This window comes from Salvia splendens, chromosome 16 (assembly GCF_004379255.2).
Source record: "Salvia splendens isolate huo1 chromosome 16, SspV2, whole genome shotgun sequence".
In the NCBI taxonomy this organism is placed as follows: Eukaryota; Viridiplantae; Streptophyta; class Magnoliopsida; order Lamiales; family Lamiaceae; genus Salvia; species Salvia splendens.
Window position 1 is genome coordinate 8205545 of NC_056047.1, and position 71591 is coordinate 8277135.

At 37.0% G+C, this 71591-nt stretch overlaps 7 protein-coding genes across 9 annotated transcripts; 1 reads left to right on the plus strand and 6 right to left on the minus strand.

Moving 5' to 3' along the window:
- Positions 1-528: 528 nt before the first annotated feature.
- On the minus strand, positions 529-1050 carry LOC121770134 (glutathione S-transferase T3-like). Its single transcript, XM_042166926.1, has one exon. The coding sequence runs from the start codon at positions 1048-1050 to the stop codon at positions 529-531; it is 522 nt and encodes a 173-aa protein (XP_042022860.1).
- Positions 1051-9607: 8557 nt separating this feature from the next.
- On the plus strand, positions 9608-12264 carry LOC121769767 (BTB/POZ domain-containing protein At1g67900-like). The gene is made up of 4 exons (XM_042166520.1): positions 9608-9975; positions 10277-10346; positions 10448-11611; positions 11685-12264. Exons 1-4 carry the CDS (start codon positions 9917-9919, stop codon positions 12090-12092), a joined length of 1701 nt encoding a protein of 566 aa, XP_042022454.1. The 5' UTR covers positions 9608-9916; the 3' UTR covers positions 12093-12264.
- Positions 12265-17385: 5121 nt separating this feature from the next.
- On the minus strand, positions 17386-18723 carry LOC121770892 (ethylene-responsive transcription factor ESR2-like). The gene has a single exon (XM_042167674.1). It carries the CDS (start codon positions 18566-18568, stop codon positions 17546-17548), a length of 1023 nt encoding a protein of 340 aa, XP_042023608.1. The 5' UTR covers positions 18569-18723; the 3' UTR covers positions 17386-17545.
- Positions 18724-26037: 7314 nt separating this feature from the next.
- On the minus strand, positions 26038-28639 carry LOC121769708 (protein MAK16 homolog). 2 transcript variants are annotated; one of them, XM_042166447.1, is made up of 9 exons: positions 28458-28639; positions 28263-28328; positions 28023-28141; positions 27831-27928; positions 27233-27320; positions 26999-27139; positions 26823-26922; positions 26509-26669; positions 26038-26430 (listed from the first exon to the last, which is right to left on the minus strand). In XM_042166447.1, the coding sequence occupies exons 1-9, from the start codon at positions 28507-28509 to the stop codon at positions 26386-26388; spliced, it is 870 nt and encodes a 289-aa protein (XP_042022381.1). In that variant the 5' UTR covers positions 28510-28639; the 3' UTR covers positions 26038-26385. The 2 variants fall into 2 exon arrangements, with proteins under 2 accessions (XP_042022381.1, XP_042022380.1); XM_042166446.1 differs by having other exon boundaries at positions 28263-28372; positions 28458-28638.
- A 533-nt stretch (positions 28640-29172) lies between these two features.
- Positions 29173-33576, minus strand: LOC121772629 (histidine--tRNA ligase, cytoplasmic-like). Its single transcript, XM_042169811.1, has 7 exons — positions 32194-33576; positions 31637-31816; positions 31301-31558; positions 30951-31085; positions 30522-30803; positions 29909-30043; positions 29173-29592 (listed from the first exon to the last, which is right to left on the minus strand). Exons 1-7 carry the CDS (start codon positions 33535-33537, stop codon positions 29287-29289), a joined length of 2640 nt encoding a protein of 879 aa, XP_042025745.1. The 5' UTR covers positions 33538-33576; the 3' UTR covers positions 29173-29286.
- A 6828-nt stretch (positions 33577-40404) lies between these two features.
- On the minus strand, positions 40405-42558 carry LOC121771931. Of its 2 annotated transcripts, XM_042168832.1 has the most exons (4): positions 42333-42558; positions 41851-42216; positions 41097-41219; positions 40405-40874 (listed from the first exon to the last, which is right to left on the minus strand). In XM_042168832.1, the coding sequence occupies exons 1-3, from the start codon at positions 42484-42486 to the stop codon at positions 41200-41202; spliced, it is 540 nt and encodes a 179-aa protein (XP_042024766.1). In that variant the 5' UTR covers positions 42487-42558; the 3' UTR covers positions 40405-40874; positions 41097-41199. The 2 variants fall into 2 exon arrangements, with proteins under 2 accessions (XP_042024766.1, XP_042024767.1); XM_042168833.1 differs by lacking the exons at positions 40405-40874; positions 41097-41219 and having other exon boundaries at positions 41536-42216.
- A 25151-nt stretch (positions 42559-67709) lies between these two features.
- On the minus strand, positions 67710-70464 carry LOC121770856 (protein DETOXIFICATION 30-like). The gene is made up of 8 exons (XM_042167635.1): positions 70049-70464; positions 69286-69827; positions 69021-69107; positions 68872-68928; positions 68543-68781; positions 68329-68447; positions 68166-68252; positions 67710-68044 (listed from the first exon to the last, which is right to left on the minus strand). The coding sequence occupies exons 1-8, from the start codon at positions 70385-70387 to the stop codon at positions 67979-67981; spliced, it is 1536 nt and encodes a 511-aa protein (XP_042023569.1). The 5' UTR covers positions 70388-70464; the 3' UTR covers positions 67710-67978.
- Between the last annotated feature and the right edge of the window lie 1127 nt (positions 70465-71591).

Genomic DNA, 71591 nt, shown 5'->3' on the forward strand with positions numbered 1-71591 from the left:
CAATTAATAAAAACACACTTCATTAGATAAAAGAAAATTATAATTTAAAATCCTAAAAACATAAAAAAACACATAATTAAAATCTAAAAAATAAATAAAAAAGACATAATTTAAAATACTAGAAATTAAAAATTGCACACATAAATTTTTAAAACTACTCCGCCGACGAATCATCCCCCGAAGTCGGTGGCGGTGCACCCAAGCTAGATGGAGGGGGAATACCAAGTTGACTTGCAAGATACTCAATGCTGGCATGATGGGCTTGAAATTGGGCAGGCGCCATGCGAGAAGTGTCAGCCATCGTGGCGGTGAAGTACATGGACATTAGGGTGGACGACGGCCCTTGGGAGCCCGCTTAGCTTGATTAACCTCGGCCCCTCCCCCCCTCCTCCTCATCCTCCCCCTAGGCGCCTTCGCCGCCTTGTTCCCTTGCGGCCGATGTCGTGTACCGGAGGAGCCTCCTGCATCGGATGTCGGGAACTCAACCTTTTGTGAGGCGTTGCCTTCCCCGCCCTCACTAAACGAGTATTAGCCACCCGTCGTATGCTTCGTGCGTTTCGAGCTCGAGCCCGTGCTGGAATCGACACCGCCCGGCCACCTATCAAGATGTTTGACCACTTCCCAAACATCAGGAAATTTGAAATCTTTGCCGGTGTCGGATTTGAAGACTCGCAAAGCCGCTCTCAGCATGTCGGATACACTGGCTCCGCTTTGGTATTGTTCCGCTTCCCTCTTGTAGATCCCACAAAATATTTTGACATCTCTGTCGGCTCGCTCAAAATGAGTGCAAAGCATCTTCAGGTTGCGGCTGAAGGCCCCAGTCGGCTTTTTTGTGTTGTATACGTTGGTGACCTTATCCCAAAAACACTTACGGGTTTGTTGATTCCCGAGGATGGGATCGTTCGACGTGCTGATCCAAGCGTCTAACAGAGCCATCGTCTCCGCTTGTGTGCAGGGATGACGACCGTCGTCCTCACGGTCCTCCACCACCTTCGGAGTGTGTTCCTCCTGAACATCTTCCCTAATTTGGGATAATCCCTGCGTTTGCATGTTCCTCGGACCGGGGGGACGATAGTATGCATCAACTGGAAAATATGGTGTTTGGTACGCCGGCGTGGACGAGCCTTAGGTGCCCGGCGACGAACCGGAACCGGAAGCACCAAAAACATTGTACATGCCCCCAGTCAACAAAATTCAAGTCGTAGCCGCTGCCCTCGCCGCCGGAGTTTCTTTCACCGGACATTTTTGCAAAAATTGGAGAGGAAAGAGAGATGATAAAGTGTTTGTGAGAGTGTAGTGTTTGTGTGTGGAAAAAATGGTGGGGGAATTGTGTGTGTGTAGAGTTATTTATAGATGAATGTGGGAAAAAAAGAAAAAAAATTCAAAAAAAGGTAAAAAAAACGGCCGAAAAAACGGTCAATTTTTTTTATTATTCAGATTTTTAAAATAAAAATTAAAAATAGCCAAAATCGACGCCCACTCGCACAACCGACGAGTGGATGTCACGCCCCCAACCGCTGCTCGCCACGTGGCGAGACAGCCCGCGTCCCACCCCTTCCCCCGAGCTAAGCGACGAGACGAAGCACTGTCAGCGGCGTCTCGCTGCGGGCTCGTCTCGCCGGGACGAGACCGAGCCCGCAGTGAGACGCCGCTGCGGATGCTCTGATAAGATTTTGTCAATGTCCCTTTACCAAGAAGCCATGTAACTCTTTCACTTGAGATTTAGTGTGGTCATCAGTCATCTATTTCATTTTGAGGCCATGATTTAACATTTTATCAACTAAGAAATCAATGCATATTTATTCACCCATTTATAGGTTAATTATTGGCATGTATGTACATGAGTTATAGGCCATTTACGAAAATTTTCTACATGGACTTGACTTGTGAAATGTTGATGTGTTTTTGGCTTAATGTTTTGATATGATCCATAATTTAGGAGAAATTTCGATATCCATGTTAGCTTAAACTTTGAGGAATTACAATCTGTTGGTGAATTCCCAAATAAATTGCAAGTTCTTGTATTGTCATGCTAGCTTTATACACTGTAAAGCAACGCTAGACTCACCAATAAAAAAGTAGCTATACACATAAAAGTGAACAACAAAGAACCTGGGCTCATAATTTGATCCAACATCAACAGAAGTGAATTTGTTTTGTTAGGTCTTTCTTATAGTTGAGGCCGTCCAATTTCTAATGTAATTCAAAATACTAATCATTGTTCTTCATGAAAAAGGATAGTTCAGACACCAATCTCTTGTCCAAGTACTAAGAAATTAGAATAAGCATTTTCTCTCCATCTCCCTGATAGGATAAACCCCCTATCAGGTTGATCGACGTCCATAGATCGGCGATTGATAAATGTCTGTCGCGGGCAAGTGCCCGTCGAGGAAGACGGGTTTCTCACTTTGGAGAAGAGATTGAACGATAATATTGATATTCTTGATTGATTTCTCAAATGATTACAATAACTCTTATTTATAATGTTAATAGCTAACTTAACGAACAAGAAAACAAAGATATGAAAAAGATACGCAAATAAATAAAGATATGAAAAAGATACACAAATCCCTAATTTAACTAACTAAACAATGCTCGTATCAACTTCCCCACCGTTGAAATTCACCTTGTCCTCAAGGTGGGAACTATGACACAATGAAGAGAGTCAAAAATATCGGCGACCAAATCTGGTGCTGTGCGCGGAAAGTCTTCCGTCGGGCAGCGACGCAACTTTGGTTCGAGATGGTGGGAAGGCATAACTAGTTGTTTTGCGCGGGTGGATCCCCGTTGGGCAGCGACGTAGCTATGGTTCGATCGGTGTGGCTAGTTGCTGTGCGCAGTGGATTCCCGTCGGGCAGCGACATAGCTGTGACTCAATCGGTGTTTTGGAGGGTGAGATCGCGATGAAAGCACCAATTTGATAGGATAAAATCGGGTTGATCGGCGTCCGTCGATCGGCGATCGATAAATGTCTGTCGCGGGCAAGTGCCCGTTGAGCAAGACGGGTTTCTCACTTTGGAGAAGAGAATGAACGATAATATAGATATTCTTGATTGATTTCTCAAATGATTACAATAACTCATATTTATAATGTTAATAGCTAACTTAATGAAAAAAAACAAAGATATGGAAACAATCCACAAATAAACAAAGATATGAAAAAGATAGGCAAATCCTTAATTTAAGTAACTAAATAATGCTCGTATCACTCCCGTACCATTAGTGGCTCTAGAAAAATTGTCCTATTGCAGCCTTGTAGGTATCTCAAATAGACCATGCAGTCACGTTTGCCTAGTCTTTCATTAGTGTTTAATCATTTTTTAAGAATAAACCAAACTTGAAGCTTGTGATGAGAAAATATACTTCCAGGCCACAACAGATGTATATTTAATGTCTAATGCTTAATTAATTTTAAGCCCTTCAACTTTTCCTAGTACAAAAAAATAGATTGGATTATATAAGGAAAAATTAAATACTACTAGTAGATAAATATAATGATTGACAATGTGGTTCTAGTTCTAGATATTTCAGCAAAAGCATGGACGACACTTATCTATAAAGATTGCGTCACAAGATTATATGTATTTAATTATATCTTTGTATAATAAGTGCATTATCTTTCGCCTTTAAAACTCATCATTTTTCCCACTTTAGTAAAATAGATGACCCATAATTATCTCTAATTGATTCTCATGATCAAATCATTTACTACTTCATCTTTCCCAAACTACATTAGCCCACGCCAAACTGGGATGACATGTATAACGAATGATAAGTTCTTTTCCTACGGTACGATTAATAAAATAAAATCCCAAACTAAAATTTGATACGTATAATATAGAATTATTTTTATACAAACAATGATTGCGCATTTTTTCAAGGTGAATTTAGGTAATGTCACACTCATAGTGTCTTCCCCAAAGAGCATCTTTGACAAGCACTACATGTTAAATATTAGCTTGGAAAACCGGAATGCTAAAAGAAAGTGAGAACAACTAATCTACGAAACCCATATATAACTGTAAATTTATAATTGGATCATAAAATGATTGTTATGGTTGACAAAGAAATTGTTCTCCTTTTTCTTTTTAGCATTGTATGTGATTCACGGTAATGAAATCATTGAAGTATTAATAATGCGGAAGCAATTATTCACTATTAATTGACTATTGAAATCTTCCATTATTTGAACTTTGTGATGTGGGAAATCCATAGCCACATTTGTGGTTGCTTTATTTATTTTTATTTTTTCTCTTTTTCGGTAACATATACAACTCTCATTTTGTGATAAACGGTATGGTTGAAGTATTAATTAATCATAATAACAAAAAACAAGATATGGATAAAAAAAAGGCGATACTTTGAAAATTATATTATTGTTATTTTATATTCATATTATATATAGAAAAAGAGAGGCCCAATGGAGAAAATGATGCAGGGTGGCCCATTTAGGGGAAAGGAGAGAAGGACAGTTGCATGATAGAAATTGTAGAGCAACCGTCACAGACCAATCAACGATGTTTACAACTCAAAACCTTAAAGCAAAAGATACACACACAGCGGTCTGTGACAGTAGCAGTTACACATCAATTTCAGTTGTGCATGTGTGCGTGCACACTCTTATGCTTATGCAAGCACGAGTCTCCCAAATCAAATTGCATTTTCGCTGCCTATATATTAATTACAGGTTGCCCTCAATAAATACAAATATATTCCGGGCAAACAACGGATACAAATTTATTTGAGTTATATTTTTTTAATTTTATTCTAAAAAAATATTTTTAAGTGATTCATATTATTAATACTTATTTTTAACTATCTGAATCACCTAAAAATATTTTGTTCGAATAAAATTTATTTGAACAAAGGCTCTAAATTTTATTTGAAAAAGCAACCAAGGCTCTAAATTTTATTCAAATAAAATTCAGATAATTAATTTCTTTATGAAATGGTCATTTAGAAAAGAAAATCGATCAACCCATGCCAGTGCAAAAATTTAATTATATAAAAAAAATATGGGTAGAATGAGTCATATATTGAGGTCAATATCGTTCCAATGGAGTAGAACATTTTTGTGAATAAATTTGGCGATAAAAGGGTTAATATATAATGTCAAAATTCATATGCAAAAGTCAATTGAACATGGATTACCTTGAATCCATTGGCGACAACTAGATTACACAGGATTAGTGGTCGATTAGATAACAAAGGTTTATACTTGACCATGTCCTATACATGTAACTTCATATTTTAATTATATATAAACCAATCCTCATTATATATATTGGAGATAAGCTCAAGTACTTGACGACCAACGCACCTTTTGTTACTTTTCCTAGTGATGATTAATCTAAAATGAATCTACATTGACTTATAATGATCATGATTTCAACTCATACATTATAATTTAATTTCACACTGTATCTGTCTCTACAGACCAATGTAAATCGATAGTATAGAGGATACAAATTTGTATGTATAGTGCATATTTAATGTTGATGTTTTTGAAATGTCTTAGTATATGGGGCACCGACAGACAGGAAAATTGATTTCTTGGCTTCAAATTGTAGCTTAGACCGGACCCTGCTGTCTTCTTTGATATCCACCTATCACTCTTCCAAACACTACGGTTGAAATATTTATTATATCATTAAAACGCAATTTAAAAGCAATAAAATTTAAATTTCGAGGATGAGAAAAGACATTGATTAGTTAATGTTTATCACAACCATATATACTTAAATCTCCATAGCTTATGTCATAATCAACACTGAGAAAGAATTAAGAAAATGAAACAACGTGAAAAACAAAACATACTTAATTTTATGTGTAAAAAAATCGGATATGCTCTAAAATATCCCATGTTTTTGTACGTGCATGGTCATATTTGAATTGCTTGATTGATTCGATATTATTTGACAGACAAGATATGGGTCTGGTTACCACAAAAATTTATACTATGAAATATAATTCCTAAAACTTGAAAATCGAAATTGCAATTTGGCAACATGTGAGTAAAAGTGAAAGGTGTGTATTTTGGCAAAGCTCTAAATGGGGATGCAAAGAAGAGAAGGGGCCATCTTTAAAGAATAAGGGGGCATTTGGGACCCTTATGTCTATTGGTTGCCTAGCAAGGATTAAGACTCATCCACTAAACTTAAAATGACGAAATTGCCCTTGAGACGCAGCCCGTGGTCCAGTCGAGAGACGAATCCATGTTAGTCACCAGATTGGCCTTGAGCTGTCATCTTAGAAATCACGAGCTTGACTAAAATCGAACTCACAGTATAAGATTAATATCTTAACACCACATCAAATTTGTGAATTTGGAGAAACCGGTATTCTATAGTTAAGCTGTTGAGCAGAACTAAAAATCAATAATGTAATTATTAGGATATTTTTGGACATTGTTACCAAATTCATTGGTTTTCCATATAATACTAAAACTTCAAACTACGGATTGAAACGCATCGGGGGTGTAGCTCATATGGTAGAGCGCTCGCTTCGCATGCGAGAGGCATGGGGTTGATTCCCCGCACCTCCAATCAATAATTTTTAACTATTTTTCCCATTTTATTTTGTTGTATTTACATTTTATTTTTCTTTCAATTGTAGCCTCAAAATTCCACTCATTGGTTTTGTTAAGGATCTTCCTCCTCAACGTTGATTTCCAAGCGAAATCAAGAAACGGGATGACGTCTAATGTCGAGCGCCCAACGCGGGTCGTGACTTGGACGTCAAAAAAGGTTGCAGCTGATCGCGAGAGTTCCCGTCGACAGCTTGGGGGTTGTTTCTTGATGAAAAAGCTATTGAGCCAAAGTATATTATTTCATAGATGATCGATCAATTACATAAGGGCTCTATTTATACTACTAAAAACCTAACTTACCAAGCAAGAAAATAATATATGGAAAGATATTCAAATCCCTAATATATCTAATTAGATGAAGGCTCGTATCAACTCCCCCACGGTTAAAATCCACCTTGTCCTCAAGGTGGAAACCACGAAGCAACGAAGAGTTGAAAGAAGAAGCTTTGGCGATTTATCTCCCCCGGGATCAAATGTAAATGTGCACGGACATTGTTTCAAACTCCAATGACCTACTATTGCATATTCGATGTAAACCACCTCAACGAACACCCTCATGATCGTAGCATGAAATAGCTTACTTTCTTCGCGAGCAACCTGTAGCTCATTTGTATACCGATTATTGAGCTTCTCTGGTATTGAAGGAAACACGAGGGACCCTGTATCTGCATTCACTCCCTTCACAGATGTCTTTTCGAGACAACCATCGAAATCAAATGTTGCAATTTTACTTGAATCATGAATACCATCCTCGTCATCCATGTTAGACGCCTCCACCTCTAATGCAATCCCATCAGAACGATCTTTGTTTTGCTGAATGTAATCCATCTTCAGCTGTGTATTACTACTACTTGAAGTCTCATCTTCTGCTGTAATTGTGCTCTCTGTTTGAGAGTCTTCCAAAACTTCAATACAACAAGTTCCCTCTCTAGTTTCGCCTACCACCACCAGTGATTCAGCCTGAGAATGAATGTTATCATGAGTTTCCACATCAAGATGCCCTGCACTTGCCTCACCAACAGATTCACTTAGCCCAACATTAGCACAACCGGAAGATTGTTTCTTTCCACTAACAAAAAAAACTATGATCATCATCAGCTTGATCTGCGAACTCTGTTCTCACCGACGAGCTACCGTATGATGATTCGCCCGCAATAGCACCCCAAGTCAAAGGACTAGTTGGTGCAGATCTTTCAGTGAAGAAATGAATTATCTCCCCACGCACTGCTTCAACAGCCGCATCAACATCGTTGATATGATCGATGGCAACAGCCCTAAGAGCTCGACCATCAACCATCGGAAAAAGATCTCGCAGTGAGTTGTAGATTTTCTTGAAAGACAGCAGGGGCTGCTTCACAGTCCGATTGAGGTGATTTGAGGGCGAGCGTTGTGGTACATAATCCGAGTATCCGTGCGATGCACGGTGAGGCGGTGGTTCCCAACAAGAGGGCTTCCATAACCGTGGTGGGTCGTAGGGATGGAAGCTCGGTATAAGTCGGTTACCGGGAGGATCCCAACAGGAGGGGCGGTTGAAGGGGGGGTCCCACGATGTCGGTTGTCGGTCCCCGCGAAAGCCCCTATCAAACGCCTTTGTGACGCGAGCTGCTGGTCTATCCCAGCTCGTGCGAGGCTGCGAAGCGGTGTGCGCGCGATATGGAATCGTGCCAGAGCCCGGCTGTGCTAGTCCTGCCTCTCGCCTGTTTAAATCACGACCCTTGCCCCTACGTCGGCGGACATCCCCACCACGGTAAGCCGGGGGACCGTCCTCGTCGGTCGGCCAGGCGTCTCCGTGGGAACGATACCCATCGACGTCCCCGTCATCCGAAAAATAGGGCTGACCCGGTACGGGAAGGCGTGTGGCCTCCAACCTATCAACCCTTCTATCCCTCGCATCCAATTTAAATTCCAATTGATCAAATCTTGCCATAATTTTGTCCAGAGCTGACACGGTAGGTTCGAACGCCCCCACTCCATGGCGCGGCGCGCTGCTTGACTCCGGGTCGTCGCGCCGTATCCGCTGCCAGCCGTCACCGATGCAGCCACTCTTCGTGAAGCGTCGGGGCTGACCGGTTCCCAACTCCTGGGCGTTGCCTCCGGTAAGTAGGCCGGTCGGCGGTGCTTGATCCGCCATGGTTGAGCTCTCAATGAAAGCACCAGTTGTTAAGGATCTTCCTCCTCAACGTTGATTTCCAAGCGAAATCAAGAAACGGGATGACGTCTAATGTCGAGCGCCCAACGCGGGTCGTAACTTGGACGTCAAAAAAGGTTGCAGCTGATCGCGAGAGTTCCCGTCGACAGCTTGGGGGTTGTTTCTTGATGAAAAAGCTATTGAGCCAAAGTATATTATTTCATAGATGATCGATCAATTACATAAGGGCTCTATTTATACTACTAAAAACCTAACTTACCAAGCAAGAAAATAATATATGGAAAGATATTCAAATCCCTAATATATCTAATTAGATGAAGGCTCGTATCAGGTTTTCTTGATTGTTTTTTGCAATCAACCCAGTTGTTATTTTAGTCTTAGATGACAACGTATGTGTGTAGGATTTACTTTCTTTTTGGGATTAAAAAATAAAAATACACTTTTACCAAAGAATCCAAGGCAGAAAATTAGGATGAGCCCCACCAACTGACATTTTACCTAAACTCTAACTAACAAAGTTTAATTATTTTTATGTTCATAGCAAGACAGTTTTCACACGCACACACATATTGAGGGGAAAAAACACCAGCGAATGATTGTGTGACCAAAAAACAACAATTTTCAGTATGCATAATGATCTAATCAAATTTATTCAGTATTATCTACATATGGCATGAACCAAAATTTGATCTTTTTCTAGTAATAATAATAATAATTTGATCGGATGTAGATTCTTTTTTTTGGTTTCTCATGTCCATGTCAATTGGGGTAGATAATTTGACTAAAGTGATATGGATTTATGGACTGGTCTGATTATTTTGGATTCCAATTTTTATTTTTATATTTTACACTAGTTCATCATTATATATAGTACAAAAATATCATTAATACGATAGCTAGTTGTTACTACTACATGTGAGTGTATTTCTTGCAATATTTCTAAATTTTTTTAGAAAAAAAATTCACCTTTAGCTTCAAGTTTCCTCAAGGTAAAGTGGGATTTCAGTTTCTGTTTTCCTTTTTCTGCAATTTTGGTGGGAGGATTCCAATGTCTGTTGTTGTTCTAACAAAGTGAGGAACATGCTTTCCTTTGTGTCTATTGTTCCTGTGTGAATCTCAAAAATGGTGTTTTGAGTTGGATTTGGCTAGTTTTAGGAATAGGAAAGAAATACTCAGAGATGAAGTTCATGAAGCTGGGATCTCGGCCTGATACATTCTACACTACAGAGGCTGTGAGGTGATTGTTTTGTTTTTCTGAACAAAATTCTATTCTATTATTTTCAAGAAATGATTGAATCTTTGAAACCTTCTAGATTAACTGCATGAATTCTTGAGCAAAATGCAATCTTGCTGTAGTTTGATGGAATTAAGGAGTTCTTTTTGTTTTTTTGCTGTGAGGTGATTGTTTTAAAAACTCAATCATATTTTAATGTTTTCAAGAAATGATTGAACCTTTGCTTAACTGCATGAATTCCTGATCAAAATGCAATCTTGCTGTAGTTTGATGGAACTAAGGTGTGTATTGCTTGTTTTTTTAGGTCTGTTTCATGTGAAGTTTCAAGTGATCTTATAATCCAAGTAAAAGGGAGCAGATATTTACTCCATAAGGTGAATTTCATGCTCATTTTCATTGCATTTGAGCTCTTTCAGTATAGAAATCTAAGAAATGATCCATAAATTTGCTGATTTATAGTTGTTTGCAAGCACAGTTTCCTCTGCTATCCAAATGCCTCCGCCTGCAGAGGCTGTATGCAGAGAGCCCCGAGTCGACCTCGGAGCTCCAGCTGATCAAGCTCCACGGCTTCCCGGGAGGGGTGGAGGCGTTTGAGCTCTGTGCCAAGTTCTGTTACGGCATCACTATCACGATCAGCGCCTTCAACATTGTCTCGATCCGTTGTGCAGCAGAGTATCTCCAGATGACAGAGGATGTGGAGAAAGGCAATCTCATATACAAAGTTGAGGTGTTCTTGAATTCTTACATCCTTCAAGGCTGGAGGGACTCAATTGTGACATTGCAGACCACCAAGGCCTTCCCCTCGCTTTCGGAGGAGGTGGGGGTGACCGGGAGGTGCATTGAAGCGGTTGCCTCAAGGGTTTTGGCCCACCCGGATAAGGTAGGCCGGGCCTATAGCTGCTACTCGAGCAACGGAACAGAGAGCCATAGGGAGAGGACTAAAGGGTGGTGGGGTGAGGACTTGGCAGAATTGGAGATAGATCTTTATTGGAGAGTGATGGAGGTAATAAAGTGTGGTGGGAAGGTCCCCGCTCGCCTCTTCGGGGATGCTTTGAGAGCCTATGCGTCGCGTTGGCTCCCAAACTTGGGTAAGGCAATGGATGGTGAAGGTGAAGGAGATGATGATGATGGTGAGGTAGATTCAAGAAATAGGCAGATTTTGGAACCAATTGTTAGCTTATTACCAGCAGAGAAAGGGGCTGTTTCTTGCGGTTTTCTACTGAAACTGCTCAAGGCAGCTAATGTGCTAAAAGCCTCTGTCTCATCCAAGAAAGAGCTGGCAACAAGGGCAGGGATTCAACTAGACGAGGCCACGGTTGGTGACATTCTACTGCCCCGTTGCTGTGAAAATGGGACGAGGCATGACGTGGACACCGTTTTGGTCATGTTGGAGGAGTTCGTGTGGCGGGGGCCGAGCCCCCCAAGGGTTGATGTTGAGTTTCAAGAGATGAGGAGATCATCCTCTGCATCACACACCTCCAATCGCAAGGTTGCAAAGCTTGTTGATAGATTCTTGCAAGAGATCGGTAAAGATGCAAATCTGTCTATGTCCAAATTCATTTCCATTGCTCAAACAGTCCCAGAGTTTGCAAGGCTCAATCATGATGATCTCTACAAAGCCATTGATGTTTACCTAAAGGTAGCAAAGAGATTTCAAATCATTGGTAATTGTTTTTGAGAAGAATGTGTTGTGATTGTGACTAATTGTGCAGGAGCATCCGGAGCTGAGCAAGGGCGAGAGGAAGCGTCTGTGGCAAATCCTCGACTACAAGAAGCTATCCGTGGAAGCTTGTATGCACGCTGCACAGAATGAGAGGCTCCCTCTAAGGGTTGTGGTGCAGGTTCTCTTCTTTGAGCAGGCACGGGCTTCAATGGCAGGTAGCCAGCTTCCTAACAACATGAAAGTGCTCTTGGAAGGGCAGCCGACTCCTTCAAAGGCCAAGGCCTCATTCAACACCTTGCCACCAGAGGACCAGTGGAGCGCCTCCAGTATAAAGTCCAGTGTTTCGACACTAAAGATGAAGCTGGCTGAGGATCACGATCGCGTGGCTAAGCCTTCCAAGATGCCTAGCAAACCTAAGAGGATTTTCAGCAAACTCTGGCCTATTAGTACAAGTTGAAGTCCAAAGAATTGACAGTTTTTTTTGCTCAATATGCTCTAATTCTAGAAGACCTCATTAGGAGATTCGGACTCAACCAAGATTAACTAGATCATAAGGGAATACTTTACTTCACTTGTAATTTTGTATAATAAATGTATTTCTTGTTAATTATAATTGTAGCTTGTTATAAGGTGTTGATGATGACTTTATACTTTGTTGTTGATTTGGTGTTATAATCTGATGGGAGTTTAATTTGTTGCAAAAGTTGTGAGTGAGACCAAGATCAATCAAGATTGCCGATATAGGAAATTTTGGTAACAAACGACGTCGTTATGAAGTCCCAAACTCGCTGATCATACATATCCGATAGATGCGTATGATCAGCCTAAACATACACATAGTCATGACATCTATGACTACTGAGCATCCACTGCATTACTCTGCATAGGCACAAACGGCGTCGTTTCACCTTTACTTTTAGATTCCCCATACGCGATGCTCTTGCTCCTACGGAGGGTAGGGGAGCGATGCAGCCTGCAACGGAACGAGCCAGCGTGCGTGGTAGGGGAGCAAAGGCAAGAAATGGACTTGGTCCTTGCCAATGGAGGTGGTGTCACCTCTGGTATTTCCTCCTTCATCTCTTTTCTCATCACTCCATTTTCCATTGCATCAAAAAACAAGGCTTCTTGATTTTGGAGTGGATTTGTGCAAGAGTTGGAGAAGTTACACTACTACTTGTTTGGGGAGAATAAATAGAGAGAATTGAATAATTGAGATAAGAAAGGTGGTGGACATTATTGGGTTGGTATATTTTATTTCATCATCAATCTCTATCATTCACATGTTGGATAGTCTAGTAACCAAACTTTGACTCAAATCCAACCGCAACAAAAAAAAACCCACTTTTTATAAAGCTTCTTTTACCCACTCTAGTGATTACACATACAAAGATCAACAGGAAATTTTATCCGAATCTTTTTACTTTTTGATAATTTATTGATCTATTTTGTTTTTATACATGTTCTTGCTTTGGATGAATCATCAGAATAACGAGGCAACATGAGCACTTTCTGGAAGGGTCCCATTTTCCATGCCTTCACTTGTATCATATGGTTGGCCACTAATTGTTAGGCCTAATTTATTTTGGCATATAAGAATTGCTAATGGTGTTTAGGAAATCAGGAAATCATTATTCGTTTATATATTGAATGCTTACTTTTTTTAATACTATTAATTCTCCTTCCGTTTCGCGATAGTTGAGTTTTTTTTTCCTCATTTTGAAAAAATAATAAATAACTTAAATGGAGAGAAAGTCTAAGTAAATGACCCATCAATAATGATTTAGATGTCAATTTTGGATGTCCACAATCCCAAAGAAATGAACTCTATTCTCACCCAAATCAACAATAGATCGAAGAAAAAGAAAATGAAAAGAAGTAATATGACAAGCCTATTCCTAGTTCTAAATATTTGGGCTTTGGGTCATTAGGTTTAACTGGGCCTCAATATTGGGCGAACTTCGAATATCTTATTTATCTAGGCCTTAGGCCCACTAATAACAAGAATATGAATGGACTGGATGTTTGATTTGTATTCTTCCATGTCGGAAAATTTCTGGGTGGTTTATTTTTAGAGTATGTGGCAATTAAAGTAGTAACTTTTTTTTCTTGTTTGGGAGATATGCATTAATGCATCTAAAATACTACAAGATGATTAGGCTTAAATTGTGACATAAGAATCCGACACACGTAAAGCATAATTAATTAAACGAGGTAAAAGGTAAATTGATAGTAATTGAAAGGTGTTATAGATATTGTGTAACTATTAATGTAAACACGTATATATACGGCACCAAATATTAGTCCAAATGGTTGATACTTATATTTTTGTCATTAATTTGATGATTTAAATGGATTAGTATTTAGTGTACAATTCCTTACTCATTATTTCTTGGTTTTAGATCTACTTCAATAAACAATTTCACAACAAAAAATTATTATGACAATATGGCGTAAATATAAATGTGAAGAATATGGCGTATAAACAAATCAAACAGATATTGAAATTTACAAATACCGACGGATTTTCGATAAAATAAACTATCGTCATAATGTAGGTTTACTGACGAACACGTACGCATCGATAAACGGACGGAAAAAGTGATTGGTAAGCCACATATTTCAGCATCACACGTACACCGACAGACTTCATCGATTATTTGACAATACAATACAATACAATACAATACAATACAATACAATACACCCGTTCCAACATCATAATCTTCGGTAAAATTCAGTACTGCTAGACGTTTTAGATTTAATTTATCGACACGGTCACACGGAAATCTATCGATAATCTCCACTTTTGTAGTGATTGGTTGGATGGTGCGTCTTACTAATTGAACAACTTTTGTCTATATGCAGATTTTGTAACACGTAAAATTAAGTTAATCAAATTTAACACACTTAATCCAAATCCAATGTTTATTCGATTTAATTTTATTTGAAATATTGTATCACATGCTATTACTACTTAAAATAAGTACTAGCTCTTCCACACACATTATTACAAACATGCTTTTAGGTTTATAATATTAAGCTCCTATACCTTCATTTGATTTAATATTGCAAGATTATATCTGGAATCATAGAATAAGCTAGGACTATTATTTAAGTAGTTGGTATATAATTGAAGGAGTAATAAATAAGAGCAATTAATTAGTGAGTAAAATATATTATCCACACTTTACCCTTGCTAACACGCAGGAGTTTCAAGTGTAATTATGGCTAGCTTAACCCAAAACTACAATGGTCTACCTCTTTATTTGCTTTTAATTAATTATTGAAGGTTAATTACCGTATTCATTTTGGGAATACCTATTACAATAAACTAACTCATCTATGATCTATATACGTCTTTATGGAAATACTATTTCCCTATAATTATTAATACTTGATAAATAGTACATAAATAATAATTAAATCGTATAGATTTGGAAAGAGTACGTATAAATAATTATCTCTTCGTTGAGAACTAAATTTCTCAATTTTACTCTATAGGAGTTTTAGAAGCGCAAGACAAGTTAATTATAAAAGTTAGTGGATTGTAAATTATATATATACTTTTATATAATAAGATATGAATATAATGAACTGATAGAATGTGAGATATATTAACTATTAACAATCATATATATATATATATAGGATATATATATATATATATATATATATATATATATATATATATATATATATATATAATTATGAATATTCTAGCATGATATTGTACATAGGCTCATTGATTCATGCATAGTTGAGGGAGATTCTTATTCTTATGTACTCTCTTCGTTCGCGATTAGAATCTTGGTTTGCTATTTCGATCCGTCTGCAATTAGAAGTTCTGATTTACCTTTATTATATGGTAAGTAAGGATACACATTTCACTCACATTTTATATAAAATATAGTTAGTACAAAATTGAGACTCAAATTTCACTATTTTTTTAATCAATTTTCCTTTGTACAGAGTATTATCGTGATGGACTCAATCAGGACTCCTAATAACAGATGGATAGAGGGGTTATATGTTCGCCACACATTAACAACAGCTCGTGTGAATCATCAATACTACAAAGACAAATGAATAGATGTATTGTTGCAGATTAAAAACTATTTCGATCATAAAGTGGCATAAAAAAATTATTGTCCATCTTCAAGATTATGTTGTTTCAATAAGTTGGTTTTCTCATAAAAGCAGCCGCACACGATTTACATTAAAACACTTTTAAATTTCTACTGCTTAAACTTTACAAGACCGCGTTTGGCTCCTCTATGATTGAGTCCACGTCACAAATGAAAATAATACTACTCCACAACTTACTAAATAGAAGTATACACTACTCGTTTATTTATTACTATATATAGAAATACATTATTCCTATATCCTTGCTGATCAAATAAATATTCTACCCAGGATGCGAATAATCCTAGCGATTGAAAGATTGCTAACAAGGGCTTTTTTTTCGGTTAAATTATTAACGTAGAAATCATCCGTCCCAAATTAATTTAGAAATGAAATAATATTTTGAGGTTAGACACCAACAAAATTATACTACCTCCGTCCCAAATTAATTTAATCGTATTCACTTTTGAACTATCCCAAACTATTTGAGTAATTTTTTATAGCAAAAATATATATGTATTCTCGCTCCTACTTTATTCTCTTTTTCTACTTAATCATCAAACACAACTTTTATATATCTTATGCCCAAAAGAAATATCATAAACCCTACACAAAACAACAAATTTATCATCGGAATTTTCTGTCATTAATTCCAATTTCACCGACGAATTTTTTTTAGCTATGAACTACGGGAATATTCCGTCGATAAAACTATTTTTCATTGGTAATCCGTTGATAATTACCGAGGTATTGGCCACCGTCTTCAAATTTTTTGTAGTGAAATATATTTGCACACCATACAAATACGACTAACATGAAAGCAACACAATTTAATTTGCGTTGACATAACCTTATAATGACGCGATAAACATACATATTTCAATTTCTCTAATTTTAAAGACTAACACTCAAATAAATCATAACTAGTAAACTAATCAATAAAATAATATGTTAAAAAAAACAACAATATTAATGATAACATATTACACGAATCCGATAAAATCACGACACGAACCAAATATGAAATTATCATATTGATAGATAAAAATAAGAATACGATAAGAATTAACACTACATATTTACTTTATAGTAGATATCAATACCATGCTATTGTTTCATGTAAAAAATTATTAACCCTAAATTTAGGTACAATCAGATTGATGATATTAATTAACCCGTCAACCATAAGACACAAATATATATACACCCCTCAATAGTCACATGTTTTTCGTTTGGAGATACACCAACCTGTTTGAAAATCTTTGATTAAAATTCTAGACTTTTGACAAAAACAAATTTAATCGGGAGATTTTTAAATTTTTATAAAAAATTCTAGTAATTACGAGATATTCAATGTCGGCTTAGCTTTAGTATAGTTTTCCAAATGCAACATTCAAACCCTATAGGCTATAGCTATTTTTAATTTCCAATTGTGTTCTGGTTTCGGATTATTAATTAATTAATTGTGAAATTAGATCTAAGATTTCGTGTCTTCGTGATTTTAACTTTAAACCTTCTCTTCCGAAATAAGTGACTTATGATCTTCATCCCAAATTAAAGTTACATGTCCCTAAAAAGTAAAACCAGATAAATCATCAATGCATACGGGAAACAAAAACCAGAAATAACTTTAAAATGTGGACTTATAATCAACCAAATAAATTAAACTCTTACATTTGACAGAAGATGAAAAGACTAGTTTATAGTCCATAAACAAGAAATTAAATACACAGAATTTGACAATAATATTCCATGAAATTGAAGAACAATTTCAGGTGGTTGAGTTCATGCATTCTGCATGTTAGCTTCATGCAGATTCCCACTCTCTTGATAGTTGAAAATCTCTGATAAAATCCCATTTGTTTGATTAATCGACCCCTCAAATTCACTCTCAACAAATCCAAAACAATTGTTCAATTTCCCAAACTCACCGGAAAACCCTAAATATTCCCCCTCTCTCGCCTCCGCCGGAATAGCAAATTCATCCTCCTTAATTACGTTTTTCGTTGAATTTGGGAGAAATCCGTTGAGAACTTCATGCAACAGGCCGGAATCAGACCTCTCAGTTGGGAAAAAATCCATGCAATTATTCTCATTCCACAGAGCTTCGCCGTTTTTGTTCTCGATGTTTTCTAAGCTGAGCGGCGCGGCGGCGAAGGCGGTTTCGGAGACTACGGTGGCGGAGGTAGCGGTGGCGCATAGGGAGGAGGAAGAAGATCCGGTGAAATTGGAGGAATTTCTCAAAAAATCGGAGCTCAGAGTGAAATTGGAATTGGTGTCCAGATATTTAGCAGTTGATGAGGTGATGTAATCGCGAAGGAGAAATCGGTGAGAATTTAGGGAATTTCTGGTGAAATCGAAATTAGAGTTGGCGAACTGCGTGGGAGAGATGAATTGGCGTGAGGAGGAGGAGAGGATGGGCGGCTGAGATAGCTTCCCGTAGGTGAAGGAAGGGAGGAGATTCTCGGAGGCCGGGTGGAGGTGAGAGGGGGACGCCGGGTACACGAAGTTGGTGCGTGCCTTCACGCCGCGCATGGCGCGTGCGGCGCAGTCGTACGCGCAGGCCGCCTCCTCGGCCGTGTCGAACGTGCCCAGCCACCGCCGCTCCTTCGATTGCGGGTCCCGGATCTCCGCCGCGTACCGCCCCCAGGGCCGCCGCCGGACCCCGCGGTACCGCAGGTTGGTGCCGCCTCCCCCGGGGGCGGCGGCGTCCTTGTGTGGACGCTTGGCGGCCGAGCACCGCTTTGGCGCCGCCGCCGCTGGCTTGGTGGTTGGGGCGGCGTTGAGCCTTCTCAAAGCCTCTTCCATTGTGTGTGTGTGTGTGTGTGTGTGTGTTTTGTTTGGAAGAAATGTGAGTAAAATTTTAGGGTTGTGAAATGATTGAGAAGTGAGGTAGATTAGTAGATGTTTTATAAGGAGAAGGGCATTGATGAGAAGGCGTGGTTAGTAGTGTAATGGTAAGGACACGCATTTTTAATGTATAAATTATTAATAAAATACTTATGAAATTGAGTAGGAGCTGAAATGTATAGGTATTCAAAAATATTTATTTTATCTTTGATAAGTACATGCTTTAAGTACAAATTCGATGTGTCAATAGTATCTACATCTCAAGGTAGGACCGTAGGAGTTTAGTGTTTGTCAATTATATACGTATGATCGTATATGTGCATTGTGCAGGGGAAAGATAAGTGAAAATATATTTTTATGTGAACATTGATAATTCACGTTAAATTCAAAACATCCCCTTAATTTATTTGCGGTGAGGATCGAATCCAATCCTTTACCCAAACATATATAATTATTTCATATATATTGTTTCTCTTCAAATAAGTATATATATTTAATTAAAAAAAACTATATACGGAGTAGCCTATTTTCCTGAGTTTACTGAAAACGTGTTCAAACCCTAGAAAGATAGAAAAATTATGCAATAAAACTAATCATTATTTTTATTCAATCAAATAACATTTGAGGTAAATCAATGTCTAGGTGTGGGTTAAGAGGTAATAATGTTAAACCTTACAACTAGTGAAACACCTATCTATGCCATAGGTTCTATATTTGACTTATTGAAAAGATCAATTAAGTAAATTTACATCTTTTTAATACATTCTTAGCTCTCATGACTCATTGATCGTTTTATAAATATATATTAAAGATAAAAATGGACTGATTAATTCTATTTCGTAATTATTCAATTGCAAGGGGAGCCTCACGTTTGCAAAAATTTACGAATTAAAATGATTTATAGAGTTTCAATATTACTAATATACTTTAATTATATGGACAGCCTGACTGCAGGAACATATATTTCTAATAGGTAGAATATGAAATAAATATGTTTGGATAAATGATTGGATCCCGTGCCTAACTTAAGATACATTATATAGTAATTAATCACTAATGCATGCATATTACTGTTACATACATATAGATAGTTATGATAAACTTCGCCGGGGTATTAGAGATATAGTCTATTCGTGATAAGCTTTGATAAAAATTAGGTAAGTATATGTTTTTTCATTGCCTCAAACCAACTATTAGTCACTCGTATATTAACAATACCATATTATACACGTTGCAAATAGAGGTGTGGTGAGGTATGTAATTTCAAAATTCTCATATATCTATATTTCATTATATTTTTCGATATAAGTGATACTTACAAATTCTATAATTAATTTAAGGGGTGTGGTTGAGTGGTAGGAATTCATCCATCTTTAACCAAAGGTCATGGAATTGATCCGAGTGTGACCGATGGATCACTGATATAAGGATCGGTAATTAGGTTCTGTATTTATTTTCTCATCTTTACATTGTACATGGAGTACCAATATATAGGAGTAGGGATTGCTCTACAAGGTAAACCTAATTAACATAATTATAAATATTGCATATCTCCTAAAGATGGTAACAAGATAATTTGCACATATCTTCCTCCTGATATGGTGCGATCTTCTCCAACAATCACCAACGGACTAAATCTTGGTGATTCGCCAACAGATCATGACATAATTTGGCACGAAAACGACATGTGAAAATCATTGTTCACCTTACTGATAATTCCTGATCACTAGGACAATCGGTAAATGCAATTTTTATATTTTAATTTTGAAATATAAATTTATGATTAGCCAACATATTGGTGACCACTGGTAATTCACTAACGGACATCGTCTCTCAGTAAGTTTAAGTGTTGAAAGTAAAATTAGATTAAATAATTTATTTATTAAAATTAAATCATTATTGGGATACGCACATGCGCCAGCTTCTTCTCATCCTCCAGTATTGGGGTTCACTTTCGTTCTACATTTGTTATCCATTGCTAACAATGATTGACGCATTGTTTCTAATTTCCGATGCCAGTCCACTTTAATTGTGTCTAACCCTACAAGTTTTATTTCCTAGGTCCGTGTGCACATAATATTTGCTAATATAATAGTACTCATCGACATTGTTAATTCATATATCATACGTATCAAATGACAATATTATATACTCACAATGCATATTTAAATAAATATAATAGGTCCGTGTGCACATAATCTTTGCTAATATAATACGTACTCATCAACATTGTTAATTCATATATCACACATATCAAATGACAATATTATATACTCACGATGCATATTGAAATAAATATACATAGGTAAATATTATAAACAGAAAACAAAATTTTAAAATCAAGTCTACCGACTGGTATCCAACCTAGCTAGTTAAGTTAATTATAACTAGATGTAGAAGGTCCGAGCTAATGGCAAGCATACTTAACCACTCTTAATTCTAATGGTCCTAAGTCTTTAATTAGTTAATAAATGATGTAATAACAATCTAATTCCCATCACTTCCACATTTGTTAAATTAATGGGGGGAACATACCAATTTTGATAACCAAGCAATCGAATTGAGCGTCGATATAATTGATTTTGTATAAGTACTTCAAGTAGGGGTGCTTATTCGGCCGTTCCGGTTAGAACCGGACCGGTTACAAAATTTTCTAAATTCAAGAATCGGAACCAGAACCAGTATCGACCGGTTCCGGTTCGGAACCGATCGGTTAGAACCGGCCGGTTCTGGCTTAGAACCGAAGAACCGGTTTGTCATCTAATTTTAATTCAAAATATTACTCGAATGAAAATTTATATAATTCTATACCCAAAAAAATTAATAATCCAATATCTAAAAATATAAAAATTCATGAACTTAATATCTAAAAGTACGAATAAACATAAGCCAAATAGTAAAAACTAACAAAGCAACAATATTCATCATCCATCTACTAAAAATTTAAACAATTAAATACCTAAACAAGTCCAACACCTAAAAATATTCGATAAGTCAATACCTAAATTATAAAATAGGATTAAGAAACTTGAATAATAGGTAATAGTATATTAAGTTATATTAATATGAAATTATAAAACATAAATTAAAAATTAAAAATTAAATTAAAATTTAATCTGGTTCCCGGTTAGGAACCGGTCGGTACCGATTAGAACCGGAACCGGTTATATCAAAAAATTAGGAACCGGTACCGAATATTCCGGTTCCGGTTCCTCAATTAACCGGTCGGTTCCGGTTAAACGAGAACCGGAGAACCGATTAAGCAACCCTAACTTTAAGTATGATTTATTCAAATTATGTATCTAGGTCCTAAATCATGTTAGTTAATTGTATGGTGAAATATGTCAAATATGTTGCTTAATGGATTTCCAATTGGGTCGAATATTGATTAACAGCATAAACTTTTTTTCGTATTCCGGTTCAAATTTAAATGAGTGGTTAGTCAATCATTATTTCGTCGTTCATCTTCTTTTTTCTTTTTTCTTTTCGGTAGACAATTTATACGTACACTTGCAATATATATACATCAATGACGTATATATAACAAAAAAAAAACTATTTGTCTCCCCCAAATATTTAATTTTTTTTTCAATAATTAAAATGACTTTGTTCTATAAGTATATAGGCATTTGAGATATTGTTGATAATATTAGATTTTTCATTATAAAAACATATGCATATGATATTTGAAATGTTTGGGTAACAAGGGGAAAAATTGATGGTCGATCTCATACACTAAATTTCGGGCAATATAATAGAAAATTATTGAACATTAATTATCAATAGTTATGGTCTGAGAAATAGTATAGGAAAATGAATTATGAAGTTGAATTATTTGTCTGCACGTGCGATTATAATGTAAGCAATTTAACAATACTACTTGTAAATCTCAACTTTCCAGCTATGTCAAGTTTACTATGGCAGCTGGTACATTTTAATATATTTATTTTCTGGACCAAATTATTATAACTTACTATTCAAATAGTATATAATTACGAAAGGAAATATGAGAGAGATTTAAACGTTGAAATTGTTGGATACTGAGTATATGATATCTCAAAGTCCTCTAAGTATTTCAATAATTATATATAATGTTTTTTTAAATACAAGACTTTCCATAATACTGGGATATAATTAATTAAGTTGCTGGTTTCTGATTGGAGCAGTGTTGTTTCATGGAAATTGATTTTTATTTTAATTTTTTCTATTTGTTTCTATTCATCTGATTGGTGCTATAGTTCCCTGTTATTCTATAAAAATGTTGGCTGTCGTGGCAATTTAAAGCCAATAAATTGGGAAATACATTATTGAACTCTGAGATTAAAAAAGGATGGAATAAATTGCCCGAGCATTAATTAATTATTTGTGCATCGTAGCTTTCTTCAGAGAATTATTGATATTGCATTGGCCCATATCTCACATAATAAAATTGCATTCATAGATAAATAGCTTTCCTACGATATTCATGTTTAATTTCACGTGTTTGTGCATGGATGGCAATAATATTTCATACAACCAACATATATTAATATGGTATAATTTTAAATAGAAACATAAAAAATAAATATAAATATGGCTAGAGAGAGAGTAAATGCCAACCAGATTTTAACAACAACGTGGGATATTACAGTACGTGTAATTAATGCATATATTCCAGCACTTTCTTCTCCTGTTTATAGAATTTTGACATTTTCTTTTGACTAATTACTTTGCCAATTTTTCTATATTTACAATATTTTTCGAGTCTAATAAATCATGTAAATTGCTGTAACTACTAAAAAATTATCTAGACGGAACCACCATATAAAATTAATTTATTCATTAAATAACAGCAAGGTCTAAAAGCAATTAATATTTAGAGTTGGCACGAAAGATCTTGTTTGAAATACTATGAATTTATGGCTTGTTTAATATGAGTGATAAAATTTTTGGTAAAGCAACGGCCTGTTATTCATAGGTGTAATAATACATTATACAAATGATGAGTAAAAAATATATACAAATATTATTGGGTAGAGATACTCTAGGAAAGCGCATTTAAATAAGAATAAATTAATACATCAATCTAAACAATAAATTAAATATTAGTAATATACTATACTTAAACCAGTATATTGTTGAGGAATATGCACAATTATTTACAAGCTAGCCTTCTTGAATAGATATATGATTAAATCTAATCAAACTTGACAAAACCTTGCGATGTAGGCGAATAAAAAGTGGCAATTAATTAAGTACACTAATTTTTTGTAAAGGGATATTCGTTCTTGTAACCTCTGTTGTCTGATAAAAACAATCATTATTGAAACCTCAAAATGCATGCAATTTAATTTCTCCATTGATTATATTTTGCTGTGTTTGTCAGTTTTTGCTTCTCTTTCATTGGAAAATATAATGATTTTGGGGGCGCATGCGATCCTTTTGATTTCACAAACATGCAATTCCTAAAATGGTGGAATTTCAGGCTTTGGGCTTCTGATTTTTGACATGCATAATTCACAATCCATAACTAGACATTTATCCCATTTTGATGCAAACCAATGTCAATTCTATAATTTATGACTAATTAATGGTCATATTAATAGGAAATGTAACAGTCATGATTTTCACACACAAATCATGCTAGCTATTGAAAACGAAACCCTAAATTGTCAGTAAAGTCGATGTTTACTTTGAATCATGGGTTATATAGTATGTGTTTGATATATTGTAAGATTAATTATGCACAAATTTGTTCAATTTATCATACTTGTCCCTGAAGTAGATTACTTTTAGTGGATGTTTAGATTTGATACACAAAAATAATATTGGCTAATCTTTAAATAAATAAATAAATAATTATCATCTTACTTTTCATTATTCTGATTTCATCTCAAAGTTATTCCACACACAAAAGAAATTAAAAGAAGAACGCGACTTATAATTTTCATTAACACCTCAAAACTAGTAGTATATCTATCCACCTTCAAAACTAGGTAATCGAACTTATAACAAAACTTTAATTTACTGTATTACATTTTCTGTCCCAATTTAAATGATTCATAGTCCTTTTTGGAGTCTTTAATAGTCTATTTTATTTTATCTATTTTTTAAACTCAGTTCATCAAAATCCACTTTCGTAAATTTTGTCGAAAACCAAACAAAACAAAACAAAACGCTTTCTTTAATTTGAGCGTATACTTTTTATTCAAGGCAGCCCATGTAAATATTTGACTTTCTTGAATAATTTTGTGTTTTAAACTTTTTCTGCGCAGACACGCAGTAACTGTAACTTCATATGTGTTTGGCTTAAAAAATGATAAGTAAAACAGACAGACATTTAATGATGCTGTAATGCATGTATGTGTAATAATTGGGTCTATGGTTGTTCTTGAAAAGGTGAACTTGAATTAAAAACTATGCGCAGAGATTTTCATTTTTTCTCCGTTTATTTCTCCTATACGTAAAATGAAATGTATAAACGATGTTGAAATTTTAGTAAATAATTTGTCAGAATCATTCAATATACCTCAACAGTTACTTGGATAATTTGTAAGGTTTATAAATTTTAATTAAAATATTTTCGTTAACTAACTAATTGATAGTCAAATGTAAGTGCATTTCCTTACACAAACAAGATGCAGATATATCATAACATAGGGTAAAGATTAACTCTAATCCTAATTTAACTTTTCCTCCTAGAGTAGTACATGCCCATACATGTTCATATTTAATTTTGTGTGGGACCATACTAGTAATAACTAAATAATTTCTTTCTAGAAACTATAAAAGCTTCTCAACTTTCCCATTGTAGAGTTTACACTCATCTACCTTCTTCACAAAAATTCATCTATTCCATCATTAGTTTAATAAATTTAACTAAGAAATTGATGGTCAAGATTAATGATTATGTATAATGAGAGATGTTGCCATCTGTTATAGGCAACACCTTTGTTGCCTCAATATATCTGACCGGGTGCAGCCATGATCTTAGTTGAGAGGCAAACTTTTAATTGGTTAATCAATAAAGATTTATAAGGGTAATAATATATATTTGGCTAATAATATATAGAAAAAATAATAAAAATACGAAATATTCATAAAATGCTATTTTGGCCGAACTTCAGTGACCTTTCCTAATTTCCCTAATTGCTCAGTAATGAAAGAAAGAAAATGAGCTGTTTTCGGTTGGGCCGAAGCCTAAACACTTTTTTAAAGGGCTTTATTTAATTGGCCCAGTTGCATGTTAGTAATTGTTCAAGAAACGAACATCATTTTTCAGAAATTTATTAAAGAAAATTAATGCAACTTTATACAGGAAAATACTACTCTAACTCCATTAATTTTCCAACAAATATTTAAACAATATTGTTAATTATCTATTTAATAGTATGAATTTGAACACATTACATGAATAACTTTTGTTTTCTACGGGTGCAGGCACGGTATGCATAAAAAAGACCACATTCAATAAAATAATGATCAGTACAAGTCAGAGAATATCCTTTAGAACATTCCAAAATTTGGTAATGACCAATATAAATCACAAAATTCTGGGGAGGGAAGCAACAGCAGCAGCAAAACTGGTGAAGTCCACAATCGATCCCATCGAAAGGGGTCAAAGATCATGGGATTTAGCACACTTGGAGAGGAATACTACATCACGGTAACGGTGATCTTGAGCAGTCTCCTATTCCAATATGGGGTGTGGCCCAAAGCTAATACCATAAAGCTTCAGTGAACTTCCTCGAATTGGTAATCTGATTTCGTACATGAACATGAAAGGGAGGAAGACCTCAATACACAGCTCTTTGCCTTTCAACTGCGTCTTCGTGCTCAACCTAGCACATCAATAATATGTGAATATCCATCTCTAAAGTAGTTATGTGAAGAGAGAGAAATGCAGCAGTAGAGTTTACCTCAACTTGGACTTTGATTTTCTTCTTAGATTTGGCCGCTTGTTCTTCTTTCGCCAGCTTTCTTGCAGAACTCTTCCTCTCTCTCTTATAAGCAACAGATGCACTTTTTTCTTCATTGTCATCATCGTCGTCATTATCGGCATCGTCATCATTCAAATTATCTGCAATAGATGTTTTTTGAGAAACAGCTAAAATTGCCACATATATTGAAGACGAAAGCAGCAGGGGTCTCTCTCCCAATTTGAACCCCGGCAGAAGAGCTATTATGGTGTATGTTAATAGAACTGTGTAGAGAGAAATTGCAAAAGTCTTACCATTATCATAATCTTCTCTGATAGCAAGACCACCAAAATCTTCCATATCATCCTCCTCTTCTAGTTCCTCATATCCCTCAACATATTCTATAACTGGTTCCTGCAATACCGATCACATGGGCAATGTGAGCAACAAATCAAACAATGGACCTGGAGCAAAATTGTCGATTCATAACCTCCTCCTCTTCATCTTCACTAACAGTAGCTTTTCCAACTTCTTCCTTATCAAGGATTTCATTGTATTTATCAACAGGGTAGTTATAGATATCACTATAGACTCCTTTCTTTAGGCGCTCAAGCAACTCCTTTTCAATACTCTGAAAATTAATGTGAATGTCAGTCCCAGCAATACACAATCAAGTGCTTAAATGACCAACTTGCAGGTTAAACAGAAGCAAGAACTGACGTACTTTTTCCAAAAGTGCTGCCTTCTCAGCCTTCTCCTCACGTCGAGCTTCCCTTTTCTTTTGTTTTGTTGGCACTGTCATAATTTTCTCTCTACACAAAGAAAGAGAATCAAAAGCATGCGATAGGCTACCATATATTGATACTTATAGAAACAAAATTTAGATAAAGCATTGCCCAAAAGGAACCTGCAACATGCATAAATAATAACATTATAACCACTTTCTTTGAGAACTTAGATAATTCACTGTCCCAGTTCATATTGATTAGTGAAGAATAATATGAACTCTTTCGATGGATGAACTGTGATTTGCTTATTGTCAATTCCATCAATTCACTCTAAGTCAAAAAAGCTACTTTGCTTGATCTCATGACTTTGATCTGTTTTAATATATTTCATGCCTTGAGTGGGTTAGGAAACAGGAATATATGTCTCCTATTTAAGTCCAAATGATATTCATTACAATAAAGTGAGATAAAGGAAATGGCTCTGAACAAAAGCGCGACACAAAAGTAGGCAACAAGAAACACCAGATAATACTACGTTACAATCAATAAGATAAACATGTTGCAAGTGCAAAGATGAAGAAATGATGGATGAACCTTGTTTTCAAAGCTAGTTTTCTCATGCGTATCCGCATCTGTGTCATCTTAGTTAATCTCTGCTTTGTTTTGTGTACCAACAACTTCGGCCAATACATCTGTCATATTAAACAGCAGGCCAACAAAGCTCAAAACTTACAGAAACAATCCGACTGCAGCAAAAACAGTAATAGCAACGACATAAACGATTACCATGTGCTTGTCAATAATCTCAAGGGCTTTTGCATAATTTCTCGGCATTTTAACTCTTTCCCACAATTTATTCGGCATATGTGCCCTCTCTATTGTCTTCATATACAAATACAACACTCCTACAGAAAGAAAAGGAAGAAAAACACTAAAATTCCAAACTATTCAGCTACATATAAATTAATTAGCAACTAAAGCAGTCAAATTTATACATTTAAAGCATGAATCGAAGTAAAAAGATACCGTCATGATCCCGAATAGTAGCGTATCGACTGTTGGCAAGAGGGCATGAGCTCCGATTGCATATCCCTGTCACGTTGTAAGGATTCCGGCAGAAAATCCCAGTTTCAATTCTATACATTTCGCCACAAAACCAACAAAATTAAATCTTCGAAACAAAAACCGCCACAAAACAAGCAAGCAACCCTTCAAACTTACTTCGCCATGAAACTGCAGTGTTTGTGCCTGATAACTTGCCAGATGACTTCATCGTGCTGCATTTTTTACCGCTAAATTGAACGCGCCGATCAATCTCTGAAGATGCTAGAGAGCGGAGGCTTAAGATTGGGGGAGAAATTAGGGTTTAGGGACCCATAAACTATTTCATTAAATACAAAAACACAATTTATGCTACATGAAGCCATATATAATAGTACATTTATAAGAATAGCAGTTTTAAATACGTCGTGTCAGTTGTGTTTTTTACAATTATCGTTGAAAAATACATCTGGTGGAATATTTTTATTTCATTAGATTCTTTTACAAATTTTTATTTTCTTAGAATGTTGTACCAATTTTATTTTATTAAATTCTTTTATAATTTTTTGTTTTATTATAATTCATTAAATAAAGATTAAATAAAGAACCTCTTAAATCAAAATGGATTAGTATAAGGATCTAATTAAACAAAATTTATAAAATGATCTAATGAAATAAAATATATTAGTACAAGGATTTAATTAAACAAAAATTTTAGAAAAAAGATTTATTAGTAGAAAGACGTCTTGATGTGTTTGCCATAATTAGATATCACCTACATTATCGTTTCAAAACTAAATACTACTAACATCCAGGTAATTCCTTTAGGACAGATTTTTTAACAAAATATTTGTAACTTGTGTGGATCCTTAAACACAGTGTACAAAGCAAAATATATCAGAAAAAAATACACGTTAGCTAAAATTGTTGGTGTAAGAAGGAGGTCAAAAAACTGTTATACCCACTGTCAAAATCAGAGAAACTGAAACAGGTGATCTCGGCTGTCTATTTAAGGTGAGATGTTCAACCGTCTCTGTAGCTCCGCCACGAGTCCGGTTCTTGGCACTTCGTCCTCAGTTGCGGCAGTGACATCTTTCAGTTTCACGACGCCTTTGCTGAGCTCCTGGTCGCCTACTATCACCATGTAGGGTATCTTGGACCCTCTGGCACGGTCTATGTGCTTGATTACTCTCTTATTCACCATAACTTCAGCCTTTAGCTTGGCATCCCACAGCTCACTCGCCAGTTCGGCGCCTAGTGATATGTCGTCGCCTAGGATGCTCACCAGAACTTGAGTTTCAGTTGCTCGTATTTCCTGAGACGAGGACACACAGGATGTCAGCGGCCCGAAATTAAGATTGTGCAGAATCAGAGTTTACTGAGCTAAGGAGAAACCACACTGTCACAAGCAAAATCTATAGTACTCCGTATAATTTTTTAACAGCAAGCTTCAAACAGTTTACACAAGTCAGCTGCATCAGAATTTTTATAAAAACTATGAGGTTGACACATTGAAGTTGCACTATGAGACCTCATAAACTCAACATGCCGTCTAATTTATTCAAATGAGAGTTCGAATGCATTTCTTTTTCTTGATAAGGGTAGATTTCTAAATAATGAGAAATGCATACCTGGTCATTTTGGAGTTGCTCCATGATAGCAAATACTCTCTCTATTCCTAAGCTGACTCCAACAGCAGGAACCTGCTTTGTGCCGAACATACCTATAAGATTGTCGTAGCGTCCACCAGCAGCAATTGAACCAACCTGTAGACAAGTTTTTTTTAGAACCCTTCAAATAAGACTCGTGTGGTATGATTCACATTAGAACTAAAAAGAAGAACAACTGGATAAGGGAGAAGCAATGTTGCAGCAAACAACTAAACAATTCTCCATTGTGATGAAAAACAATGAAGAATACCAGTACAAGTTCTTGCATAAGTTATGGAGTAATAAGTTGATTGAGTACTGAGCAGATTCAATTTTTCGAATTCATGCTAATAAATGATGGATAGATAAAAAAATCCAAGCTAATCTACCATTTTTACTTTGATGGATTGTTTGATTCTGAACTTATTTGATCTTCTTATCCTTCAAATACTCAATCATATGTTATAGGAGTAGCCGAGTAGTATATACTACCTATTACCTATCCTATCAAGTAAATGCCCCCTAAATAGTCAAAATGCTCCTGCTTTTGAGGCAATAATAAAATGTAGTACTACTACATAAAATTGATATTTACCTGTGCACCCCCTTTAAAAACAGTTTCAAATATGACTCCAGTGTAGTAATCCAGACCCCTTGCAAGACTCAAGTCAAAAACTACTTTGCTTATGCACTTGGACTTCAGAAGAGCTTTAAATAAAATCTCCAATTCATTCAATGCAAGCTCTGCTTCACTGTTTGATAAGAACTCACTGCCTTCCTGTTTTAACTTGGACAATAACTCCATAGGCGATCCTCTATTTTTAACAAAACTTCCAATTTTATTGGCTGTTTCCTCAGTCAAACCTTTTTCTTCCACCTGTAAAAGTGAAATATATGCAGTCTATGAATCCACAAAGGACGGGATAATCCCACAAAATGAAAATCAAATATCATGTTATTTAATGGACAGCTATTCTGCCAGTTTTACTTTGTCAACCTCTCGTAATCAGATCCACGCACTCACCATTTCCTTTTTAACCTGCTCAAATGTTTGCTTGTCTAGCTTGTCAATACTTGAACAAATAGTTCTAAATTTCTCTTGTGGCACCCCACAGATAGCCAACAAGCCATCAAGTAACTTCCGGTGGTTTAGCTTCACCTGAAACAAACATTTTAACACAGTTAAACATGAAATAATTTCCTTAACTATGAGTAACACAACCAGTACTTCAGAGGTCCATAAAGCAACACGAGCAAATAATTTTACACAAGTAAAATATTTATTCATATACAATGTACAAGATAGAAGACGTATAGTATCATCCAAATTTTGAACTAATATAACACTATCATAAACAAAATAGTTCTTTTAACCTCGTAATCTCCAATAGCTAGTTCATCAAGCAACTCTGTCAAGATTTTTATGACCTCAAAGTCTGGCAACATTTTTTCAAATTGACCAGCAAAGTCAAAGTCACATTGATAGAATTCACGATAACGTCCCTTTGATGGATTGTCCCGTCTGTAAACTTTTGCTATCTGGTACCTTTTGAAGGAAGTCAAGCCATTCATAGCAACATATCGAGCAAAAGGAACTGTCAGGTCATATCGGAGTGAACAGAGTTCGCCACCCTGCAAAGTAGATAGTATTTGTATTGAAGTTAGACTGAAGACAAAAAAGAGAAGGTTCGGTGGAAACAAGAAGCTCACCTGATCGGCAAGGTCATAGATCAATTTTGAGTCTTCTCCATACTTTCCCATAAGAGTCTCCCTCATTTCAAAGACCGGGGTATCTAAAGCTGTGGCGCCATGCCTTTTAAAAACCTCAGTTATAATTTTGAACGCTTTCTCTCTAACTGCCATCTGCTCTTTCGCAAAATCACGGGTACCCTGCACATTAAAGAGACAAGAGTCTATAATATAATGCAGAAGGTCTTTGTTTTCCATGTTTGTCTGAAGGTACAATATGAGGGGACACGAAATGAACCACAAAACAAAAAAAAGGGGAAGCCACATTCATGGAGTGCCATTGCTCGTAAACTAAAACACCAGAGTAAGTTTGAGATTGTAATACTTTTGAAATGAACACAAAAACCTAGCATTAATAGATCATTGCTTGATTTTCATGAGATTAAGTATGCCACCTCGGTTATTCAAGATACAGAAATTTTGCTATACCATCCAACAAGAGAATGCTTACGCTTACCAAATATTGTAACAATGACAGACCATCTACAAATACCCAAAAAATAATGTCAACGTTATACCTTAGGTAGCTTTGGAAGCCTTCGACTTTCATTGGTTTCCACAATCTCTTTCACTTTCGCTACGAGATCATTGAAACATGGACCCTCCGCATCCAGTAATGACTGGAAATCCTGAGCGAAATTTTCCAAATCAAATTTTGCAGCTCCCCCGAGCAACCTGTCCTTGATAAACTGCATAAGAGCAATTGTTCCCTTCCCTATAACAACTTTCTTCTTCTTCTCGCTTTTCTTGTCAGCTTTAGGATTATCCCCAATTTTAGGCTCACTCAAACTCCCATTGTCCCCTTGAATTCTATCGCCAAAAATCTCGCTTCCTCCAAGTGAAATGAATGCAGCTGTAGCCTCCCACGAAACTACATTCCTCACCACGTCGAGTAATTCATAAATTTTGTGGACGAATAACAGATAATCCTCTTCCAAACGAGCAGTTTGAGAAGATGCGTACAGCTCCTCCAGAGCAGGGCGTAAGGATTTAGCAGCTATCATTTCTGAGAGACGAGAACACAATTCCACATCAGCAATTGAACTGGAGAGAAGAAGATCGGTTCGACGAATGCTATTAATCCCCAAATATGACAGGCACGAGGCCAAATTCCCCAATGCCATCGACAAAACCTTCGCCGAGCCAGCTCCGAATCCGGAATTCAACTGAACTCTAGCTCTCGAGTGAAGAGATCGAGAAACATCCCTGAAATCTCCATGGAGCGACGGAATCTCCGCCACGGAATCGTCCGAAAGCTTCTTCCCCGAATTAACCAGCTTTGAACCGTTAAAAAACACCTTAAAATCAGCTGCCACAGCAACGGCGTCCTTCGCCGTTGAACCATCTCCGGAGTCCATCAAATTGAAGGGCGACACGTCAGCTCGCAGAGCCTCACACGATAAAGCTGCAACAGCATCAACAATAGAGACCAATGCAGAAGTGCGGTGATCCAGAATAGCAGAAACGCCAGCAAGCGCAGCAGCAGAGTAATCAACCATAGCCAGATCCTCCGATGCGACATTGTCAATTGCATAATCCAAACCTAAAACATTCTGTTCGAGAATTTCCACCAATTGAGCACAGGCGGAGGAAGAGGAAGAGGCGGAGGAAGAGGAAGAGAGCAGAAGCTTATTCAATAGAAGGATTAGAGACGCCCTAGATTCCTTCTCTGTGAAATAATCAGGAATTGTAAAGGAGAACTTTGCAGCGGAGCTGGTAGAAGAGGAGGAGCGACGAGAGAGTGCAGAGGAGTCAATTGAGACGCGAGCTAAGCCGATCGCCGCGTCGAAAACGGAGGATGAGGTCAGCGAAGATCCTTTTCCGCCGAGAGTCACCGTGCGTCGCGCTGCCGCCGCCGCCATCGCCGCAGTGATGCAGGAGAGGGGTGAGAAAGTGAAGAACTGAAGACTGACGGGAGAGAAAAGAATCAGAATCGGGGGGTTTTGGATAAAGGAAGTTTAGTGGACCGAAATTTTGGTAGAAAGCCCAAATTTAATCGGGCCCTTTTTAGGCCTATTAAAGTGAGTTTGCTTCTTATTTATGTGACCACTAACATTTATTTCTCCTTATTGTTTGCATTTCTTACTAGATTCAATCTTAAAAACTACTCCCTACATTCGTCCGCAGTTAATTGTCTTAATTGTACAAATAATTGCGTCATTTTCCTCTTTTACTATTATTGACCGTGGACCATAAATTTTACTAATTTATTTCTCTCACAAATTTATTATGAAATTAATAATATTATGATAAAAGTTGGATATATATTTCATCAATTTTTTCTATTCAAGTTTTTCTATATTTCTTAAAATCTGAGCCAAGCTAAACCGACTAAGTAATGGTCGTTACAAAATTTTCTATATTTCTTAAAATCTGAGCCAAGCTAAATCGACTAAGTAATGCTCGTTACAAATTTCTTGTTTTTCTGATTATCTTCCATAATTTCTTGTTTTTCTGATTATCTTCCATATTTGGCCTCTATTTCCTTCTTAAAGTCAAACTTCCTATTTCCAAACGAAATGTCCAATACACCAAAAACAAAACGAGCATGCATTAATATCATAGTTATTCTTTTCAATTGCTATTAATTTATGTAAGGATCATTATTGTTGAAATATAGTCAATCTTTCAAGCTAACAAACCAATTACACGAATCCACAGTGAGTAATAAGCAGCACACAATTTAGAACTCTAGCACTAGTCTAGTTCCTTGACCGACTTAGACTCATTGCAGTTAACAAGTATCACCTGCACAACTCAAGAAATATAAGGTCATCCGCAACGCTGTCTCTTATCTGTCTCATCTCTTCACTATTCATGGGCCCACTGTACTTTTCATCTCATCTCTTAACTAAGAGACAGCACCTGCAACCCTCCATCTCTTAACCATCTCATCCCTTAACTATTCATTCAATTTCATTTTTTATTTTATTTTCAACAAATTCAATTAATAAAAACATACTTCATTAAATAAAATAAAATTACAACTTAAAATTCTAAAAAAATAAAAAACCACATTAATAAAATCCTAAAAAAATAATAATTTAAAATCTTCTGCTCACTCTCTCTAAATTCAAAATCTCAAAACTCAAAGAAGCAGAAGAAAAAGTTGTCTAATGGCGATCATGTGCGTCTACTGGTTGCCAAATTTTAGCTCAAATGTGCTCCATTAGATCCTCCCGGTTACGATGGATGTAAGTCCGGGATCGCCTTTGAGGCGTCGCGGCTTCCTCCTCCTCCCGACGTCGATCTTCTGCTAGCGATACTTCCATTATTCGATGCATTTGCTCAAATGGATCCATGAATGGATTAAATTTGGGAGAAGAATAATGTTCTGAGATAAGAATGTAGAGTGTTTGAGGGTGTTTGAGAGAGAATAGAGTGTTTTTTTGTGGATTAATTTGTGGGAATGATTTGATATTTATAGAAGTGATTGGGGGCTTAAAAAAATTCCAAAAAAAAAAATTTGTAAAAAACGGCTACAAACGGCTAGTATAATTTTGGATTTTTTTTATTTTTTGAATTTTTTCTGAATTTAAAAAAAATAATAAAAAATATATTTTCAATGGAAATAAACGACGCCCACTCGCGGGCCGACGAGTGGGCGTCACGGACGAACCGCAGCTCGCCACGTCGCCAACGCGCGTGGCGAGACAGCTCGTCGAGTGTCTCTCCACGACGAGTTACGGGACGGGCTGGGGACGAGACGGAGCCCGCAACGCTGTCTCGCTGCCGTCTCGTCTCTCCGAGACGAGATAGGGACCGCAACGAGACGCGTTGTGGATGCCATAATTAGTTTCAGAGACAAGATCCTTAAGGATCTGTAAAGCCTAAGGAAAATGAAGATTGAAGGATATGTGGATCAGGTCTCAACCGTAACTGCACCGGCCCAAGTACCTCCTCAATCTTCACCTAAAGTCACAGAGTGAGCATCGTGAAACAGTCAGACCTAAAACCTTAGGGTTTCACCGATTACCACATCGCACCGGCCAACTCATACACGAAATCATACCACACTCTCATAAAAACAACTAGGACGCTCAAGAACACAAGTATCTCTCGGAACACGCCATTGAAGATTCCTCCTCCGACTTAGCAGGTAGAACACAAACATTCAACCAAGCGTCGGACTACGCAAGGCAACATAGAACTTGCCTCTGCTAGAGAAACCTCATTCAGATATCACAAGAGAAGAGAACGATCGGAGGAGATGTTTGGAACTGGTTTCAGAGAAATAGAAAGTTATAGAGAGAGAGGGGGAGGAGATCAAACCCTAATTAAACAGGTGAGAGAGTGAGTGAATGAGTGAAAATGAATGAGAGAGGCAATTCAACTTAACCCTCACAGAACGAACACAGCCACAATCGGACGGTCCTCATCCACGAGCCTCATGGAGTGCCACACGCGGCCATCGACTTACCCAGGTAAGTAATGGGTTGATCTGGATATGGACCAGCACCACCAATTCAAATTACTGAGCCAATTATAATTATTACTGAGCCCAATAGCAATAGATCCAAATTATATCCCATAGTTTCAAATAAAAAAATTAGAAAACTATGTTTTCAGTTTTCACAGTGGCGGATTAATATCCTAATTCTATTATGCTTCTGCCTACAAAATTTGTTGCAGAACAACTGCTGACCTTTTCTATTGGATTTTGGTTGGTTGGGGTTTTATTCCTCGTATTTGTATTATTTTTATGAATATGAACTATTTGTTGTATAATAAATTTATTGTTAATAGTTTTATGTGGCATGCGTAAGTGGTAAAATTGTGTTGTTGCTAATAGTTTTATGCTTTAGTTGTGCTTTGAAACGTAACATAAGACAGTGTTGTTTAAATTGGATTGCATTTTTATTAAAATGTACTTAATTATTTCAATATTTTATTTATGATCTCGTCCGATTCTTCGATTATCAATTATTGGCTTTGCCGTTGTGTATTCCACTATTCATGACCTGATGTGGCCTAACCCAATACGACTCGATAAGAATCTAGGGGTGAGCAAAAAACCCGAAAACTGAATATCTGAACCGATCCAAACCAAAAATTTAAAATTCGGTTCGGTTTTTCGGTTCGGTTTTAGAATTTTGAATATTTCAGTTTTTCGGTTCAGTTCGTTCAAAAAAAAACTGAAAAATCGAATTTTATTTTAATATTATATATATATTAATATATATACTATTACTTAAATAGGTTTGCGTTAGTGTGCTAACTAATTTACAGTAATAATTAATAACTTTCAATATTGTGTATTAAAATTATCAACACAAAGACATAATTATATCAATACAACATGTAAATTTAAATATCAGTCCGTCGTCCCTCAGCCCTCACGCTTCACGCCGTAGCCTCTCCACAGCTTCACGCCTCTTCCTCTTCACGGCTCCCGCTACAGGTAAAACTCTACCAAAACCTTCAATTGCACAATTATGTGACCCATTGCCTCTCTCTCTACCTTTATTGAGTAGAATTTGTTTAAGAGTGTCCACAATGGTTGCCTTCAAAGGCCACCAAATGTGGCCCGGCCACCATTCGTGGCTCTCTTGTGGCCTTCACAATGGTAAAAGTCAAAATTATAACAAAAATAACAATGGCCATAAAATGTGGCCCTTTAAAAAAATTTATTTTATTTTATTTTTTAATGTTATTTTTTAATTTAACTATATTAAATTTTTGTAGACTAATAATTTGGGATCTAACATAATTTAATAAAGTTACGAATTATAGATAAATTTTCGTCGTATTTTTGATAGGGGAAAATTCTACAACGAAAATTTTTAAAAAACACAACATAAAAAGATAAAAAAACGCCACCGCTAACTACTCGGTGGCGTCATCGGAATCCGGCACATCTTCTTCACCTCCTCCACCGCCGCCGACACCGGCCTCACTGCCGCTTGCTTCGCCCGTCGCCGACCCATCAGAGAAGCCCAACTTCGACCTCAACCTAAGAATGAGGTCGTAGCCCAACTGAAGGGATTGGAAGTGTAGAATGAAGTGAAAAAATGGAAATGGGAGTGTATATTTATAAAAAAAATTCGAAATTAAAAAAAAATTCTAATCCACGGCCCAGCCGCGAAACGCGGCTCGATGCAATGGAGGGCCGCGGCCGCGGCTCAGCCACGTCTCTCGCCCTAGGGCCCCGGCTCTCGGCCTCTGCAATGGGGGGCCGCGCACCGAGCCGCGGGCCGCGGCTCCCCCATTGTGGACACTCTAAGAAGCAGTTTAAGTATTTAATTTTAGATTCTTTTAAATGTGTGTGAGTTCATACCTTGTATAGCTTTCGGAAATAATATTCACCCTTAATTAAGACATGAGCATGATTTGGTGGGCACCAAATAATATTTAGGAAGAAATTACCGAAAAGTCACAAAATTTAGTCTTGATTAATTCTGCAATTTTAAAGAATATCTAGTTATACCAACTTTTTATTTTTTCAATTACAGTCAGAGAGTAATTAAGTTATCAAGTTCTTGATATGGAAGTGTGATTATTTGACTTGTGTACCTGTGTTTAAATAGGTAGGATGTGTTGTTTCTACGTATGCGCATTTTTTTTTTAGTATATCTCCAATTGTCATGACATGTTTATGTTGTATTTCAGATTTCATTAAGTAAAAAGTAAGCCGGTTTTCTCCAATCTACAACATAGATTATTCGGCATCAAGTTGTAATGTAAGTTTATTAATTATTTTTAATGTAATTATGTATTATTATGTTGCAAATTGATTGCTAAGTATCTCTAAATCTTTCTTATTGTAGATGCCGAATAATTATAGTACTTATATAACTCTTTTTGTATATTAGGTATTGCATTGATGTCTACTCAAGATTCAACAAATTACTCAATCTCTATTATTTGTTGAAACTTGGAAGATATTGAAGACTTGTCATGAAACTTTATTTTGGATTTATTGATGTAATATGTTGAAACTATTGAAGATTTAGAGTGGATTTATTTTGGACTTTTGGTTGATTTTTGTTATTGTGGTTCGTGGAATATGGATTGAGTATTTGTTTTTTGTTGGTGATGGATCATGGATATAATCATGTTATAGTATTTTTTTCCCTGTTCTTCGGTTTTAGGTTTTTCGGTCTTTCAGTTTTTAGTATAATTTCAGTTTTTTCGGTTGGTTTTTCGATTTTTTGGTTTTAATTTTAGGCAAAATTCGGTTTTTCAGGTTCGGTTCGGTTTGGGCGAAAAACTGAACCGAAACCCGAATACTCACCCCTAGATAGATAGGATGTGAGTCAGACTCAGTCACAATAAATCTAATGGGGATAGTGGTGAGGTGATAGCTTTCCAGTAACGACGATGGATAGAAGCAAATATCTTTTCCAATGTGTTGGATTGATTATATCTGTCGTCATCATATGATTTTTAATATTTGCTCATTAAATTCTTAGATCAATATCTTGTCCGCCACATTATGCACTGCTTTCGTATTATCGTTCGACGCCCCTTAATTTTGATTTATTTTTCGATAACTCGAAAACAGATAGTAAAATGGTGTATTTTTTATACTTGATAATAAGTTGGTTTATCTATATAGTATATTTTATGTAACTTGGGTAATAAAAAAACTGCAACAAAAAAAAGTTGAATAATTGATATATTTTATAGTAAAATTAAACTATTCAATTAGTGAACGACGATCCACTGTGAATATCAACTATAGAAGTTACTATAATAATACTTAGATGATGATTTTCTTTCTTATAAAATAGTTTACAAATAAAAAATGTCCCTAATCTTATCCTATCCATAGATGAAAAAAATATTAACAATAGTACTTAGATATTGAAAGCGGCGATTAATCATTTGGATTCTTTATTGAAAATGAGACGTATCAAATGCTAATGCAGAGGATAATTGCTAACTGAAAGCCAATTTCCCCTCAATAAACATCGATTAAAGAAACCAACCATTATATATTTTTTTATGTTCTTTCCAATAATAATATGTCTGTTGAAATCGTATTCATATTTATCAGCATGTCCATCATGATCTCATCTGTGTTCACAAAGGAGATAAGATTTTGATCTCTTTTCTTTTTGGTGGCTTTTATTATTCTACGTATATATAATAGTTTTTCTATTGTGCAAATAGTGATGTCATTGTCATGCACCCTCAATTTGCATAACTCAACCTAGTTTTATTTATTTATTTATTATTCAGATTTATAAAATAAAATTTGATAATATCATAATACTCTGGCTTGGACAGAGCCGATGGCGACTAAATGCATGAATATATATATTGTGAGTTGGAGTATGTGATATACCTAAAAATTGGTCCATCCCTAATATAAAAACAAGTGTGACATTTATTATGCAGCTGGTGTGAAAATTAAGCAAATTGAAGGCCATCTATTGGTATACGCAATTTAGACTTCTTGCGACGTAGACAATTTTTTTTGTTGTTTTCCTAGTAAAAAATGTAACTCAACAATTCTAGAACATTTAAAATTGATTTAAAACCAAAGCTTACATAAACATGAATGGTCAACACTTTTTTCAGAATTATGAATGCGATGCCCGTGAAGGAAGTTATTATTGACAAGTTCACATTTGGATTACCATTCAAAAGCTAGAAATTTTAAAATCAAACCCATGACTTTTAAAATTCTCTACAATTTGGACATGTACTCTTGTAAAGCAATGTAATTTAAGCCGTCAACCCGAAATAATCTTTAGATAACAAAGTCAAAAAATAGTCAAATATGACAAAACTTTAAATCCCATTTATAATGCAATAGTATTTCTTTTATTCTCATGGATCACGTATTAGTGGGGCATCATAAACCTTATACGGAGTGACCCTTTTTCCCCATTTCCACTTGTTTAACTTTTAACCTCAACAATATCTTCACATTTTTTTTCTTTTTCACCTCTTCTACTTTTACACTTTCGATGTACAAGTGTGTCACGGTTTATCTCATACTACTACTTGTGATTTGCGAAAATTACATTTTAAATGTCAATAGCTAGGTAGCGGTGACATGGGCCATGTAGGACCAAAGATTTCCTAGTCTCGATAACTTGGAATCGATGGAGGTTGGGAAAGTTCAACTAATTGATACCTAAAATTAGCCACGCTTTAAGTCGCAACTGTGGATTCACACGCCTTTCCGAATTTGTCCAATGTTATGGTTTATCCATACTCCTCTTTCCGGTTTCCAAATTCATCCAACCTGATGCAAGATACAAATCAAGAACTTCTTTGAAGTCATGAATGTAGAAATAATTGAATATTTCAAGGATTCAAAGGTCCAAATATTCGTTATGACTTCCAAGATTTGGCTTTCAATGGTGAAACGGCTTTGGTTGAGAGAACCCTTTGGAGAAAAATGAAACCTTTCGTTGAAATAAATAGTTTCATTTGTCAAAAGTTGAAAGAACAATCATTTCCATACCTTTTCTTCAATTCGAGCATACTTAAGTATCAAAAATCTCCTCCAGTTTCATCAGCATGAATCCTCAATTTATGATGATATCAATCAAAACCGAGTAAGGAATTTAGCAGGATCCTTCTCCACCTGCAAGAAATGAAAAACAAATAATTTTGGTAAAGCACATAATCAAAACAAATTACACAGAATCCACCCGCAGGAAATGAAAAATAAAATCATATAAAGCACAAAATCAAAACTCAATCGTAATGCATAAATGGAAATCCCAATTGGGGAGAAAGAAAGCCTAAAAAGTACTAACACAAAACACACAGAGAAACAGAATTTTACACGCTACTTGTTTGGCTATTAAATGTGGTTTCGGGTAAAACGCAAAATGGGAAGAATTACCCAGAAAGAAAGAAAAGGAGCTCACCATCAAAATTGCTGGATAAAACGACAATGGACTCAAAACGTTTCATTAATTTCGAGCACGCACATATGGATGGACCAATGAAAAAATGGATCCCCTTCTTAATCATATACACATTCCCAAACGCATCTTACACATCATAAAACCTCCAATTTTTAAAACTTAATATTTAGGTTATTTTCCATCTTTGGGTGGATTAATGGGGTCTGCACTTTTCACCAGAGCTTTTCTGCTATTGCCACTAGCGGCCATTTTGGATGACATAAACCTGGCCACCATTTCCATGGCTATGACTGTGATATTGATAGACATAGTAATGAGGAAGTTTTCCGGCGGCTTTCTCACCGATAATAGGGTACACAGGAGGCCTCGAAGCATGCCGGACGCACCTCCCGCCGCCGGAGGTCGGGTACCGAGGCGGTAATGAGGAGTAGAACGGTGATTTTGGCGACGTGGAGCCGTTACTGCTCGAGGAGGCCGAGGAGGAGGAAGGGGATGAGGATTTTTTCGCGGATTTGGGGACCGAGAGGAATGCCCTAATTTTAGGAGACGCCAACGGCGATGACGCAGCAACACGGTCGTATTCTTCAAGTAGGTTAGCGAGATCCTCATCGGAGGTGATCGACACTAGCGCGTCCAGATCCTCCGTCGGCAATTGGCATCTCAAATTCACGGTATGTCCACACAATTCCCTCATTTTCACCATCAGCTCTATTGAAAACAGAAGCAATTTTAAAATAATCAAAATTGGGACACGGATTGACCTAATTCGTCTGTGAGAGTGAAATTAGACCTAATTGAGCTGAAAAGGGGGAAAAGGAACTGACCGGAAAATGAAATGGAGCGGTCGACGGAGAGGACGCGGGTGTCGCCGCCGTGGTAGCGGAGCTTGCCGTCGGGATAGCGGGGGATGATACGGCCGCCGTAGCTGCAGAGGAATTTGAGAGTTAGCTTGTGTGAGTTGAGTGTAGCTCCGATCATGATTCGCTCCGGTTTATGGTTCCGGCTGGTTGAAGAGGCTTTGGATTGGCTTCTTCAAGCCTAAGAATGGTTCCATGCGCAGTTATTTATAGAGTTTTCGAGAAGGGTTGAGAAGAGTGGGGTTATTGGGTCCCCTGCCCGAACTGAGTCGGGCAGCTAAGATTCTCTGAATTGGAGGCCACAAATGTAATTTCGCATTCATTTGAATAATTACAATATAGAGCTCATATTATATGCGCCAACTCGGTTATCCTATTTATTCATTATGCCCCATTTGAGAAAAATAAATAGATCATAAAAATTATTTATGTCGAGCACACAAAATAGTTTATTGAATTGATGTAACATAACTAGAGGCTTTAATATATCTGTAATGTTATCTAATTAAAACAATAATTGTTTTTGATGATTTCTTATACTGCGGTAATTGCTGTTGTATTGGGTACGTATTAAATAAATTTTAATAATGCAGTAATAGACTTACAACAAGATAAAAAAATCGTCATCTTTTGTGACGAGGATTGTATTCAATACCAAAATAATTTTAAAGGCGTATTAGATACCAAAATCTCAGTTATACAATTTTCTATCTAGTTGATAAAATAAATAAATAAAATGATTTTTTTCATTTTAAGATCGTTTTACTTTATTTTATATGTATTATTATTAGATCATTTTACTTCACTACAGAAAGATCAAAACTAAAATGTGTAAAAATCATGGATTAAATATGCTCGGTCAATGGATTTTGACCAAATAATAAATGTGACGAGACATTTAATTTTGTGAAATTAAATGATATAGCGTCGATCTACATTTTACGTAGATAAATGTAGTATATTCACTTTCTCAAATCCGATTTCCGGTGAGTGAGAAATAGTGGATTAAAGTTGGGCATAATTAGCTTTTAATTAAAGCTTGGAGTTTGAGCTTAGGGAATAATTAACTAGTGTTAATTATCCCACATTGGAGAAGTAACACATCTTTTAATATGTTTAAATTAAGTGACTTTATGCTACTTAATAATTATAGTGGACCAAGATGGTGAAAGAGCCCACACGCGCGCGCATGCGCGCGCCGCCGCCGCCGCCCGCCCGCCCGTGCCCGTGCTCGTGGTCGCTGTCCCGGTCCCGGTCCCGATCTCGATCTTGGACTTGGACTTTCTCCTTCTCTCTGCATTGTCTTTCTGTCGAAGCTCTGCCCTCTCCTCCATCCAGTTCGCCGGAGCTCTGCTGATAGCAGTGCTGCTTTACCAGAGACGTAGCCGTTTTACCTTTGGTGACGACACGCCAAACCGAGAGCACTACCAGGGCGTATCTCGTCTTGCAGGAAGAGGCCTCCTCGACTCGGCTATCAAACTTCACGGTTTAGTTGTTCCAATTTTCAGTTGTAATTTCAGTTCAGTTTTCCATTTGTATTCCTTCTTTTGGGTTGTATTACGCCCTACTGTTATCTCTTGTAATCCCAGAAACCAACAATCGCAAGACGAGATATAACTTGCTTTTGAAGGAATTTGGACTTAACTGAAATTAAAACTTTCGAAATTTTTAACACCTTTGCTTGAGATGTTGACTGAATCCAACACCGCTGCTGTCACCTCCACCGCCGCCATTTCCTCCAACATGGCGACCACTGGACCGGTCAACACTTCGTCGATTCCGACGATGATGCCCACTCCAGGGCGCTACACATCTTCATCAACAACCCCTTGAGAGTTCGTTAACCCCCTTGGGCACACTGGTGGATCCACCTCGAGTAGATCGGTTGGTTCCACTTTTAGTGGTTCCTTCGGATCCTTTAATGGATCGAGTGCTGGGGCCTTCGGGTCTCACACAGGTGTTGGGGCCTTCGGGTCTCACACGGGTGCAGGTTCCTTCGGGACCAACACGGGTATTGGCTCCTCCGGGACCAATATGAACATGACGGGCTCTATGCCCAACATGACCATGGCGGGCTCTATGCCTAACATGAATGGTGGGGGCTCTATGCCCAACCATGTTGTTGGCTCTTTCGGGGGCAACGGAATTGGTTCCTTCCATGGACCAAATGCGGCACCTTTGGCACCAAGAATGATGCCACCTGCCGAGAAGTCACCAAAGTTTAAAGGATCTGACTTCAAAAGGTGGTACCAAAAGATGTTGTTCTATTTGACAACATTGGGCGTCGCCAACTTCCTCACAGAAAACGAGCCGCCCGCGCCAAGTGATCAAGAGACTAGGCTCGAAGTCATGGCGGACTATGAAGCTTGGAGAAAATGGGATTATCTATGTAAAAATTTTATTTTAAGTGCATTAGATGATAGCCTCTACAATGTATACTCCAATGTAACCACATCTAAACAAACGTGGGAAAGCCTAGAAAAGAAGTATAGCATAGATAATGTTGTAGGTACTGAACAAGTTGTAGCATCCAAGTTTATGGACTACAAGATGGTCGATTCTCGACCCATCATGGAGTAAGTTCAAGAGCTCCAAATGACCATCCACGCATTAGTGGCTGAAGGGATGACCTTGCCCGACAAATTCCTAAGGTGCACGATCATTGACAAGCTTCCTCCTAGTTGGAAGGACTTCAAGAGCTATCTCAAGCATAAGCGAAAGCAGATGACCCTTGAAGACTTGATCGTGAAATTGCGCATTGAGGCTGATGTGCGCAAAAGCGACCAAAATGCTAAAGGCTTCACCCCACTTGAAGCCAAAGCCAATATGTTGGAGCGGGGCGGTCCCTCCAACAAACGCCCTCGCCTAAATTGTCCAAATGACAAAGGGAAGGGAAAGCAGCCTACAAAGAAGTTTGAAGGTAATTGCTACAAATGTGGCAAACCGGGCCACTTTGCAAAGGACTGCCGCAGCAAGAAGAAGAAGTCGGCTGCCCACGTCGTTGAGAAGGAGTTCAAGGACTGGGATGAAAACGACCTCATTGCTGTGGTCACTGAAGAGGTTAACCTTGTTGATAACAAGGGTGGCTGGTACATCGATACCGGCGCTACTGCTCATGTATGCTCAGATAGGAGCAAGTTTACCTCCTACACTGCTGTTGAAGGGAGGAAGATCAACATGGGAAATCAAGCATCCTCCGAAGTCCTTGGCATCGGAAATGTGATCCTCATGATGACGTCTGGCGTCACAATAACGCTGAAGGATGTGCTGCATGTCCCGGACATCCGTAAGAACCTAGTGTCAGGATCAATACTAGTTAATAAGGGGTTTAAACTTGTATTTGAGTCTGATAGGTTTGTATTGTATAAGTTTGGAAAATCCCTCGGGAAAGGTTATGTAACCGACGGGCTTTTCAAACTTAGTGTGGCAACTCGCAGTGTTGCGAAGCCTTTGGCTAATAATAAAGCATCTACTTCCTCTTACTTGACTGAATGTTCAAATTTGTGGCATTGTAGATTGGGACATGTGAATTCAAAAGCCATTAAAAGATTAGTGAATTTAGATTTACTAAAGGCTAATGAATTGGATATCCAAGATAAATGTGAAATTTGTCTTGAAGCAAAAATGACTAAGTTGTCGTTTCACTCGGTGGAATGAAGCACAAAACCCCTTGAATTAATTCACACGAACGTATGTGATTTAAAGATGGTGCAAACTAGAGGTGGTAAAAAGTACTTTATCAATTTCATAGATGATTGCACAAGGTATTGCTACATTTATCTTTTAAGAAGTAAAGATGAAGCAATAGAAGCGTTCAAAAATTATAAGAATGAAGTTGAGAATCAACTTGGTTGTAAAATCAAAACGATTTGAAGCAATAGAGGAGGCGAATATGTAGCCCCGTTTGAGGAGTTATGCAACACAAGTGGTATAATTCATCAAACGACTGCACCATATTCACCACAATCTAATGGTCTCTAAAAGAGATGATGAATGCACTGCTTCTGACTTCAGGATTACCACATAACATGTGGGGGGAAGCTGTATTGACAGCCAACTATATCTTGAATAAGATCCCTCTCAAAGAAAAAGATGTTACTCATTATGAGTTGTGGAAGGGAAGGAAGCCATCCTACAAATACCTCAAAGTGTGGGGGTGTTTGGCTAAGGTGATGGTTCCTCCGCCCAAAGAAGTTACAATCGGACCTAAAACGGTTGATTGCATCTTCATTAGATATGCACTTAATAGTAGTGCATATCGATTTGTTGTTCACAAGTCTGAAATATCGACTATTACTGTAGGAACAACAATTGAGTCAAGGAATGCTGTATTTCTCGAAAATACATTTCCTTGCAAAGACAAGGAAAAAGTCTTAACCAATTCTGAGACAAGAATTGAAGAAGAAGCCACTAGTTCTAAACCAGTGGAGATTGAAGCCACTAATTCTAAATCAGTGGATGAGGAACCTAAATCACGCAAGCGTGCAAGGCCCGATCCAAATGATACAGTACTAAGACGTGGTAGTAGGGTCAGAACACCAAAAACATTTGGTCCTGACTACATTGCTTTTATGTTAGATGAAGAACCGACATCTATAAAAGTAGCATTCGATGGCCCAGACGGGTTGCATTGGAGAGAAGCTGTTCAAAGCGAAATTGATTCAATTTTGCTAAACCACACTTGGGTGTTGGTAGATCTACCTGAAGGTGCGAAACCTCTAGGTTGCAAATGGCTACTTAAAAAGAAATTTAAGGTCGATGGAACAGTGGATAAGTATAAAGCCCGACTAGTAGTAAAGGGTTTTAAACAAAAGGAAGGACATGACTTCTTCGATACCTATTCACCTGTAACAAGGATTACATCTATCCGAGTGCTTCTCGCTATTGCTGCATTGCACAATCTTGAGATTCATCAAATGGATGTAAAGACCGCGTTTCTAAATGGTGAACTAGAAGATGAAATCTATATGGAACAACCCGAAGGGTTTGTAGTACCTGGACAAGAGAAAAAGGTATGCAAGCTCGTAAAGTCTCTATATGGATTGAAACAAGTGCCATTGCAATGGCACTTGAAATTTGATAATGTGATGTTATCAAACGGGTTCAAGATCAACGAGTGCGACAAATGTGTCTACATCAAGAGCACTAATAACGGTCATGTTATAGTGTGTCTATACGTTGATGATATGTTAATCTTGGGTAGCAACACTCAAGTAATTAACGATACAAAGGCCATGTTAAAGAGAAACTTTGACATGAAAGACATGGGTCTAGCCGATGTAATTCTTGGAATGAAGATTCTAAGAACGTCTGATGGAATCATCTTAACACAATCGCATTATGTTGAGAAGATATTGAATAAATTCAAAGCCTATGATGGCGCGCCGGTTAAGACTCCAATTGAACTCGACGTTCACTTGAGCAAGAACAAAGGCGAGCCCGTTGCACAAGAAGAGTATGCACGGGTCATCGGATGCATTATGTACTTAACTAATTGCACTCGACCTGACATTGCTTGTGCCGTGAACAAGTTGAGTCGTTACACGAGCAATCCAAGCAAAGAGCATTGGAGAGCTCTTGTGAGGGTTTTGATATATTTAAAACATACTCAAAATCTTGGGCTACACTTCTCGAGATACCCCCCGGTACTTGAAGGGTACTGTGATGCAAATTGGATATCCGACAATAGAGACTCACTTTCAATAAGTGGATACGTCTTTACTATTGGGGGTGATGTTGTATCGTGGAAATCCACAAAACAGACATGTATAGCCCGATCAACCATGGAATCGGAGTTCATCGCCTTAGACAAGGCAGGTGAGGAAGCCGAGTGGCTTAATAACTTCCTTGAAGATATTCCATGTTGGTCTAAGCCAGTGCCACCAGTGCTGATCTACTGCGATAGCCAAGCAGCTATTGGAAGGGCAAACAATGGCTTCTATAATGGTAAGTCTCGACATATACGTCGGCGACATAACATCGTGAGACATTTGATCACAACAAGGGTGATTACAATTGACTACGTGAAGTCAATAGAAAATCTAGCGGATCCGCTGACCAAAGGGTTAAACCGTGATCAAATGAATAAGTTGCTAGAGGGAATGAGTTTGAAATCCACAAACTAAAGAATTATCATAGTGGTAACCCAACCAGGATGACTGGAGATCCCAAGAACTTGGTTCAAAGGGACAACTAAGCTATGAGAGTTCATGAGAAACACTCAACTATATCTATTCCCTAGAGAGCAATAGAGTGTTGGAGAACTTGCCTAGTGGTAAAGGCTAAGTCTATGACTTTTAATGGTTCTTAATGAATAAGTTGTACCTTTCCTAATTCCCAATTATATGGAATTATCGATATGAAGAATAAATCCTTTTTATATTTGGCAGAAAAATACCTTTCATAATTTTCCAATATTCTGGATTATTGATTTGAAGAATAAAATCCTTTTTATATTTGGCAGAAGATATGGAGTATAAATTTTAATATTTTGCCCATATAATAAATTATTATGGAGACGCGATATTGCAATTATTGTAAATGGGCCCAATGTGGTACCTGGGCCCTACAATCTTCTACAACTGTCACCAAGCTATTGGAACCCCCAACACATTATTTTTCATGGAGTACTATTTTTTTAATTCGTTAAAAAATGAATATACCTTCTCATTTACAAATATATATAAATGCTCAAACAAATACAATGTATTTTAGTTAATAAATGTTTTCACTTTAATTTTTTTGAGTTATTATACAAACTCCAACATACACATCAACATGATTAAAATATCTAATTTATTAACCCAATGAGTGAGATTGAGTGACATAAAATTCGTCCATTCTTAACTAAATGAAAGACTCTTGGTAATTACCAAAAACATTTATCTAATTCATTAATTGGATGAGAAATGTTTTATATTTATAATTTAGTTATATAATGAGCCTATTTTTTTTCATAAAATAAATAAATACAAAATCTTTCTGTGGCCATATACGATGTATATTTAACATTTACGTGAAAGATGTTTACCATTATATTCAAATTTAATTTGCCTAAATCCGTAGTCAACGATTTTCTTATCTATTGAGAATAAATCATTTTCATGAAGTACCCACATAATTCAACATCATTTTATCCATTGTCTATGTTAATCCTTCCTAGATGCTGATCGATTGATTTTATTCATAATTAATATCTTCCTAAAACCAGTAGCATTTCCTAACGCAGAGTTTAATAATCGATAGAAGTAATTTATTTTACGCTTTTAAGTACATTTATTTATTTAATAAAATTCAACTATAATTTACATAGTTAATTACGGTATTATTGAATTAAACGTAAGAAACGCAAAGACGGTCCTATCAAAAATTGCCATCTGTAAAAGTTTATTATGATGATTTTATTTGGAAAAAAACGTAGTTAAGTCGGCTGCTTTAAGGATTACTTGTTGACTATCTTACTCATATTCGCAAATTTTATAATTGTCATTTTCTTTTATTTTCGTGGACCATATTTGATCCTATATCGACGTAGACAATACGAGATAATTATATAACTCTCAATAATTTATAGTGTACATATAATTTTATACTATGATCAGCACGACAACACTAATAATATTGCTAATCATGATCATCTCTAGTTATTATAGTACGAGTATATATAAGATTTGAAATATTAAAAAAATATCAGTCGATGGCCAACCATATTTATAATTAAATATAGCATTATATCTGATTTATTGTTTTTTTTGAAAAAATGAATTATACATAATTATACCAGTAAAATAAAATGATCATCCCAAAGCAACAAAAATTGTCCGAAATTCAAGGAAAGATTACGTGGCTCATCAAATTAGTTTTTATTACTCCATAATAATTAAACAATGAAAAAATGTTGGTTTCAAGCCAGCTTATTTTCTGTGTGTTTCTATTAACATCCTGCTATGCAATCTTTTCGTGGCTAGAAGTTGATTAATTGATTTGGGTATTTAAGTATAAACATATACTCCCGCGTCCTCTAAAAATAGAGACTGTGGATGATGATATAAAATTTAACGGAGTATAAAATTAGTAAAATAAGTGATAGGAAAATGAGATTTGAAGTAGTGTTACATAATCGAGCCTCATATTATTAGTAGTTCTTTATATATATATATATATATATATATATATATATATATGAAATACTCCAGCGCTGAAGGTGCAGCAAGCAAAAAAGTCGTTAACACACCAACAAACATGCAACAATAAAAGACACACAAAAAAAGTACGTAAAATCTCTCACCTATCTGCCACTTAACCAAAAAACACCAAGCTAAGTAAAGAAACACTACAAGCCAGCAACAGTCCAACCCCGAGCCCTTCCTCAAAAAAAGCCACACCTCCAGCTCAACCAAAAACAAGACGACAACAACAGAAAAACAAAGGCACCAGAAAATTAAAAAAAATAAAAAATAGCAAAACCACAGAAGAACACTCCTCAAATATTACCTATAGCCATCTACCTCCTTCTATTAGTAGTCGTTAGTTAATATATTGTCAAAATGGATGTAGACCAATTTATGTGAGCATTGTTTAAGACGTTGTTGTTGAGATGTCTTAACTAGAACACTTTATTATTGCAATATTTTCGTTAAAAACATTTTTATATTCACAGATATGTTCGGTATAAATTAGTTATGTGGATCCCAAATTGTGGGCCTTATGTGTAAAATTATGGCCTTCTCTTTATCCTTTCTCAATTTCCTCTTCGTATTTTGGGTAGTTGTCATAAATGGAAGAAAGCATATCCACCTTTATCATCTTATCCTAGTTGAGTATTGAATGTGAAATGAGAATGGAGGAGCATGCTCCTTGCTTCATCCTCCATACATACATAGTAGTATACCATAATTTAAATAGCAAATAATCCATTCTTTTTAACGAATCTTGTTTATTTGTTCTACGTCTATATGCTAATTGTTTCAATATTTATGGTGTTTGAGAAAAATAAGATTTCGACTTTGTTTAGTTTCATTGACTCCTTTTTGCGTATCAGATCCACAAATAATTTATACTCCTATAGAGTACTGTAGTTAAGATATGGTGAAGAGTTGGTTCCTTTCACATTTTTGCACTAATTTTGAGCCGTGTTTTAAGAATTCATAAAGTAAGTGTTGGTTATTTTAGTGTAATTGGATTAACTTGATTGATCAATATTGTTATAATGAGACATCATACAAGTTTGGAAAGTGCGGAGTGCACGCTTGTTTGAATTCATTATGATTAGACGGAGGTTCGGGGGCATCACCCCCGAGTAGCGGGTCCAAGAGACAGAGCCCCTGGCTGGGGTCGAGTTGTATAGAAAATTCATCCGAAAATATAATTTCTGATAGTCGAAGGACTAATTTGTAATTTTTGAAAACCTTTGAAAAACAGTTAAAATCGGTTAAGAAACGAAAAGACGCAACGTTTCATGAAAAGACGCGACGTTTCGTTTCAGGCCTCTTCTTATTGATCATTTTCGGTTCAAAGTAAAGATCGCAGAATCAACATACGAAACTTTTAAACCTGAATTGTATCCGATCAAATATTGGTAGAACCACCAAATTAATTTGATGTGAAAGTGTTTCACGCCTTTCAGGATATCCAATTATTCACATTTGAATAAAAATTCCTAACAGTAAGCACATCCTTAATAGTACTATATCACATCCTTAAAGGGAAACAATTAAATAAATTCCACTCTCCAAACTATAATGCATTATTCCAACATCTTACCAAGAAATGAATTTTGAGTCATTTGCCAAAAATAATAGTAACATCTTTTATTTTTTATTTTATTATCTCTCTTCTCTTATTTGATTATACTTTATCTATTCCTGAACATTAATCTCTTTTTATCAATTTAGTCAGTCTTACAAAATTTATCGGATTCCGTTTTGGCAAGTTTTTATCTTTTATAAGGTGGATCCAATTTTCCAATAACAAATAACAATAATCCAATCATTTTTTTCTATCTATCATATATATACTTTATCAATTTCACATTAAAACTCATATCGGTCCCAAAGTTTTTATTTTTAGAAAACAAAGTAAGTATTTCATATTTTATTCTTCTTCTTAACACACTAAATCTTTCTTTCTTAAACTCCAACTATAAAAAGAAATGACTTAATTAACAAAGATCGGTAGAAGTATTGTATATTAAGTAGTACTCCCTCCGTCCCAAGGAAGATGACCCCTTCCTTGGGCGGCACAAGAATTTATGCAAATATATTTTGTGTGTTAAGTGGATAAAGTAAAGTAAGAGAGAAGGAATAAAGTAGTGATAAAGGTGTTTCCATTTGTAGTAATGAGTCATCTTGATTAGGACAAACCAAAAAGGAAAGTAGGTCATCTTTAGTAAGACGGAGGGGAATACTACATCTTTCAAATACTACATCTGTCCTGAAAGAAAAAAAAAAAAAACTAATTTTACCAATTTAAGCGGTCCAATAAATTAGATCAATTTTAAATATAAAATTTTTTAAACAAATACTAATTATGTACGTCATTCTAAATATAGATCCACAATCTACTAACACTACTTTCAAATATTTTTTTTCTGCTCAGTTTGTCTTACTTAATCAATTGAAGACTAAATCCGTGAGTCCGTGACATTTTCAATTTTGTTTATTTTTTGTTTACAAGTTAATACTTATAAGAGCATCTCCAATGGTGGACGTCCGGTCGGAGATCCGCGACGGGCGACCGGGACGTCCGCCATTGTGGCGTGGAAGGTAGGATACGGACGTCCCGTAAGGACGTCGGATGTTCTCGGACGTGCGGGCGACGGGCGGGCGGACGTCCGCCATTGTGGTGTGGGTCGGACGTCCGGGTCGGACGTCCGGTATTAATTTTTTTTTAAAAAACTCTATATATACGGCTAGTTGCCCGTCATTTTATTCTTACCACTTGTGTTAACAAGTTCTCTCTTCTTTTACTACAAATTTCATTTCTACTTAATGGAGAACGACAGAACCTCCCCCGGCACGAGCGAGTCGCTGACTCCGACGTTTCCCGCCGAACTGGAGGGAAACTCTAGCGGAAATGCGACAATGGTTCCGGCCATGTCGGGGATGGGTGGAATGGGTAGGATGGGTGGGATGGGTGTTATGATGTCCCCTTATTTCGGTATGTACAATTGGATGGGTGGGATGGGTGGTATGATGCCCAGGGCAGCGGTGATGGGGGGCATGACCCCAAATATGATGGGGATGGATGGGATGATGCCGGGGATGATGCAGACCATGCCTGGTGGAGGGGGTGGCATGGGCTCTCAACCACTAGCGGACGATGTCTATCGCCCGGTTATCGATATGCTGTCTACTGATACCCCCTCCAGTTTTGTTCCGGAGACTCAGTTCACCGGCGTGGAAACTTTCTCTTTTGAGGAGTTGGGGCTATCTCCAATCAGGGAGACTGCCGATGATGTGGGGACAGCGTCAAGGGGCAGGGGCAAGGGCCGTGGTAGGGGCAAGGGCAAGGGGAAAGCCACAGGCTCTTCCTCGCGAACGGTGGCTGAGGAGGAGGATGATGAGGAGACGGGAAAGCGGACGGTCTGGAGCGTGTGGGAAAACGTCGCGCTTTCAAAGGCTTGGGTTTCAATAGTCGAGGATCCCTATGTGGGTGCTAACCAGCATATTGACAGACTGTGGCATCGCGTCGCTGAAGCCTACCTCGCACACAAACCGGCTGGGGCGAAGAGTCGCGTTCCCGAACAATGCCGGAAACAGTGGGAGCGGTTGAGACCTAAGCTTAGTCGATTTGCCGGCCTCTACCAAAACAATCTCTGGCAGGCAACCAGCGGTATGTCCGAGGAGGATGTGAAGAACCGTGCCCTGGCGCAGTACCCCGACTGATCTTTGAAGTTCAAAGATTTCGACCAGTGAGAGTCCTATCTCGTGGTGAAGGATTCCCAAAAGTTTTGTGGGGGTGTCGAATCGGGCTGGCAGAAGCGGACGAAGATCAACGCTTCCGGTGAATACAGCTGCAGTGCTGGTTGGCACGAGCTCCCAGAAGTCGAGAAAGTGTCTCCGCTACCTCAATCAGACTCCCGCCGGCGTCGTCGCCCGATTGGGCAAAAGGCTGCGCAGCGGAAGGCTAGGGGAAGCAGCAGCGGGTCGTTCGAGGTCCAATCGGAGGCCCCTGCTCCCCCAGAAGAGTACGACCGTCTCGCCCGCGCGCAGATAACGATTAGCTTGGTCCGGACCATGCATAGGTGGCATAGCACGATAGATCCTGTGTACAAAAGGATGTTGAAGGATGTCATCGATGGATGTCGGCGCGATTTGGGCATGCCACCCATTGGAGATGATGGTGCCGAGATTAGCGGCGGGGACGACAGGGGCGGCACGGGCGACGGCGAGGGCGACACGGACGACGAGGAGTGAGCCGAGTCAAAAATTTTATTATGTAAATTTTCCTCTTTTATTATGTAATTTTTTTTCTTTTTTTTATGTAATTTTTTTTAATGAAGCATTTGCAATTTTCCCGTATTCCGTGTCAAAATTATAATTCCGTTACGTATTTTTGTGAATTTGTGATTTTTTTTATTGCGGGAAGTCCTAGTGGGAGGAAGGGCGATGGGAAGGGCGGATTATGAAGGAGATGTCCTAGTGACGTGGCAGTGGGATGAGAAGTCCTAGTGACATGGCAGAAGGTGTTTCTGGGAAGTACGAGTGAGACATCCGCCCACTGGAGATGCTCTAAATCTCCCACGATCATATGTGGCGTAATTCTTGGTGGAAGAACAAAGCCAACGACAAGACCACGGAAAAGTGCCAAAAAGCAAAATGTGCAGATTAAATTACCATTTATGGCGACAGAGAAAATGATTTTTTCCAAACACCTCACCGTATCTCGAGAAATATTATGAAAAAAATAAACACAATATTCGAACTTAAGAAAATACCAACCTCAAAAGCTGCCAACGTGTCGACAGAAGCACAATTTTTTTCACTCCTTGTTGTGTGTGTGTGTGTGTGTTTGTAGGCCTAACGATTAGGCAGATGACGATTTGACTCTAATTCTACAAAGTGCAATTATTGGCAACACGTGTCGAGATATAAGTAATCAAGTTTGCCAAATGTTAAGGTTGGTTTGGCATCCACACACACATGCGATGCATATATGCTTTCTTAAATTTAGATTCAATTGATTGATTATAAACACCAAACATGGTACTACATGTTTTGACTGATTATGTTAACTGAGGAGGAAACACAAAACATGCTACATGCTTGTGTTGTTCGTGATGGGATCATGGTAGACAAAGAGTATTAGATCAGTGACTGCTAATTAATTCACAAAATTTTGATGCTTAATTCGTTAAAAATTTCGACTACTATTTTAGGGTTTTTAACACATGTGAAATCGCACATAACGTTTTATTTATAATTTTATTGGTATTAGAAATTTCAAGTATTTTAACAAATTTGAAATCACGCATGATGTTTTATTTATAATTTTATTGGTATTAGAAATAAATATTATTTGGTGCGAGATTCTGTATAGATAAATGTGGATTAGTATTTTTGTGTGATGAATTGAATAAGTTTATGTCATTTCAATAAGTAGACATGTATTTTGCAATATCAATTCGAATGTTCCGTTTGGAAGTGAAAGGAGGCTCGTCCGCCAATCACAAGCCAACACGATGCCCAAATGACACCGTCATGAAAATGGACATAATTTTTTTAAAAATTTAAATTCTAATTATAAAATTGTTTTTAATTATTAAAAATTGAATTGGAATTATATATTTTTGAAAATAAAATAAATACTTTCTCCGTCCCACTTAAGGAGTCTCATTTGGTGAAAAAAAAGTAAAATGTGAGTCTTATTGTTATATAATTAGTTTTATAATAAAAAGTAAGTGGAAAATTTAATGGAATGTGGGACCAATTTCCATTTATTGCGTATTCCAACCGAGACTCCTAAAATAGGACATCCATAAGTTTTTCACTCCAACATTGCATAAAACTTTCAATGTGTGATATTGGTATAGCATTCAATGAGAGTTTTTATTGCTTTGTAGTATATAAATGCGTTGATTTTATAAATGATGTGTTCAGCTAAATGGTAAATGAATTTGTACAATAAAAATGATTGAAGATGATGACTAATTCAGAGAATGAATGCTGGATTGGGGGTTGTTTAGTGAAGAGTGGTGTGGATTGGAGTAGTTTTTTCGGGAAGCATGATAAGTGTAAATCGAGTTTTATATGATAGCTAAAATTCATTTTGCAATATAGTTTTTTTAAATAAAAAATATCTCCTTTTTGTGTTGAAAATTGAGTTCATATTGCAAACGAAAAAATTGGTTTGTACTAATTTATTATTTTCAAATTCAATTTTTATTCAACATTCATTCTTTTTTATAGCCTATCTCAATTTACTTCTACTCGAAAATACTTATTTGATTAGATTATTGTAGCTTTTTTATCGATTTTTTGAATTGTAAGAATAAATAAAAGACTGAATTTTTTTATTTTAATTTTAGCAACAAAAATTTATCTTTTTACCCATCTAAATATCTACCAACACACACACATATTTATAAGTAATTTTTGTACATTTTTTTAAAGATGTTGGCATTCTCAAACTAACTATTCCTATTTGTGTACGAAACTAATTAAGGAATAGGCAGATCTTGACACTTTTGTTTTCTAAATATCTACCAACACACACACATATTTATCGTTTTCTACATGAATATTTATTGCTTAAACGTGACATTTTTAGGACTTTGAAATTCATTAAAAAAAAAGAGAGATAATTATCGCATACACAAAATGCATACATGAAAATGTAGGTGCATCGAGCAACAAACATATCCAATTTTGATGGCTATGTGCCTAAAATGCCAAACACGACGAGTCATCACTTACCATTCATGACTCAGCAAATAAAATGCCAAATATGATCACCACAAATAATCATTTTTGCAACTACATATATTGTGATGCATAAAAAGTTCAGCATACACATATCAATCATAGGAAAGATGATTTAAAAATAGAATCATCTATCAATATATCACATGTTGACATGAAAAATACACACCGAAAAAAAATTCTCAACAAATAACTAAATACTGAAGTATATTACGAATTTGACATGACGATGGAGCTATTGCGCGATAATTCACACAAAATATGTCAATAATTTTCACAAATTTTTTACAATTTAGAAAGTATTGTAAGAAATTTTCTGCATGATGGATGATGTTGTATGCGCCATCCAATGTATGGGGCGACGTGTCAAAGTATGGGCATTGGGCTTGCGTTGCTGATATTTTTGCAGGGAGAGAAGTGGACCAGCTGCATGCATAACTGCAACAAAAATGATGACAATGAAAATAAAAACAAAGTTGAATAAATACATGAAAATGTGGGAGACATGTTTGGCTGCCTATAGAAGTGTGTGATTCTTGATTTGGATCTTTAACGGGATATACCCTTTTTTTGTAGGCCAGTGTTGCACCCTACAACTTCTTTTATTTATTTATTTATTTATTTATTTTTATGTTATCCTAATCACCTACTTTTAAGTCCCAAGTCACAACCTTGTCATTTATACTCTACTTTTACGTATGTGTGCATTCTAAAAATGAATTTTCAACTATATTCCCAAACGATCACCTTCATTTACCATTCCACTTTTATAAAAAGTGTTACAATCGATTTTATTTCCCAGAATGAGGCTTTTCTGCAAGTAGCAAACGTATAGATTCAAATTCAAAAGAGTGTGATTATCAGTTTTAACTCAAGCCCATTATAAGAGACCCGGCCCGTAAACACTTAAATGAGTGTACTAGCAAGTTGAAAGTATGCGGGCCAATTGGGCCACGAAAAGTAGCTAATAGGCCCTTGCTACATTTCTGCAAGTTCACTATCTCCGAGATTTATTAGAAAACAAATTTTGCAGGAAAAAGAAAAAGATAAATCTTTCCAACCGGATTAAGAAAAAGACGTATGATATATTAAATAAAAAGGTAATAAAGTAGTTCAGAGGATAAAATAGAGAGAAACTATGGGTGTGCATTCGGGTTTTGGTTCGGTTTTTTGCCCAAACTGAACTGAACTAAAAAAACCAAATTTAGGCTAAAACAGTAACCGAACCAAAACCGAAAAACCGAAAACCGAACCTAAAAAACCGAATTAAATCAAAACTATATAAAAAACCGAAAAATCTAAAACCGAAAACCCGAATAATCTGAACCGAAAATCCCTTTCTTCATCTTTGAAGCAGCGGCTGCCATATAAGTTTAACTCATAAACATGGTAAAACTTATGAACCAAAAACTAATGTGGGAGAGCAAACCATATCCCACATCAGAGAATGAACAAGAGTTGCAAGAGCATATAAGGGCTACCCCAACTCCATTAGTATGAGGCCTTTTGGGGAGTACCCTAAGAGCAAAACTGTGAGGGCTTTGCCCAAAGCGGACAATATCATACTAATGAGGAGATTGGGTGTGCGCCACCGATCCCCAATAGTGGTATCAGAGCCCTGGTTCAGGGGCTGGGCTTGTGTGGCTCGGGGTTCGGTGGATTGCGCTTGCAAGATCTCCGATGTCTCTGTGTGAGCTCGACCAAGACCTGGGGTGACTTGTGTGTGATCTTGGTCTGGTGGTCTTGGGTTGGGCCTGTGACTTATGTGTGATCTTGGTCTTGGTCTGGTAGGGACTTGGTTTGAGGGGAGGATTGTGGGAGAGCAAACCATATCCCACATCGAAGAATGGACAAGAGTTACACGAGCATATAAGGGCTACCCCAACTCCATTAGGGCATCCGCAACGCGTCTCGTTGCGGTCCCTATCTCGTCTCGGAGAGACGAGACGACAGCGAGACAGCGTTGCGGGCTCCGTCTCGTCCCCAGCCTGTCCCGTAACTCGTCGCGGAGAGACACTTGGTGAGCTGTCTCGCCACGCGCGTTGGCGACGTGACGAGTTGCAGTTCGTCCGTGACGCCGACTTGCCGGCCCGCGAGTGGGCGTCGTTTATTTCCGTTGAAAATGTATTTTTTTATTATTTTTTCAAAAATAATTCAGAAAAAAATTTGAAAAATAAAAAAAATTCCAAAATTATACTAGCCGTTTTTTACAATTTTTTTTGAATTTTTTAAGCCCCCAATCACTTCTATAAATATCAAATCATTCCCACAAATTAATCCACAAAAAAAACTCTCTATTCTCACTCAAACACTCTACATTCTTCATCTCAAAACATTATTCTTCTCCCAAATTTAATCCATTCATGGATCCATTTGAGCAAATGCGTCGAATAATGGAAGAATCGCTAGCAGAAAATCAAAGTCGGGAGGAGGAGGAAGCCGCGGCGCCTCAAAGTCGATCCCGGACTTACATCCATCGTAACCGGGAGGAAGCCTCCTCAAGGTTGGTACGCGACTACTTTTGTGACAACCCGGTATGGGGAGAGACCTACTTCCGCCGCCGTTTCCGCATGCGGAAACGGCTATTTATGCACATCGCAAATACATTGACAGCTCGGGAAGAGTTCTTCCAAGAAGGGTTCGACGCTGTTGGCCGTCCTAGTCACACGACGCTGCATAAATGTACTGCAGCAATCCGTCAGCTTGCTACTGGACAAACGACGGATGTGTTCGACGAATACTTACACATTGGGGAAAGCACTGGGAGAATGTGTTTGATAAACTTCTGCAAAGGCGTCCGGGCAGCCTTCACCAATGAATTTCTCCGGAAGCCAAGCACGACAAATTGTCAGTTTCTACTACGACTTCACGAAGAAGTGCACGGATTCTCGGGATGCTTGGCAGCGTCGATTGTATGCATTGGCAATGGAAGAATTGCCCTGTGGCGTGGAGGGGGTCATACACGAGTGGCCACAAAGGCACCCACCCCACCGTTATACTCGAGGCCGTTGCCGACTACCGGCTATGGATTTGGCATGCGTATTTCGGTGTCCCCGGATCGAACAATGACGTCAACGTGCTCAACCAATCCGACATTTTCACCGAAGTTTTGAATGATAAAGCGTCGGCCATCAACTTTATCGCTAACAACCGGCAGTATAAAATGTGGAGAGAGCGTTCGGGGTTCTCCAAGCTCGCTTCAACATTATCAAAGCCCCGGCTCGTACGTGATTTATGGAGAATATGGTCGACATCATGTATACGTGCATAATCTTGCACAACATGATTGTCGCTGACGAAGGACCTGAGGCGAGAAATAGGTTCGACCCTGAAACCCCGGGAAGCTCTACCGCAAGTAGTCCGCCTCGCAGTGGAGTGCATCCGTGTATGCAAGATCGGTTGTCTGTTCGGGCAAGGACACGTGATTCTACCACCCACGCCTAACTCCAGGAGGATCTAATGGAGCACATTTGGGATAAATTTGGCAACCAGTAGATGCACATGATCGTCATTAGACAACTCTTTCTTCTGCTTCTTTGAGGTTTGAGATTTTGAATTTAGAGAGAGTGAGCGGAAGATTTTAAATTATATATATATATAGACCCATTATTCACAAATCCACTCTTAAAGACCGAACCACCGAACCATACCAAATTAGGGTTTTTTTTTCTAGTTTTTTATGGATGAGAGGCACAAATTTATAATTTATTTTCACCTTCATCACGAGCCTATTTTAATTCATCCGAAGGTAAATAAGTCATACAAACATGTTACAAAGATTTAAATTCATTCCAGTAGGTTTTTACTTCATTCCAGTAGGTTTTTACTTCATTCCAGTAGGATTATTACTTCATTCCAGTACGTAAATGCGGTTTCGCCGTTGCGTGTCGTTCTTTCTCTCTACAATATCTATCACCACCGCCACAACGCTGACATGATGTAATAAACACATGGAATGATGCAATAAATTATTGGAATGAAGTATGTGAAGTCCTACTGGAATGAAGTAAAAACCTTATCCAATGAAGTAATAACGTTTCTGAATGAAGTAATAAACGCACTTGAATAAATTGCATTTTTTAATGTAAATAAAGTAAAAACTCAGGTCAATGAATTCAAATGAAACATATGTTGAATCATTTCAAAACCTACTGGAAGAAAGTAAAAACATGTTGTAGTTTCAAGGTATTACGTACGGAATGAAGTAATAAATCTATACAATGAAGTAAAATGGGCTTGTAATAAATCTATATATATATATATATATATATATATATATATATATATATATATATATATATATATATATATAGGATTGTATTCAAATCCTTTTTACCTATTAAATTCATTTTTCTTCTTAATCTCCACCCTTTATTTCAGCCGATTTAATGGACAAAATAAGTTGATCCAATTATCAGATTGCATGCGTTTTTTACGTGTGAAGGGTAAAATTGAAATTCTCTCTTCTAGTTAGTTATGGTATGAGGCGTGAATTCCTCCCTCCACGCTGATTGCAGTTTATCAGCAAATCTTTTCTAGATTTAGTTCATTGCGTCCATAATCCCGCGTGTAGCCGAGTTCCTTTTGCAAATCGAAGTTTCTGTCATTGGTGAACAACTGTTTTGAATCTAAATCTAACGAATACGGTTCATCCCTGGTGTTTCGAGTATCAATGGAAGAAGGTAATATTGCAATTTTCGCCCATGTGTATTGATTTGGTTGCTGTCAATTTTTTTTTGGAAATTCAGCCGCACGACCCAATATGTTTAAATCAGCGAATTCGTGTTTCATGTTTGTGTGATTGGGTACTGATTTATTGAATCATTTTAGTTGTTTAATGGTTTTGTTGTTGCTACGGTTCATTCAAGCTTATAGGTGTTGTTATTTCATGTTAAATTGGTTTTCAATCATTCCCGTAGTGTTGCAGATTTCTTGGCCCAGGTTTGTGGTATAATATGCGATTCCAAACATTTACGTATGTCCGCGAATTGGTGTCATCCGTTTAGTGTTTGATTTAATGTTGAATGACTAGGTATAAATAATTATACATGTAATGTATAAGTATGCTTATGTAATGCACTCGTTTAGGTTATATAATGTATAGTATATTCTCTATAATTTATCTTTACCTGAACATGTATACTGTGTCGTGTTTGTAAACAGTACGGGTTGTACCTGCATGTTCTGAGTAATTAAAGCTTGTAGTTGGTCAGAGGTTCGAATCATTAGAGTTTGCACTCGCGTTTTATGATGTGTATGCTAGGGACGTTGGGTTTGACACGCGCAAACAAGGTGTGATGAAGGTGGATGAAGTTACAACGTGGTATTATGTCGTATGCAATAGGGAGGGCCATAAGAAGTCCATCGACGATGACCAGTTGAATGCACGTTCCGGTTTCTCATTGAAGCGCCGACGCTTATTGAAGTCCATCGACAAAGGCGCTCTTCGAGACCTTCTCTGCCTTCGGAACTGTGCTCTCTTGCAAGATCGCAGTCGATCACAACGAGAACTCGAGGGGCTATTGCAGTTCGACAAGGAGGAAGCCGCGCAAAATGTACACATAATGTACATATTGTATAGTATAATGCGTAGTTTAGTTTCTGTAATGCATTATTTGTGATATGTAATGAACATTTATAATGACGCGTTTAATTTAAGGTGTGTCGTGTTTCGATGTTTGGCGAACGTTTCTTGTTTTCCCTAAGGGTTTGATAAGCCTAGGGGCTAGGGTGTAGTATGTTCTAAGTCTAAAAAAAGCTTTCCAAATACACGAGCTGTAGTAATTCGTCTGGGGTTGCACATAATGTATATTTTGTATAGTATAATGCGTAGTTGAGATTCTATAATGCATTCTTTGTGATATGTAATGAACATTTATCCTGACCCGTTTAATTTAAGTTGTGCAGTGTGTCTTTGTTTGGCGAACGTTTCTTGTTTTCCCTAAGGGTTTGATAAGCTTAGGGGATAGGGTGTAGTATGTTCTAAGTCTAAAAAAAGCTTTTCAAATACACGAGCTGCAGTAATTCGTCTGGGGTTGCACATAATGTATATTTTGTATAGTATAATGCGTAGTTTAGGTTCTTTAATGCATTCTTTGTGATATGTAATGAACATTTATCCTGACCCGTTTAATTTAAGTTGTGCCGTGTGTCGTTGTTTGGCGAACGTTTCTTATTTTCCCTAAGGGTTTGATAAGCCTAGGGGCTAGGGTGTAGTATGTTCTATGTCTAAAAAACGTTGTCCAAATACACGAGCTGCAGTAATTCGTCTAGGGTTGCATATAATGTATATTTTGTATAGTATAATGCGTAGTTTAGGTTCTGTAATGCATTCTTTGTGATATGTAATGAACATTTATCCTGACCCATTTAATTTAAGTTGTGCCGTGTGTCGTTGTTTGACGAACGTTTCTTGTTTTCCCTAAGAGTTTGACAAACCTAGGGGCTAGGGTGTAGTATGTTCTAAGTCTAAAAAACGTTGTCCAAATACACGAGCTGGAGTAATTCGTCTGGGTTTCCACATGCATAACGCGTAGGTATATTTTAAAACAGATATACATAATGTACATATTGTGTAGTATAATGCGTAGTTTAGTTTCTGTAATGCTTTATTTGTGGTATTTAATGAACATTTATCCTTACCCGTTTAATTTAGGTTGTGCCGTGTTTCGATGTTTTACGCACGTTTCTTGTTTTCCCTAAGGGTTTAACAAGCCTAGGGGATAGGGTGTAGTATGTTCTAAGTCTAAAAAACGTTGTCCAAATACACGAGCTGTAGTAATTCGTCTGGGGTTGCACATGCATAGCGCGTAGGCATTTTTTAAAACAGATATACATAATGTACATATTATGTAGTGTAATGCGCAGTTTTAGTTTATATAATGCATTATTTGTGATATGTAATGAACATTTATCCTGACCCGTTTAATTTAAGTTGTGTCGTGTTTCGATGTTTGGCGCACGTTTCTTGTTTTCCCTAAGGGTTTAATAATCCTAGGGGCTAGGGTCTAGTATGTACAACAGCAATCACGTGATGCATAAAACAGGATAAATAATGCATTCAAATAGCCAAATAATGTATAGAATCACTCAAGTAATGAACATACAAATATTTCATTCATTCTTAGACTCATGTACAACAACAGTCTAATGATGCATAAAACATGATAAATAATGCATACAAATAGCTAAATAATGTACAAATATTGCATTCACTCTTAGACTCATATACAAGTTCTGTAAGGCTTCCTTCTGCCGTTGAGTTAAACTCTTTATACAATTCAGAAACTCTTCCGGAGTTGTACTTGTCCCGGCTCTGATAATAGCTCCCGGAATTTCTTGGCAATTCCTACTGGCAGTATATCATCGACCGCCTCGTTGATGTCCAATCTTAGCTGCTTTGATGTTGTACAACATACAGAATAATAACATACAATTAGTTACATAATGTACAGACTGAATAAAATAATGTGGATAGTTAAACTGCATTCACTTATACACCCTTGTACAGAAACATCAAAATAATGCCTAAAAACTGATACATAATGCATTTTAATAATCAAATAATGTTCAGAATAAATCAACAAATGCACCATGAATATTGCAATTACCCATTGTCACATGTCCAACTACAATCACATAACACATAAACCATGATAAATAATGCACTAAAATAACTAAATAATGTATAGATCCGGTCAAGTAATAAACATACAAATATTCCATTCACTCTTTGACACATGTACAACAACAGTCAATATAAGGAACACCAAATAGATATATATTGTACAGATAATTGCAACTAATGAACATCAAAATTACAATAAAAACTTTACCAATGTCCAACAGCAGTCATAATGTATTCATATAGGTAAATACTGCAGTAATATATAGTTTTAATACAAAGTTTATAACAATCAATGCACATACACATTATCCTTTTACTCTTTGAGTATATAAAACAAAAGTAAACATAATTCATGCATATAGGCAAATAATGCAATCAAATATGCACGTAATGCAGAGATTATATGATGTAATGAACAAACAAATATTCCATGTGTTGTTTGACATTATAAAACAGAAATGACCATAATGCATGCACATAGGCAAATAATGTAGTCACATCGGTAAATAATGAAGAGATTATATCAAGTAATGAACAAACAAATATTCGATCTACTCCTTGACAATATAAAACAAGATTGACATGATGCATGATACATGATATATAATGACTAAAAATAGACAAATTAATGCACAGACTCATTTAATTAATGAGCAAACAACTTTTGCATTCGTTAATTCAACAATGACCAACGACAGTTTATTGAAGGGTAGGGTTTACCTTTGAATATAATGTATTTAAATAGGCTTATAATGCATATATTATAACAAGTAATGCACATACACATATTCCATTTACTCTTCGACAATTAAAACACCAGTTATATGCTGCATGATACAGGATATTTTGATGCATATAAATACTGATATGATGTGCAGATCCATTACAGTAATGAACACACTAACATGACATTATTGTATACAATAATGTCCAGCAACAGACAGATAGTGGCTACATATGTTAAATTAATGCACACAATTAGGAAAATAATGTACAAACTCGATTAAAACATGTGGGCATAAAAAACCAAATATATCAAACACAGAAGCAGAGCAACAGTCCAGGTATTCAAAATGCAAATGAAAACAGGAGCTCTCCCTCTTTCTGCGATTGTTGCGAATTTGACGGACGTCCTCTTTTAGATATTTTGAAAATTGCACAAGACACCAAACAAATAAAGCCCTATAAAATTTCATCAACAAATTTGCGCGGGTGATGGTAATCCGGTGAGTCGTGGTGTGGGTGATGTGTTACGTGCGAAAATTGGGGGAAAGGCTTGATGAAACTCGTTCAGTAATCCATTAAAATAACATTCGACAAAACCTAAATCCTCTGACGAATCTTGTGCAAAACCGGAACGGTTGTTGGACCCTAAATCAGACACCGACTGCAGTTCCGAGTAATCGGAGCAACCTTGCGAAGGGGCGGCTAGGGTTTTGAAAGGGTTTGGAAATTGGGGAGACGAATTGGTAGAGAGATTGTGAGTTAATAGGGTGGGTGATGAATGATGTGTAGACTAGATGGAAGGGCGTGGGTATATCACGCTAAAATTTCGCAATTGCTATTTTCGGAGGTTTTTTAGTGTACAAATTTACTACTTCACCCCCATGATGCACGAAAACCACCAAATAATGAACTACGGGATCATTATCTATGCATGTCATCTGGATCGTCCATCCTACAGATCCAACGCTACAAATTGAGAAGGAACTTAAATCTAAAGGGAGAAAATGAGTTTAACAATATATATATATATATATATATATATATATATATATATATATATTAGGATTTTATTAATGTGTTTTTTTATTTTTTTAGAATTTTAAGTTGTAATATTATTTTATTTAATGAAGTATGTTTTTATTAATTGAATTTGTTGGAAATAAAATTTAAAAATGAAATTGAATGAATAGTTAAGGGATGAGATGGTTAAGAGATTATTAAGAAATGGAGGGTTGCAGGTGTTGTCTATTAGTTAAGAGATGGGATGAAAAGTACAATGGGGCCCATGAATAGTGAAGAGATGAGACGGTTAAGAGACAGCGTTGTGGATGGCCTTAGTATGAGGCCTTTTGGAGAGTACCCAAAAGCAAAACTGTAAAGCCTTTGCCCAAAGCGGACAATATCATACTAATGTGGAGTTTGGGTGTGCACCATCAATCCCCAACAACTGATAATCAATTAATCATACTTCCATATTAGGAATTAGATAGCTTAATAAATAAATGTTGAATTATTAGAGGGATAGGAGGAAGTTGCAGCTGTGGGTTTGTGAGGCTCACGCAATTGAAGTTGCAGCTGTGAGTTTCACCTGGAGTTGGACCTGTGGAGACGACGGTGTGAAGCTGTAGAGGAGCGTCGGCGTGGTGCGTGAGACAAACATTCTGAGCTCTCTCCCTGACGGCGTGGAGGGGGGTCGCCGGAGCTGGCCGATGGAAGGGCGACGGGTTGGTGGGGGAGAGGTGGCGGGATTTAGGGTTACAATCTTAGAGAGAGGAGCGGCGGACTGAACAATGAACAACGATAGATGATGTTTCGTTTAGGGTTTTAATTTTGAGTATAATTAAATAATAGCATATATATAATTAAATATAATTCGGTTTTTCGGTTATTCGATTTTTTTTCCCGACCAAACCGAACTGAAAAACCTAAATTTTTCAAATTTCAAAATCGAACCGAACCGAATTTCAAATTTTCGGTTTGGTTCGGTTCGGATATTCGGTTTTCGGTTTTTTTCTCACCCTAGAGAGAATAAAGTAAGAAAGAGAAAACAAGAGTCAGAGTATTTTTTAACTAAAAAATGAAATAATTACAATGGAATGTCCAAAATAAAAAAAAATGACTCTATGGATTACAATGCAGAGTATGAATTTGCAAATCTTGTGCCCAAGATTCGATTTCTGGGCACAGAAATTTCCTGAAAAAAATTCATTAGGCATCCGATTACGAGGAAAAGCTATTAATTACATGTGACTAAAATGTTGTAGGCTAATATGTGTCACAATTTACAATTTACAACCACTTAGTTGTTTTATTTAACTCATATATTAGGCTTTGCTTTGCTAACTTGTCTCTTTGCCACTTATTTCCTCACTCCACTGTTTCAGCCTTTCTCTAGCCTTCAAGCACTGCAAAATGCCAAGAAGCATTAAAAAAAAGTACTGGTGCTAAAATAAAGTTCATTTTTTTAAAAAAAAATCTCATATTTTTTGTTTAAATTCACATATAATATGTGCATATAAAACTAACCTCTTTGTTCCAGTTTGCAATGCATATAATCCACAGCAATTGCCCAGTTTGCATACACAAACCAATCACCATTCCACACCAAAGTCCCTAAAAACCAATCCAAACTATATGAGAATTGTTGCTAAATTTAATTGATCATATATTTGACATTTACACAACTCACCTTGAGTCCCATTTCAAACTTGTATGCCATTAGTGTTCCAAAGGGGACACCTAACAGGAAGTAGCATCCAACGCTCAAGTAAGCAACCCGAACCTGCCACCCCGCCCCGATAGCCACTCCTACACACACTCTACTCTCAGTTCGATCCACGCAACAACGTATGAATACTATCTCAATTGGACAGAGAGAGTAATACCATACGACAAAACAATACCTTGTAGAGTGCATTGAACATTCGAGAATACAATGCTTATCCCTAGCAATGGCGTTAGCTCTTCCACGACCTTCTGAACTTGCTCGTTGCTCGAGAAAATAGCAGGATACTGCTTCCTAGAGGCTACTAGGATGATGGTAAAGAGCAGCCCTGTTAGTAGAGAAGACACCCCGCTCACGACCGCTGCCAACCTTGACCTCCCGGGCTGCCCACGGCCTAACTCATTCGACACCCTCACACTGCACGTGCACCAACTCATTAGACCTTCTTGAAACAGAGCATTTTTTTCTTTGTGAAATACGTTGCCCTGTTCAAGAGCCCGTACGAACCTTGTGGCGATGTTGAGTCCAGTTGCCACCATGCCGGACCAACCGAGGACGTTTATGCTGCATATTTTGTGACGTAGATTATGTCAAACTTGAATTTGTTACGAATTTTTGTGTTTATGAAATTTGGCAATGTGCAAAATGTAACTCACCATATTGAGAAGGCATCTATTGAAATCTCAGCATCTTCTAAGTATCCAGCAAATAGAGTGAGAGCAAACACATACCATGTCTCCATGCTACACAAAATTAAACAATACATAATCATTTAGGTGTATGTTTCAAAATTAGGTGAGAGTTTGTAGATTGATGGTAGCCTTGTAGTAGTGAAAAAAACAAATTTGAGTAGTACTAATATATTTCAATGTGGTAGAATTAGATTAATCTAGTACTCCATAGTAGTAGTAACTAACTGACCTCATCATCATTGCTGAGGCAAGAGACATCTTAACAAACTTCCACAAATCATGAAACGCCCTCCACGACAGCCCACTCCAAGCCTCGCCGCAGCTCCCGGCTACGACGGACGCGAACTGCGCCACGGCAATGAACCACCACGAGGCGTCCAACGCCACGGCCGCCCCCACGAGCCCCCAGCCGAGGGTGGAGACGAGGAGCCAGGTGAGGGAGGCGTGGAGGCAGAGCGCGGCTGCGGCTATCAGAGCCAGCACCACGACCTTGCTCTGAGCCTGCAGGAACTTGGTGGATGGGTAGGTCATGGCGTAGGCGAAGTGCTCGGGGATCATCCACATCGCGAACCTCCCGGCCTCCCTTGACACGGCTGGGGCCTGGCCGAGGAGTCGGAGGACCGGGGTGGCGAAGAGGAAGAGAGGGAGGAATGCGAGGGCCACGGCGTTGAGGATGAGCCATGTTCGTTGCATATAGATTCCTAGCATTTCGTATTGTTTGGCTCCATAGGCTTGCCCACAATATGTCTCTAGTGCACTTGCCATTCCATACTGTGTGGAAAGGACTCAAACTACATCAGTTAGTCATAGGCTCCGTTCGCTACACGGAATAAGAATTAGAATTCTAATTAATTATAAATTAAATATATTTATTGCAATATTGTATATATCCATAGCACACATGTATGCAAACACACAGGGTTTGTGTGTGCCGTGTGCGCAATGTGTTATATGTGTAAACAAAATTGTGAAAGCAAGAAATTGTGACATACAATCAAGGCAAAGGGGAATCCTGAGATGATGGAGTTCTCGACGGAGATGGCGGCGAGCTGGACGGTGCCGAGGTGGCCGGCGAAGATTTGAGTGATGGTGATGAGCCCAAACTGGCAGAAGTAGGAGAACATCGCCGGAGCAGCAAGGCACCATATCCTCTTGGATTCAATCAAGAATTCTCTCCCAAAATCTACCACCCCATTGATGGGCCCAATGTCGTCATCAGAACTCCAACTCCCGCCGCCCTCGCCGTTGCTCGTTAGCAGCGGGGACTTCTGCTCACCGACACCGCCGTGTGTGGCGGAGAGAAGCAGCTGCACCACCCCGCCATCTTCCATGATTTTTTTTAATGGTCTAGTGTTTTGGGCGTTTGTAATACTACTATTATGTCTATGTTTATATCTCACGTTTTCACTGTAAAAAAACTCTTAAACTTTGTACTCCTAAAATATTTGATTTAAGTCATGCTTGAGATATTTCAATGTTGAAATTATGATTTAGCTTGCCTAATTTTAAGGTGGACCTATCTGATATTAAATCACCTCAATTAATTTGATTATGATTCGACCAGTTGACTGACTCATTCTTCTGAAGACGAATTATATGCAGTAATAAAAATCGATTTAAAAAAAAGTTTAAGATACTAAAAAACAAGATTAAACTTATTATTTTTAATAATTTGTTCTTTCTCCCTATAGCTATTGTCATTTTCAAGTGACTATTTGCTGAAAATTAAGGAGTAATTCGGAGAAGAATTGTTAATTAATTTGGGAAAGAACTAATTGCAAACAATTGATGTGTTTCAATCGTTTGAGTATCTTTTAAAGTTCTATAGTTTTATTCCAAATAATTTATGTCTTTCACTCGTTTGAGAATCTTTTCTCATCTTTTAGTGGCATTATTTAGGGATCCTAGTGAATTGAAATTACCACAAACTACCAAAATTTGTGTTTTTTAAGAATCCAACTACCAAAACTGAAATTACCACCAAAAATCCAAAATTGATTTTTTGAGGGCATGGACAAATGTGGTGTTTGATTGAGTCTAGAGCCGTATTTGGAAAGGGACAAATACTATAAATTTGTGAAAATTTATCTCTCGATAAATTTGAGCAAATCTTTGCTTGATCACGTTTCTCATAGTAAATCCTTGTCAATTTATTATACTAGCTAGTAATTTAAGGCAGTATTAATAAGTTATTTGACTTTACTAAATTTGTCAACGATAACTTTGATGTAATTTAAGTGACCCAATTCTGTTATTAGTTTTAAGTATTTTCTCAACCAGAAAGATGCAAAGGTCTTCTTAATTCATCAATTCAATTTTTAAAAACTGGGCCCATAACATCTCTTATATTTTGTTCATTTTCCAACGCTTGTTGCTTATTACAATTGATTGATTAATTTAGACAATATGGAGGCCTATGAGCTAGAGATTTAATGGTTGCGGCGCAAGTCTATGTAGGGCGCATATGTAGGGTTGGGTCGATACGATATATCGTATATAAAATTTTATATCATTATCATATCGAAAATATCGATA

What these genes read in the sequence shown, in the direction of transcription:
- LOC121770134 (XM_042166926.1), bottom strand. Translation starts at nt 1,050, where the DNA reads ATGCAAACGCAGGGATTATCCCAAATTAGGGAAGATGTTCAGGAGGAA.
- LOC121769767 (XM_042166520.1), top strand. Translation starts at nt 9,917, where the DNA reads ATGAAGTTCATGAAGCTGGGATCTCGGCCTGATACATTCTACACTACA. An exon ending in GCAGATATTTACTCCATAAG is followed by an intron (nt 10,347 to 10,447) that starts GTGAATTTCATG and finishes TTGCAAGCACAG; the next exon opens with TTTCCTCTGCTATCCAAATG. An exon ending in CCATTGATGTTTACCTAAAG is followed by an intron (nt 11,612 to 11,684) that starts GTAGCAAAGAGA and finishes CTAATTGTGCAG; the next exon opens with GAGCATCCGGAGCTGAGCAA.
- LOC121770892 (XM_042167674.1), bottom strand. Translation starts at nt 18,568, where the DNA reads ATGGAAGAGGCTTTGAGAAGGCTCAACGCCGCCCCAACCACCAAGCCA.
- LOC121769708 (XM_042166446.1), bottom strand. Translation starts at nt 28,519, where the DNA reads ATGCAGCACGATGAAGTCATCTGGCAAGTTATCAGGCACAAACACTGC. An exon ending in CACTGCAGTTTCATGGCGAA is followed by an intron (nt 28,373 to 28,457) that starts GTAAGTTTGAAG and finishes CGAAATGTATAG; the next exon opens with AATTGAAACTGGGATTTTCT. An exon ending in AAACTAGCTTTGAAAACAAG is followed by an intron (nt 27,321 to 27,830) that starts GTTCATCCATCA and finishes TTCTTTGTGTAG; the next exon opens with AGAGAAAATTATGACAGTGC.
- LOC121772629 (XM_042169811.1), bottom strand. Translation starts at nt 33,537, where the DNA reads ATGGCGGCGGCGGCAGCGCGACGCACGGTGACTCTCGGCGGAAAAGGA. An exon ending in GGCTTCCAAAGCTACCTAAG is followed by an intron (nt 31,817 to 32,193) that starts GTATAACGTTGA and finishes TTTAATGTGCAG; the next exon opens with GGTACCCGTGATTTTGCGAA. An exon ending in TTTTTAAAGGGGGTGCACAG is followed by an intron (nt 30,044 to 30,521) that starts GTAAATATCAAT and finishes ACTTGTCTACAG; the next exon opens with GTTGGTTCAATTGCTGCTGG.
- LOC121771931 (XM_042168833.1), bottom strand. Translation starts at nt 42,486, where the DNA reads ATGATCGGAGCTACACTCAACTCACACAAGCTAACTCTCAAATTCCTC. An exon ending in CCGCTCCATTTCATTTTCCG is followed by an intron (nt 42,217 to 42,332) that starts GTCAGTTCCTTT and finishes TGTTTTCAATAG; the next exon opens with AGCTGATGGTGAAAATGAGG.
- LOC121770856 (XM_042167635.1), bottom strand. Translation starts at nt 70,387, where the DNA reads ATGGAAGATGGCGGGGTGGTGCAGCTGCTTCTCTCCGCCACACACGGC. An exon ending in GATTCCCCTTTGCCTTGATT is followed by an intron (nt 69,828 to 70,048) that starts GTATGTCACAAT and finishes CTTTCCACACAG; the next exon opens with TATGGAATGGCAAGTGCACT. An exon ending in TGTTCAATGCACTCTACAAG is followed by an intron (nt 68,448 to 68,542) that starts GTATTGTTTTGT and finishes GAGTGTGTGTAG; the next exon opens with GAGTGGCTATCGGGGCGGGG.